This window comes from Azolla caroliniana, unplaced genomic scaffold (assembly GCF_043228905.1).
Source record: "Azolla caroliniana isolate FFs.n. ecotype wild unplaced genomic scaffold, voAzoCaro1.0.p SCAF_22, whole genome shotgun sequence".
NCBI lineage: Eukaryota > Viridiplantae > Streptophyta > Polypodiopsida > Salviniales > Salviniaceae > Azolla > Azolla caroliniana.
The window spans coordinates 964,069-1,036,157 of record NW_028230457.1 but is presented as its reverse complement, the minus strand read 5'-3'; the positions used below and the strand labels follow the sequence as shown (position 1 = coordinate 1,036,157).

General features: G+C 42.4%; 3 protein-coding genes across 3 annotated transcripts; all 3 read right to left on the bottom strand.

Annotated features, from left to right (window-relative positions):
• Window positions 1–12,244: 12,244 nt before the first annotated feature.
• FHL (far-red-elongated hypocotyl1-like protein) lies at window positions 12,245–15,819 on the bottom strand. The gene is made up of 3 exons (XM_087337223.1): window positions 14,682–15,819; window positions 13,793–14,018; window positions 12,245–12,725 (listed from the first exon to the last, which is right to left on the bottom strand). The coding sequence occupies exons 1-2, from the start codon at window positions 15,796–15,798 to the stop codon at window positions 13,945–13,947; spliced, it is 1,191 nt and encodes a 396-aa protein (XP_087193349.1). The 5' UTR covers window positions 15,799–15,819; the 3' UTR covers window positions 12,245–12,725; window positions 13,793–13,944.
• Window positions 15,820–29,199: 13,380 nt separating this feature from the next.
• LOC147849710 (11-beta-hydroxysteroid dehydrogenase-like) lies at window positions 29,200–32,402 on the bottom strand. The gene is made up of 6 exons (XM_087337122.1): window positions 32,128–32,402; window positions 31,576–31,768; window positions 31,331–31,416; window positions 30,321–30,452; window positions 29,969–30,136; window positions 29,200–29,730 (listed from the first exon to the last, which is right to left on the bottom strand). The coding sequence occupies exons 1-6, from the start codon at window positions 32,308–32,310 to the stop codon at window positions 29,410–29,412; spliced, it is 1,083 nt and encodes a 360-aa protein (XP_087193248.1). The 5' UTR covers window positions 32,311–32,402; the 3' UTR covers window positions 29,200–29,409.
• A 14,611-nt stretch (window positions 32,403–47,013) lies between these two features.
• LOC147849709 (uncharacterized) lies at window positions 47,014–48,708 on the bottom strand. Its single transcript, XM_087336933.1, has 3 exons — window positions 48,391–48,708; window positions 47,713–47,976; window positions 47,014–47,345 (listed from the first exon to the last, which is right to left on the bottom strand). The coding sequence occupies exons 1-3, from the start codon at window positions 48,670–48,672 to the stop codon at window positions 47,199–47,201; spliced, it is 693 nt and encodes a 230-aa protein (XP_087193059.1). The 5' UTR covers window positions 48,673–48,708; the 3' UTR covers window positions 47,014–47,198.
• Window positions 48,709–72,089: the final 23,381 nt, after the last annotated feature.

The window sequence follows — 72,089 nt, the reverse complement described above, 5'->3', positions numbered from 1 at the left end:
ATCAAACTCATCTAATATGCATGTGATGCATCAAGAGAAGAATATAGAAAGCATAGATGCCCGAGAATTGAAAGCGTGAACAAGATCAAAGAACATTGTTATCCGTGGGATTAAAGAGGAGAGTATGGAAACACCTGCTTCCCTTGGAAAGGCCATTGGTGAATTTTTTAGCCTGCATTATGGGATGTCGGATGTGAATGTATATGGGGCACACCGAGTTGGGAAACATGGTGTTACTCGCTTCAAAAAGGCCCATTGTATGCACAATGACGGATAATACAAAGCGGCGGATCATACTCGAAAATAGTTGGGTATACCTCAAAGGTACGCAATGCTTTGTGAGTGAAGATCGTACTATCTCACAACAAAATGCCCGTCGTAAAGCATATGAAGAAAGATTGAAAAATAAGGTTAAGGATGTGCTTAAAGATGGAAATGTAGGCAAATAGGGACATGTGACCTATGAGACTAAACCATGTCTTTTACGACTATGTTTTTGGAATTGCAATGGATACCCATGGAATGCGGGATTCGGCATAGAGGAGTTCATCGATGACTCGGATATCACACTTCTTGTTGAAACATGGGGGCATGATACTCAAAGGATTCAAGGTTTAGGAAACTATAATGTACACTCTTTGATATGGGAGAAAAATCCAAGACAAAGAAGAGGACAAGGAGGGGTGGCATGTTTGATTAAGAAGGAAATAGAGAAATATGTGTCAATCGTAAAAAATGATGAGCATAAATGCTACATATGGCTCAGAATAGAAACACCTAATGATTTGCTCACTTTTGTCGTTGGATGTTACATTCCTCATCAAGATTCTAACTTCTATGCTTGTTTGGATAAAGATCAACCTTTTGCAAATCTAGAAGATGATATTGCTTATTTCAAATCCAAAGGGGAAGTTATTGTCTTTGGTGACATGAATGCTCGTACAAGAAGTCTCCAACTTGATTCATAGGAATCTTTCATGCCACATATCTCAAGAATGCAAGAGGATATGCAAATGTATAGTCAATCTTCTAGCGATGAAAAAGATCTGGACCAATTTGGGAAACTACTCCTACAAATGTGCAATAGTACCAGATTGCTTATTGCAAATGGTGTTTCCTTATGGCCCAATACTAATGGCTTTACATGTAGAAAACACAATGGAAATAGTGTGATTGACTATGTGATACTTTTCGAAGGTATTTTGGATTGTATACATAAATTCTCACTAGGGAAATGGACACCGGAATCCAATCATACGAATTTATGTATTGATCTCAAATGTATGCATAGGTTTAATTGCGAGAAGTTCATTGAATATAGTAAACAAATGCACTTGAGCATGAATCTTAAGCGAGCGCCCATGTATTCCAAGATGGTTAAGGATATGTTACAAATAACAAAGACACAACATGGTGCCACACTAGAATGCAAATGGGAAGCTTTTAAGAATGTCATTCTCTCTTGTACAAACAAATGTTTTTCTACCAACCGCACATCATGGAAATGCACCAAGAAATGTAAGAAAAAATGTTTTGATAAAGAATGTCATGAAACTCGAAAGTGCCTTATGGTTTTGGATGTAGTTACGGATAAAGAAAATTACCAAAAGCATTTGCATGACTATAAAAGGCTTATTCAAAGAAAGAGACGAATATGGGAAGTTACTCAACAACTTCTCCAAACGCAACAGAAAGCACATGCATGTGCTAAATTTTGGGGAAATCTAAAGGGGAAACGTGTTGAGAGTTATGGTGACTTAACTCTTCATGACTTGTCTATGCATTGTAAGAATTTATATGAGTTATCTCTTGCCGGAAAGATGATGTGTTATGGTTCTCTTTCACATATGTCTTCCTTCTTTACAATTGAAGATATATGCATAGGACTTAAGAAATTGGCCTCTCGAAAGGCAAGCGATCTTCAATGTATAAAAGCTGAAATGCTCAAATGGACGGGAAAGGAAGCACATATATGGATATGCGATATGTTTAATGATGCATTGCAACATGGTATGCCATATGATTGGACTACAAATTGGATCAAACCTTTAAATAAAGGCGGAGATGTAAATAATGTAAACAACTATCAAACCATCATGGTTGGCTCATTAATGGCAAAACTATTTGGATGTATAATGGAATCAAAGATAAGTGTATGGGTAGAAAAAAATGGTAAGAGAGCTTATGGACAAGCTGGTTTTCGAAAACACCATAGCACCATTGATCATCTTGTCACTCTTCGAGTATTAATGGAGGAAAGTCGCCTTAGAGGTAAAGGTTTATATTGTTGCTTTGTAGACTTCAAGAAATCTTTTGATATGGTACCCTGTGAGCATCTTTGGAGGCGGATGGAAGAACTTGAGGTGCCAAGTGAATATATGCTTGCAATTTCCCAAATATATGAGAAGGTTATATGTTGTGTGTGTATGAGAGATAGACTTTCAGTTTTTTTCAGTAGCACTATTGGTGTTAAGCAAGGATGCCCACTCTCACCAACATTATTTGGTCTATGCATTGATGAATTAGAAGAAATGGTTACCAAGTTTGTAAAGGAAGAATGTGTTGAAGAAGTTGCCATTGGGAATGTTGTGATTATGCTTTTGTTATATGTGGATGATGTAGTGCTTTTTGTAAATACTTCAGGAGATGCACAAAAGCTTATGAAGGCATTGGAAAAAATTTGCATGCATACTAGATTAAGTGTCAATAGCTCTAAAACAAAGATTATGCTTGTGAAGAGTCAAAAAAGAGATATACCATACATTATGTACAACAATGAGCCACTTGAATGTGTAGAAAGCTTCAAATATCTTGGCCTTGAAGTTCCTTCAAATCATAAATGGAATGAATGTGCTACACGCCGCTTAGAGGCGGGTAAGCGAGCATATTATGCATTTGAGAACACATGCAATCTTGGAGATATTAAGTGTTGGGTCCTCAAGAAATATCTTTTTGACACTTTGGTGACCCCGGTTCTTCTCTATGGGGTGGAAGTATGGGGCGGTAGCATCCCTAAATCTACGTGGAAAGAGTTTGAAAATGTCCAAAAACATTTTCTTACAAAGTTTCTACAAGTTAAGAAACAAACGCCCTACACCCTCCTCCTCCTTGAGACGGGATCGCTTCCCATTGAGATCATGGCCATGGAAAGGGTTGTTGAATACATGCTTAAGGTTCAAAAAAGCCCCTCACATCGACTTCCTAGAATTGCATGGGAAGCAAGCAAAAAGATCCAAAAGACGCATAAAAGCAAAATTTTGTGTTCCGGTTGGATGCAAGATTTAGAAAAATGGTTTGGTAAATGGGATGCAAGACACTTGCTTCATGATGCATCACTAGATTCCTCTCTAAATGAGGCCTTTTTCCAACACCAATGTATCATGACATGGGACAAATGTGGTGGCTCACGCTTCACACATTATACTACAAATGTTGCACCTAACTACAAAACCATATTCTTCGTGGAACGGGGAAGCCATACACATCGATACATGTTAGAGCCCGTCCCGATATCTGCCATTCGAACCATTGCTTCCATGCGACTTAGCTCGCACGCATTGAGATGTGAGATGGGGCGTTGGGGCACAAGTGATGAGAATGGCCGACTATGTACACTTTGCCCTAAACACGTTCGAGAGTCTAAGTATCACACTTTGATACAATGCTCTTCCTTTGATCATATTCGACCATGCTTTCCACATCTCTTCGATCGAGCCCAATCCTTGCACGAATTTCTCTCACAACCACAATGTGCACTCTCGATTGCAACATTCATTGGTAAAGTTCTAGAACATCGAGAGTCGCTACTCACCTTCACGCGTATCACGTGAAATGTAATATTTTTGATCTCATAGGTCATATTTGACCTCCGAAGACGATAATATAATCTATCTATCTATCTGTGTGTCTTACGTACACATACACACAGTCATCTTCCACAGCACTAAATCTCTCTCGATTCTTTACATGGTATCAGAGCATGTGGTTATCTAATCAAACTCGCTCAACTATGTTGTGATCACAACACTGACGATCATTAGAACTAGTTCAAGCAACAAAGAAGAAATTGAAATCATGAACACTCATATGGGAAGCGCTCTTCCTACAGAGAAGCTAGATCGAACAAACTTCGCATCTTGGGAGTACAAGATGCATTAATACCTTGTTGGACAAGGCTACTGGAACTATATTGAAGGTGCCCACGAAAACGCAACCCAACCCAACACACGCCGACTACCCAACTTGGGAGCAGGCTACGAGTTGTGTATTGTACATTCAAGAGTCGAAAACGCCGAAAGAGGCGTGAGGCAATCTCAAGAAGATTTTTGCAGCCACCACGGTTGCAAACTCCAACTCTGACAGGAGCTAAATAGTAGTCAATAGAGGGACATGGCAATTGGCAAATCAAGGAGTTGTGCGATGCCCTCGGGTCGATTAATGTCGTCATCGACGATGACGAAATTGTGCAAATATGTCTCGGAGGCTTGGACCCTTGATTCAGCGCAATAAGGTTAGTCGTTCTCACGAGAGAGAATCCTCCCTCCTTCGATCTCCAATTGATACTGTTGGTCAAAGAAAATCATGTTCGACAAAGGAACAACTCACAAGATGGTTAGATGCTCTATTTGAACCTCAATGGAGGAAAAGGACAAGGTCGAGGAAATAGAGGCTGATTCGGACGAGGCCGACACAACCAAGAGCAACCCCATGAAAACAACTTTTACTACCGACAAGACATGTCAAACATGCGAGGCGGAGTGTCCGGAAGACGAGGGAGCCATCCTGCTAGACCAAGCAATCGTAACAGCCCAAACAAATGCGGGTACTGCGGAAAACTCGGCCATTACGAAGAGGAGTGCCCAGAAAAGAAGCGAGACTCAACTTCGACCAGTCGACAACTCATGAATTACTTATTTAATTCCAACTACAACGATCGTAGCGGAATGTTCATGATGAGGCACAAAGCGCACTCAATGGCGACACAAGGTGAAACAAGCACCATGCCCTCAGGTAACGTAGGGTTCATTGACTCGAGAGCATCCAACCATATGATATCTCATGAAGATTGGTTCCGAGAATTACGAAAACCTGAATGGCCCAGATATGTCAAAATAGGTGATGACACGATTCATTCAATACGGCATATCGGGAACGTCCCATTCGGAAACGACGGCAAACAAACCTACCTCAAAAACGTCTTGCATGTCCTAACCATCACGAAAAACCTTATCTCTGTCGGCCAGATTGTCAAACAAGGCATGCAAGTACGATTCAACATTGACGGATGCTTCATTGAAAAAGGCAATCGAGTCATAGCTCACGACCGTTAAGAAGGCTAAATGTTTATCCTCGAGTCGAGCGAGGTGAAGTATACTATGTTTGCTAATGGCATCAAAGTCGAAACTGACTTGAAACTGTGGCACAAGCGAATTGGCCACATCAACCTCCAGAAGCCCCAGAATATGCAATCAAAAGGAGTTGTAATCGGACTCCCGAACTTTACCAAGAAGGAGATTGCGGGTGTATGCGAGACGTGTCAATTCGGAAAATAACGCCGACATCTATTTCCAAAAGAGCAAAATGTGAGCAAAGGGATCCTGGATGTTGTACATTCAAATGTATGGGGTTTGGCACAAACAGCCACATTCGGAGGATGCCGATATTATGTCACGTTCATCGATGACTTCTCCAGGCACACCTGGATCTACCCGATGAAACACAAGAGCGAAGTGTTCGGCCACTTCCAAAGGTTCAAAAACGAAGTCGAAAAGGCTACATGATGGCACGTACGATGTCTTTGATCAAATGGAGGCAAAGACTACTCGGACGAATGTATGGCGTATCTCTGAAAGAAAGGAATTCGATGAGAATTCTCATGCCGGCACACACCTCAACAAAACGGCGTAGCCAAGCGGAAAAATAGGCACATAGTAGAGGTTTCACAAGCGATGATGAACGAGAAGAACCTGCCAAAATCATACTGGGCAAATGCAACTACCACAGCCGTGTACCTCATGAATAGGTGTACAACCTCAGGGGTACACGACGTAACCCCATATGAGATGTTTTTCGGAAAGAAGCCTAAGTTATCACATGTGCGTATTTTCAGCTCGATCGCCTATGTGCATATTCCCGACGAGACGCGACAAAAGCTCGACCCAAAGTCGGAGAAATGTATCCTCGTAGGATACTCACTGGAGCAAAAGGGGTACAAGTGCTATAACCCCTCAACTCAAAAAGCTCGAGTAAGTCGAGACGTCATTTTCGACGAGTCCGCATCCTGGTACGCACCAGAGACAACTTCGACTCTAATTCCGCTCGACCCGGAATCCACCGAAATAGAGATAGAAGACGAAGATCGTCTCACGCACATGTTCGAAGAAAGCTCGATTACGACAAGGTTTAGTGGGTCTCAAGAGCCTCCGAGCGATCAAAGCACATCTCGGCCAAGTCCGAAGTTGGACAAAGGGAAGGAGAAAATGCCAAAATATGAAGACTTGATGGATAATGACTCAACTCACAGTGAGTTTGAAGGCCTTGAAATCCAGACAAATGGAGCAAAGAAAGCCATTGCGGCTGCAAACGAAAAACTCTATCAGTCCACCCGTGGAAAGAACCCCATAAGTTGATACGGCTACGATGAGTACATGGCGTACCACTATGCCTTTATGATTAAGGTTGTAACTGTACGGGAGCCGGAAACCTTTTCTGAAGCCGCCAAGGACCCGCGATGGGTCGACGCGATGAATGAAGAAATGCAAACCTTATGCAAAAACGAGACCTGGGATCTCGTTCCTCGGTCTCCGCACAAGAAAGCGATTGGATGCAAATGGATTTACAAAGTGAAACACAATGCCGATGGCTCCCAAATCACTTCAAAGCACGACTCGTAGCGAAAGGATACGCCCAAACACATGGAGTCGACTACGAAGAGACCTTTGCCTCGGTGGCAAAGATGATAACGGTGCAGACCATGATCGCACTCACAGCAGAGAAAGGGTGGCATCTCCACCAGATGGACGTCAAGAACGCCTTTCTTCAAGGAGAATCCTCGTACATGGTACAACCACCTGGCTTTGAATCGCGTACTCATCCAAAAGTCGTGTGCCAACTCAAGAAGCTACTCTACGGTCTTAAGCAAGCACCGCGTGCTTGGCATTCGAAGATCACGCAGTATCTTCACCAAATCGGATTTTGAATGTCGAAATCAGACAACTCCCTGTACATCTGAAACAAGTCGAACAACTCGATTGTCATCATCCTATATGTGGATGATTTGGTAATCAGAGGACTAAATCTAGCCGAAGGCAATACGGTGAAATCACTCCTATTCGGCAGATTTGAAATGAAAGATATGCACGAGCTCCATTACTTCCTTGGCATCAAAGTAATTCGGACACCAGTCGGGATCCTAATCTCTCAACGGCACTACGTTCTCAACTTACTCTACAAGTTTGGAATGACTGAGTGCAAACCTATGTCTACTCCTCTTGACCGTAATCTCAAGCTCAATGTTGATTCCGGCACAGCCGAGTGCAAGCCAACTCAGTATCACCAACTGATCGGCAGCCTCATCTACCTAACCATCACACGACCTGACCTCAGCTATTCTGTCGGCCTACTTAGCCAATTCATGCAGAACCCACGAAATATCCATCGCGATTGCTCTAAGAGGATACTTCGGTATGTCAGTGGCACGATGGATTACGGCATTATGTACAAGTTGATATGCTTATTCGACTCGAAGGGTACACAAACGCGAACTGGGCCAGATATAAGGATGATAGACAATTGACATCCAGATTCGTCTTCTCCCTCGGCAGTAGAGCGATCTAATGGAGCAGCAAGATGCAACCGATAGTTGCACAGTTGAGCACGGAGGCTGAATACAGGGGTGCGGCAATTTGCATCCGACCTTGGTCTCACGATATCCACATTGCCGAGCTTGAGGGAGAGTACAACATGTGACACGGAAGCTACCAATAAGCAACCAACACGAAAGTAGCCGATCAGTTGATTGAAGCCGACCAAATGATTCGAAGTACGATGGTAGCAATTGAGCCGAACAAGGAGCATGAAGCCAAAAAGCCGAACAAGAGTTAGGATGAGTAGGATTACGAAAGCTGGAAACCAATTCATTCGAATCGAAGTACGCGGAAGACTAAACCAAAACAACTTTTCGACAGATGGAAGTTGTGTTCAAAGGGGTGTGTTGAGGGTCGAACTCAACTTCCCATAGAGATAGGTTTCACACTAGCTCATGGACACACCAAGCTAGTTTTGTAAATAGTTGAAAGGGCATTTGCCCTAGCCTAGTTGGTATTTAAACCAACCCTTTGTAACTTAGTTGTAGTTAGAAGTAATATACAGTTTCTTGTTTGATCTCTCTCTCTCTCTCTCTCTCTCTCTCTATGTCTGACGTACAAACACACAGTCATCTTCCAGTGCACTAAATCTCTCTCGATTCTTTACACTTGATAATTGTTCTTTGTTACTCTATTTAAGTTCCCTTGATAATTCTTTTTTGACTGAATATACCATCCATGGTATGCGCTCCATTAGCTCCTTGCCCTTTCCTTTGTCATTACCATGTTTACTCCATTATCTCATATGACTCTAATCTTTTTTACTAGTATCCTTCTCGTTAAGTCTTGAGTGATGGAGTCAAAGTATGAGGTGGCACTATCTCTAACCTTAATAAATGGAATGAGATTAAGATCTAAAATATATTTTTCGATGGACGATTCAGAGTTCAATCCACCACTTCCTACCAAGTATCATCTAGGAAACAAGTGTTTAAACCTATACAAATATTGGCACTACAAATAGTATATGTATGTTACAAAAGTCAACAATATGTCAAATCATATATAACCACATCTTGCTTGAAATGTTGGATGTGAGCTACAAAAGAATCACAAGAGAAAAAAAAATCCCATTTGCTCTAGTGGTTTGACATCAAAGAATGGTTCAAAAGAAGGGGTATAAAAGAGTTTTTTAATGCTTTGAAGTGATGTTATGCAATATGTTGTTACAATTGAAAGGTTACTAAAATTACTAAGAAAGAAGTGGAAAGATAATAAAAGGACAAAATTAGAATACTACATTACAAACATCACATCAGCCCTTAATGTTGAGTTTTGGCCAATTTTTATCTCAAAAGAAATTACAACAATAAATATTGGTTATATGGGAACTAAGGTTTGGATAGACAAGAACGAGGTGTTATCCTTGAATCTATGTAGTCATTCTACAATTGATGATAATAGCACCTTGATTGTCCCATTCGTAGGCCTCAAATGTGAGTGATCATTACCGAAAGGTTTCCATTAAACAATGTGAGAACCTGGGAAATTTTGGCAAACTTAAAGTTCCAAATGCAATATTCAAAAAGCCAATACTAAAAGCTTCTTTCCATAGAGGATTACCTATTCTATTTCCCAAAGCATTTATTCAAAAGCATTCTCCAAAAGGTGTGTGCCCAATAACATAATGCAATCAAATTACCAAACGAGAATACACACAGATTTTCATGAATGTTTTTTTTCCCAAAACCAAAAAATAAAGGGAACACAAACTCCCTTCACTTTTCTTCCTCACTCCAAACAATTCCCCAACACCCAAAAATTAACAACCCTTGTTTTGGCCTCTCCCTCCCATTTTATAGTAGAACAGGGGATACCAATGACAAAACCCTTAGGCAACCTCTCTTTTTTATGCATGTTTTACTACTTTGTTTCATGCCCAAGACTCAAACACTTTACCTTTTTCCCTCAAATCAATCTCAAATCAATGGACTTAACCATAATATGAACCATACGTGCATTCGCATTGAGAATGTTTCAATCATTCGAGTATGGTAAACACCCTCGAAGTATGGTAAATACCATACTTTTGTATTCATTCTTTATTATAAGGTTTTTTTAAGGTAAGCAAGTTAAGGTAAAAAGTGTAAAAAAAAACATAAGAATGTTTGATAACATACGCATTCTTTTGCATTCGTATGGAAAGGGTCACTTAAGCATTTGGACTACTGATCTTATTTCTCATTATTAGATATAGATTCCAAAAACCTTACACTATCCTTTTCCCCATCTTCTTACCCTTGGGAACCCCATGTCACGACACTGTTATTCCATTACTATGACTACCCTAAAAACAAGCCCCACTAGCCAACAAATTATTGGTTCATATGCAAGCATTTTCTTCCTGTGGTAGCAATAATCGTGCACCACCCTCCATGTTCACTCGCTACACCACACACCAATTGCTTTCTAGAAATGTGAATGAACTCTTCATCAATACAACCATGCATGATGTTTAGCTTTCCCCCCTCAACATTGAATGCCTCCAACAACCATGCTAGACATACCATTGTTGTTTGCCTAGTCCTTCATACCCTAACCCCTACCCTTAATCCTCAACCCCCCCATATTCTCAAAGTTATTGTTCGAGTCTACCTAATTATTTAAGGCAAACATAAATAATTATGGGCTAAAGAAAGGAAAGAGGGGTGCCAGACCACCAAACAACTCCATAACGATGATGTAAGTCAAAACTCGAATCTCCTTGATTCCCATACCATTGAGGTTTAATGTGAGTCGTACCTTGGGTTCCACGAGGATTCCACATGCTTACCTAACAAGAAGCATAGGCACATTGACATAGTCTCAATAGAAGTCAAGCCTCCCTTGATAAGAAGGTAGGTAATCTTCTTATATAAGAAAAACTTGTAGGCCTTGGTGTGTTTACACTTCACTACTTGATGTGAAGTGGTCAAGTGACAACACACTTAAACAGTTGTCAACTTATCTCACACTATAGATTTCTAATTCAATTCCTACCCCATTCCTTTTAAAATTAATTCGCATGTACGCTAGCATAAGATTAGGCAAAACTATGAAAAACCTATTTCATGATAAGTTATGGTTATGAATGTTACATAATTCCCCACTTTAAAATATTGCACTCTTTGAAGTGACTTTTTGAGGGGTGGGTGTTTTGATGCCTTGGTGTGTTTACACTTCACTGCTTTATGTGAACTAGTCAAGTTTAACACACTTAATAGTTATCTCACACTATAGATTTGTAATTCACTTCATACCCTCATTCCTTTTTAAATTAATTCGCATGTACTCTAGCATAAGATTAGGCAAAACTATGAAAACCCTATTTCATGATAAGTTATGGTTATGATTCATGAATATAACATATTGCACTCTTGTAGTGACTTTTTGAGGGGAGTGTGTTTTGATGTGCTTTGCCATTTTGAAGATTGAATCAATTAGGCAAATCAACCAGTACATTTCAGGACTATGAATGATCTACAAACTTGTGCAATTGATTTTGCGCTCACCCATAGAAGTCTTAAGAATTCAAAAATACAAATAGAAATCATCTTTAGCTAGGGTTAAATACATGAGGTCAGCAATGCTAGTTGGGGAGGGACGCTACCATGTTAGAAATTTTTATATGTTAAAAGAGTTCCCATAGGAAACTCCTATTGTGCAACAAGGGTGAAGTATTGAATAATCTAGGAACAAAGAATTGAAACCTCACATGGGCCTCATCTAATGGGTTATCATGGAAGTGACTACCCAACATCAAGTGCCAATTGACACATTTCCCCTCTTTGAAAGGACACTTTCAAACTGACTACCCAATATCTGCCCCGATCGGATTACTTACCTAGGAAGCCAGGCAGTAATCAATCAGCATAAATTGGCATTTCACACTCAGCATTAAGCATGGGCTTTTGGAAAGTACAATCGATATCAAAAGAGATTTTTTTGAAAGAAGAGATTTTTAGACATCCCCCAAAAATCCAAGGCATGAACAAGAGCTCAAGATCAAAAACATAACAAAAGCAAAGACAAACCAAAAAGCAAATTTTGGAATGACACTAGAATGTGAAAAAAGCCTATGTGATTTTTTGGGGGGCCAAAGTTGTGGGCATATAAGCCACATGTATGCAAACACCACAAATGAATCATAATTTTATTGGGTTTTGGGGGTGGGCTAAAAATGTAGGAACACTTCTATTTGAAGTAAGAGTATTATCATAAACCCCAATTGTCCTAACCCAACAAAGATAGGTGTTATGAGCAAGGGACAAGAGTTTCTCAAATGAGGTAGAGAGCAATGCAAGATCTTAAAAAGTATTCACATATTGCTTAGCCAAATTCAATTTCTAGTTGAACAATATGACTTCTTGCTTAGAAATATTAAAAGGAGAGTTTCATGATGAGGTGCAGAGCAAAATGAGATCTTATTAAGAGTATACACCAATAAGTCATTTTGCTTACCCAAATTTGTATTTCATGATCTCCAAGAGAAGGTGCCATACCTGGAGATGCAGATACCTTTTAAGATATAGCATTGAGAAACAAATATTTGGATACATAAGTTTTAACATATAAAACATATTCAAATGTACAAAACTCCACTCTACAACGATTTTGCTAATACCAATCACTTCCATCAGTTGTTTTGTTTTTCCTTTTGTGCCATCAAATGGTTCACACCTCACACAAAACTGAAGAATACAAGGAATACGATATTCAACAAGACCAACAACAGAATGGTAAGTGAAGCATGAAGCCTAACATCGTCTCTTTGCAAGCCGATATCAAAAAAGTTAAATCACAGCGATTTAACATCGTCTTTTTTTATGCCATTTTGAGGCACTTCATACTTTCTATACAAAATCTACAAATTTGAGAAGCCTGCAACAAAATCCAAACAAATCTAAAAGTTAACAATAGATCAAACTAAGACCCAAACAACAACAAAAGTAAGCATGATTTTTTACAATAGATGCTACAACCCAAAACAAAAAGAAGGAAGCAGAAAACTGAACTATGTAGGAGAGACTATATATCTACTGGTATTTAAAGATGTGGCATTATGATTTCCATGTCTCTAGATTAGATAATGACATGACAAAGCTATATATACATTTGACATAATGCCACATTCCATCAAGTGGTATATATTGATATCGAGTGGTATCTCGAAAGAGATGACCATTCATCCCATAGCCGAATGGATATGATGACAATCGATATGAAAATGACCATTACGATGAGTCATGACAAATATGATGATGAATAAGAAGAATAGAATGCTTTTGATGTCTCTTGTCACAAAATCATGATGATCTTTCTCTATTCTTTCTTCTTTTGTCTCTGCGCCTCATTTTTTTCCAATCTTTTGACAACACCTTAAATCTAGACTTTTATTCTGAATATTATATCATATACTAAGCATCGCAATTTAGGATTTCCAATTTATATATCTCATTAATTCCCAAGTGTCCCAACATCACCATGCCATCAAGCACGACATTGGTGTTTAATAAAAAAAAACATGCAACGGTATGATATCTCTTGAGTAGATGCAATCCATGGAACTATATGTTATGTGCAACATGCAACGGTCTAATATCTCTGAGTAGGTTCAATCCTTAGGACTAATAAGATTAAAATTGAGTTTATACTAAGAAGTCATAGTGAAAAAAGCAGTGACGAGTAAGCAGAGAAGAGTAATTCTCGCTCAGATTCTATGATATCATGATTCATATCGTATGGGTCTATAAATAGAATATATAGTTGGAAATTGTCATTGAACTGATAAAACTGACATAAAAAACATGTACAAATGGACCTTTTGAATAAATGCAGAAAGGCCAAATTTTGCCATCATTGAGCTGAAAAAAATGCATTGAGAGTAGATGCAATACAAACCACGTGCATATTTTTGAGCATTAAGATATATAGAATGTAGGACTGACCTGTGGCAAAGTTGCTCTCGAATGCTAGAAGTAGTTTCTTTTCTCGCAAATGTTAGATGCACACATGCATGCATGCATGTATGATGTACCGACTCTGTATTTTTCTGAAATGTACATGAGAAAAGAGGTGGTAACCATCTCACTTGTTTTCTTTACAGCATGAGTGACGAGAAGTATTCTTCGAAATCTTGATCAATGGTAGGGGCTCTTCGACCCGATCTAGCCTCTGCACCAGAAACATTACAGATGGAATTCAATTAGTATGGAGAGAAAATGCATTTTGCTTCATGGACCAAGACACATTTTGCTTCATGAAACAAGCAAGATGCATTTCACGATCAAAAAACATGTTTCAATGTCTACTTGCTGATTAAAAATACGTAATTTTTTAATCAGGAAGCGACATTAAAGATGGAATTCAATTAGTATGAAGAGAAACACATCCAGTTTAATGAAGAGAAAATGCATTTTGCTTCATGGACCAAGACACATTTTGCTTCATGAAACAAGCAAGATGCATTTCAAGATCAAAAAACATGTTTCAATGTCTACTTCCTGATTAAAAATATGTAATTTTTTAATCAGAAAGCGACATTAAAGATGGAATTCAATTAGTATGAAGAGAAACACATCCGGTTTAATGAAGAGAAAATGCATTTTGCTTCATGGAGCAAGGCACATTTTGCTTCATGAAACAAGCAAGATGCATTTCAAGATCAAAAAACATGTTTCAATGTCTACTTCCTGATTAAAAATATGTACTCTTTTTTTCTGGCGAAACGAGGCATAGATTCTGTGAAGGAGAAGAACCGCATGGTTTTTATAAAGAAGAACAAAAAACAAAACAAGTTTGCAATCCTGGAAGAGGAAATGAGGAATATAAACTAACCTTCTTCAAGGCTCTTCCGACCCGATGATAATACATATGATGGTGGTCGGGGCCGAGGCGGTGAAGAACCTTGAGAACTACAAGGGCTTTCTTGATGTGAAGAAGAAGAAGCTCCTCCTCCATCGCTCTGACCTAAATTTGCTTTCATGAGAGATTTCGCTTTTGTATACGTATTTTGCGTGCTTGTCGAAAAAGCTCTGCCAACCGAAGGGAATATACTGGAGAATCCGCGCCTCGAGCTTGTGTCTTCGGCAAAGGAGTTATTCGCGGGGAGTTCCCTCTCTCCACGAGCCGATGCGGATTCCATCTTATCGATCACATAAGACCATTTTGTATCTCTTTCCAGATGTCTTCCGCTGTCTACAACCATCTTAGGCAAGGCATAGGCTCCACTCGAACCGCAAGGCGAATCCTCTGCTTTAGGCTTCAATGGCGAAGACCGAGAGTTCAGAAACCCTAAATCTTTCGTGCACCCATGAATCCTTGTGTTCACTACGTATGGCTCGCCGACTACCTCATGTAGCATTGAAGAGTTCAAGTCATAACCACATGACTTGTGATTCATTTCACATGTCAAATCACTAACCTCGGCTTCGGAATCCATCCAGCTCTGTTTCCTCGATGCATCATGATCCGAGAACCAATTGTCGTTTCCTTTGAACTTCTTGTGCCCAGATGGGTCTCGGCAGCTGTAGTTTTCTTTGCTGATTCCATGGTAAGGTGGTCTCAGATGAGCCATCCCAAAAGTGGAATGCTCGGCTTCTCTCATGTTCATGCTCGAAGAATCCTCTGTTTCTCTCATGTCCAGGCTAGATCTCTCTGCTTCTCTTACAGTCAGGGTTGAATCAGTGCTTAGGCTATGGTTTCTTTTGAGGCCATATCCATGGTCATGCATAGTATCTTGCACTGTGGAAGAAGTGGTGGTCATGTGATCATCATCAGACGAAGATGAAGAAGAAGAAGATGGAGAGGAGGAGGAGGATGAAGATGGAGAAGGGCGGAAAATTGAACCTGGATCAGAGAGTATATATACCCTCTTGGGTAGAGCAGTATTTAGAAGCCTTCCATCAGGACGAAGCCTCTTCTTGGATGATGCAATCTCCATCTCCATCTCCATCTGCCTCAGGCTCGGGCCCTAAGCCCTGCTCTCTGACAGAGATCAAAACAAAAAAAAATCAGAGAAAAAGAATGTACAAAATTTTCTCACCAAAGGAAAACCCTAACCCCTTCCTGTATTGAGCGAGAGAGAGAGAGAGAGAGAGAGAGAGAGAGATCAGACTCAAATAGTAGGAAAAAGAAGGGAAAATTTCCCACAAAAGAAGAAAAACCAGAAATCCTTGCCCTAAATCCTGAAGGTCTGTGAAATCAAATAAAACCACCAAAAAAAAATAGGACAGGTTTCCTAGAAATTCATAAAAGAATAGACGAGGACAGAATAAGACAGTCAGATCGTCACGACGACAAGAATAAGCAAGTAATCTAAACAGAAACCCTAACCCTAACCCTAACAACTAAACAACATAAAGAAAAGGAGCAGAGATTTTCCAGAAAGGCAGAAACAGAAGCAAATCTTAATAGCAGAGATCCTAACCCTAACAAAAATAGGACAGACACAGACAGAGCAGAGAGGAAGAAAGAGAGGATTTTTTCAGAGCAGCAGAAGAAGAAAGAGGAAGAAAAAAACAGAAAACAAAAAAAAGAGGAGACATGGAGCAGGGGAACCCTAAAACGAATGGATGAGGAGACATGGAACCCTAAAACGAATGGATGAGGGGACATGGAACAGAACAGAAACAGAAACAGAACAGAACAGAGATGAGCAGAAACTTGAGAGATAGCAGGGTAAATCAGGCCGAGAATTACATGAATTGAGAAATTGAAAGAAAAAGGGGGAGACAGAGACAGAGACAGTGAAGACATACCTCTGTTTTCAGGATCAGAATCAGAACCAGGATCAGAAGAAGAAGAAGAAGACAGCAGAAGAAGATGGAGAAGAAGAAGAAGAAGAAGCCATGGATTGATGGATGGATGGATGGATAGAAGCTCTGCTAAATTTAGCAGCAGCTGCAGAACAGAGACAAAGCTAAAAAAGAAGCTTAATTTCTTTTCTTTTTTATTTCATTTTTTAATTTTTAATGAAATATATACATACATAAATCGATTCAATCAGAAATACATATATATCTGTATTTTTTTGCTTATTTATTTTGCTCCTAATTCAATTTTTTGTTTTGCGAAAATTTAATTAAATAGGAAATCAAATTGATTTGTTGTGATAAAAAAATATCAGACCCGACAAAAAATCGATGGAATTAAATGCAAAAAAATAAAACATAAAAATTGTTAGATTATTCCAATTAAAAAAGTAGACATTAACAATTAAACAGTTAATTTAATTAGAATTAACCATTACAAATTAGAGGTTAACAAGTAATCATTAGGAATTAATCATCGACAATTAAAGATGAAAATCCAAAACTTTAGCAATTATTAGGAATTAAATTTCAAAACTTATCAACTATTAGGAATTATGAGTAGAAGTCAAACATCAAATTTCAGAGAACTAACAATTAGACATTAGTAATAAATTATCAGAAATTGAAGATTAAAATCCGGAATTTAGAAATTAGAAATAAGGAATTAAAATTAAAATTAAATACAATGAAGAACAGAAATACATATATATTTTTTGTATATCCATATTAAAAAGAGTTTTTATGGAAAAACTAAATTGATTAGAATACATACTTTTTGCTAAATAATGCGAAGTAGTGTTTTTGTTTTTCGAAATCAATTTTGCTTGTAAGTTTTTTTTTTCTTACCAAATCAATTTAAAAATAAAAAAGCAAAACAAATTTATTTATTTATGCAAGCAATTAAAACGGATAACTAATCATATTGAACCATAATAAAATGTGTTTTTACAAAAAAAATTAAAACACAAAAACATTATCACCCCTAGTTGTTTTTTTTTTCACGTGGGCTTGAATTTATTTCTATTTTTAATATCTATTTTTTGCAAAAATATTAGCACTTTTTTGGGAGTCCCAAAAAAAATCAGTCACGTGACATACTCCCACCAACCTCCTTCTCCTGGGGCGTGGGGCCTGTTGCCACGTGGACAAGGTCACGTGACCCCACCACCACCCTAAAACCCTTCCTAGAAACATTACCCCCATACCAACCAACTGGACCTCCAGAGGAGTGGTCCAGACTCCAGAACTTGTCTGATCCATACAGTTCGCGCCTTGCAGGGCTCTTGTCCGATCCACAGTTCGCTTAGTACATCGCATCTTTGTCTCAACTTCGTCAACCCAGACCAAACACCCCATGGATTGATTACACGCACCGTGCTCGCCCTGCCCTGCCTTGCCCTGCCTTTGTTGTTGCTTCGCTTAAGAGCCTCTTTCTCGTAAGAAGGCCCAAGAATCGATGTCTCGTTTGTTCCCCCCTCGTGTAGCAATGGGCCCGGTTTGGGCTCGAACCGAACCAAACCATTAAGTCATGGTTTAAAGGTTTATAAGTTCCAGAATAATTAAATGGTTTGGTTTTAAATATTAATAAACGGTTCGGTTTTAGTTTGGTTTGGTTCTGAAACTGGGGTTTATTGGTTTATAGGTTTAAGTGGTTTGGTTTGGTTTTAAATATTAATAAACGGTTCAGTTTTAGTTTGGTTTGGTTCTGAAACTGGGGTTTATTGGTTTATAGGTTTAAGTGGTTCGTTTTGGTTTGGTTTGGTTTTAAATATTAATAAACGGTTCGGTTTTAGTTTGGTTTGGTTCTGAAACTAGGGTTTATTGGTTTATAGGTTTAAGTGGTTCGGTTTATAGGTTTATAGGTTCGAGCTAACTTTTTTTATCCTTAAATGCTAATGTAATTTAATGGTTAAATTAATAGTTTTTATTGATTTAATTAACTTAACTTAAATGTTTATTTAATCAAATGGTTTAATTCGTGCTTATTTATTTAATTAATAAATTTAACATAAATGCTTATTTAATTTAGTGTATTTCTATTTATTTAGTTTTTTAATTAGTTTGGCTTAAATGTGGTTAGGTTTAAACTTTGTACTAAATGGCTCGGTTTGGTTTCCACTTTTCCCTAAACGGTTTTGGTTACAATAGTTTGGTTTACTTTTTCTTAAATGGTTTGGTTTAATGTCTTGAAAGTTCATAAACGGTTTGGTTTGGTTTTTGTTTTATATAAATGGTTTGGTTTCAAGGCAAAAAAACCGAACCGGGCCCATTGCTACCCTCGTGGTCCCTGTTGCCCCCCCCCCCCCCCCCACCCCATAGGCACACCACCTTGTTTCTCTGGGCCGACTTGAAGTATTATCCCTATCCATAACACACTCGGCTTGTCCATCAAATTGGCCACTTGATCAAAAGATCTGGAGAGAAAATGACGCAACTAAAAGCAGGGCCGGTGAAAAAGTAGAAAAAAGGTGAAGTTGTTATCCAAAAAGCACCCCCCCCCCTTCCCTCTCTCTTTCTCTCCCCCAACCCTTCTCATTCATCTCTCTATAACTACGACTCGGGCTTGAGATTTTGGATACCACCCCTCACATGGTCAAAGATATAGAGGCACATCGCAAAGGTGCAATTCAAGAGAGGAGATTCTAATTGCCAAGTGCATTGAGCATATCCTATATATTCCTTTGCCAAATTGCCCACTTGTCTGAAAAGGATAAGAAAGAGTGGGAGCAATAAAGGTGAGAGAGTGAGAGGTGAAAACATGGAGTGGAAGTAAGATGAGAGACTAGAGTAAAGAAACGACCTCATTTTTCCTTTTTCTCTCTTGACACGTGGTTATTGTCACCTTGATACATAGATGCAAATGTTAATTGCTTGATCTTTATTCTCATTAATGAATTGTTAACTAATCTACGCATGATGTAAAGTGAATAAAATCCAAGTTTTCAAACTTCATAATAAATTTTTCAAGATTTACTTTGTCAATGCTGTAAGGTTTAAGTGAGGATACCATGTGGGACATAGGCACGTGTTCCCAATTCCTATGAAGAAGACACTTGTAAAGATGACATTCAAATTTGTCCCTAACATGTACACTTCACCTAATTCCTTAAGATATGTATTGTTCAAGCTTAATTTTGGTGGGTTGATCCTCTCGAAATTTAATCATTCTTTATATGGGAAGAACAAGACGGTGGTAAAAAATGTCAAGGCATCACCATCTTCTTTTCTTCATCTTCTCGAGTCATCTTATCTTATGATTGTTATGTTTGGTATTGTCTCCTATACTGACATTCTATGAATACTTATTTGATAGATGCCTTCTTTGAATTTATTTCATTTTCCAATTTCACGTCATCAACAAGCATTTAATTATCCTTATGTTTACAATCCACTATTCACTTCACCCACATTGTAGCCAAACCCAAATCATTTTTGCTCGTGATGTGTACATCTTTGTTCATTCACTACGTAACGTGAAACCCACATATACACAAGCATACATAACACACACATATATACACATGCATACATATAGGATTATTTATTTTAGTAAAAATGATGCCATTTGATGATTCTCTAACAACAATTCTGACACTTCTCTCTCTTGCAACAAAACTTATGAGGGTGTTCAGGTCAATAAACAATGAGTGTAGAAAGGAGATGAAATTTTTATGAACTTTACCAATCGATGAGCTTTGTAGTGCATTAATAAATCACAAATTAATATACTTTGATTTTTAGTGTGAATATTAACACCAACTCCAACATCACTATCACCAACAATATTGGTTCCAATGGTATGTACCTCAAAAGATCCTACAACTTCTACCCATTGTGGATTGGTTCGAGCAATTAGTGTTGCCTACTCAAGGGTTCTTCCCACTATAGATAATATTACCTACAATGATCACATGAATCTCACACATTTCCAAAATCCTCGAGTCTTGATCTGTAGATAACGGCATTAGGCAAACAATACATATAGGGCTAATATATTATAGATGTTTTGGCCCAAAATGCCCTTAAATCATTGCTAATATATTATAGATGTTTTTGTCATGAGTTCAAATATCATAAGTTCATAGATATTATAAATCATAAATTCATATATACATAGTAGAGTTCAACCTTAAGAATTGGCAACGATTTGGTTCGGTTTATGTGTGCCAACCGAAGCTTAACCACAAAACCACAAATTTCGAATTTCGAAACTTAAACTTAACCGAAGCAAACCACAAAACCATTTAAACCAAAATTGTTACAAAAAATTCAAGCTTAAACCAAACTTTAGAGACTTTCAAACCTTTAAACCTTTAAACCATTCAACTGTTAAAACCACAGTTTCGTTGTTTGGTTTTGGTTTTTGTTGAGAATCAAACTCAACTTCCCGTGTGTACACACTCTAGGATACTCAAGTGTGTGAATGCCCCCCACCTCCTTGTATAGTAACTAGTGTGTCATAGAAGTTAATGTTCTATGACACATATTCTTTAAATAGTTAAGACATGACCTCTTTCCCAAGAGGTGATTCTAGTGAGAGAACTTAGAGAGAAGGTGACTACATAAGCTCCTTCTCCTTCTCCTTGTAACTGTTGGTTACTTCTTTCGCATTTTACAAACATCCGAAGCTCATAATACAATTTTTTGTTTTTCTGTAACTCTCGAGTTCTCTCTCTCTCCACACATACACACACAATTCTTCCGCTGCACAGAATCATCACTGATTCTTTACATGGTATCAGAGCTCTTCGTAGCTTGATCCAAGCTCATCGCCTTTACGTGTGTTGTGCCCAAGTCCGCGTTTGGAAAGAACCGACCGATCGCAATAACAACAATTTGTGCAGTTCCCATCAAAGAGAAGAAGAAGAAGCTCGACATGAACACTTAGATGGGAAGCGCTCTTCCTACTGAGAAGCTCAACAGAAACAACTTTGCATCTTGGGAGTACAAGATGCCCCAATACCTTGTCGGCCAAGGCTATTGGAGTTATGTCGAAGGACCAAACAAGAATAAACCCAACCTAACACATGCCGACTACCCAGCTTGGGAGCAAGCGGTGAGTCGTGTGTTGTACTGCCTTGTATCATGCATCCATGATCACATGCTCGACTACATCCAAGAGACTAAAACGCCGAAGGAAGCATGGGGGAATCTCAAGAAGATTTTCGCGGCCAACACGACCGCAAGAAAGCTTGAACTGGACATGTCAATCAACAGCTACACTCAAGAAGATTTTCGCGGCCAACACGACCGCAAGAAAGCTTGAACTGGACATGTCAATCAACAGCTACACCCTAAAAATCATGGAGTTGTGCGATGCCCTCGGGTTGAACAATGTTAGCATTGATGACGATGAAATGGTGCAGATTTGCCTCGGAGGCTTAGCACCTCGGCTCAGAGCCATTCGATCGATAGTCCTCGTGAGGGAGAATCCTCCCTCCTTCGATCTCCAGTTGATGTTGTTGGTTGAGGAGAATCATGTTCGAACAAGAAGCAATGCGCAAGAAGGACACATTCTCTATTCGAACTTTGATGGAGGAAGAGGACAAGATCTTGGTGGAAGAGGTTGATTCGGCCAAGAATGACACAACCAAGAACCACCAGAGAACATAACTTCTACTACCGACGAGACGTTTCAAATGCGCGAGGCGGAGCGTCCAGAAGAAGGGGGAGCAATCATGCCGGACCCAACCGACAAAACAATTCCGCCCAATGCGGATATTGTGGTAAATTCGGCCACGCTAACGCAGAGTGTCAAAAGAAGAAGAGTGAGTCAACCTCCACAACCTGAAAATTCATAAAATATGCCTCCAATGCCGACTACGACAATTGTGGCGAGATGTTTGTGATGAGGCACAGAGTGAACTCGATGACAGCTTCCAACCCGATCAACACCTCAAAACCAAAAGATGTATGGTTTGTCGACTCGGGTGCATCCAACCACATGACATCCCATGGGGATTGGTTCAAAGAGCTACGAAGGCCCGAATTTCCCGGCTATGTGGAAACTGGGGATAACACAATTCACCCCATTCAGCATGTTAGCAATGTCCCATTTGGAGCAGAAGGCACCCAAACCTACATCAAGAACGTTCTACGTGGTCCTACAATAACAAAGAACCCGGTCTCAGTTGGCCAAATAGTCGAACAAGGCATGCAATTCCGCTTCAATGATGGAGGATGCTCCATCAAAAAAGAAGGATGACTCATCATTCGCGGTCGGAGAGAAAGCCGAATGTTCATCCTCGATTCTCACGAGATGAAATCGGCAATGTATGCCAAGGGCCAAAAACCCGACACTGACTTAGAGTTGTGGCACAAACGAATTGGCCACATTAACCTCTAAAAGCTCAAAGGAATGCAATCGAAAGGAGTCATCATTGGACTTCCTACTTTTACTGAAAAGGAGAGTACCGGTGTATGTAAAGCCTACCAGTTCAGCAAACAACATTGACAACTATTACCGAAAGAGAGGAATGTGAGCAAAGGAATCGTGGATGTAGTACATTCAGATGTATGGGGACCACCCAAACGGAAACATTTGGTGGGTGCCCACTACCGATACTACATGACCTTCATCGACGACTTCTCCAGGAACACATGGATCTACCCCATGCGGTAGAAGAGCGAAGTATTTAGACACTTCCAAAAGTTCAAAAACGAAGTCGAAAAGGCAACCGGCTGGCATGTTTGATGCCTTCGATCGGACGATGGCAAAGAGTACTTCATTGACGCCTTCACAACATACCTTCGACAAGAAGGAATTCGGTGGGAGTTCACCTGCCAACACACATCTCAGCAAAACGGAGTAGCCGCACGCAAGAACCGGCACATACTCGAGGTGGCAAGGGCAATGATGAACGAGAAACATATGTCAAAATCATATTGGGCTAAAGCAGTGAATATGGTCGCCTATCTAATGAATCATTGCTCAACATTTGGAGTGCACTATCTCACCCCACACGAGAAATTCTACGGTAAGAAGCCGAACCTATCCCACGTCAGGATATTCAGCTCGATTGCATGTGTAAATATTCCCGACGAGAAACGACAAAAGATAGATCCCAAGTCAGAGAAATGCATCCTCGTGGGGTACGTGCTCGAACAAAAAGGGTATAAGTGCTTCGACCCCTCTACCAAAAAGGCAGGAGTAACTAGGGATGTCGTATTCGACGAATCGACATCCCGGTACACGGTCGACTCAACTCCATTCCACACAGTCGAAACCGAGTTCGACATAGATACAGAGGAGGAGGATCGACCAAGGCTCACGTCAGAGGAAAGTCCAATCTCAACCGGATTGAGTGGACCACAAGAGCCTCCAAGTGACCAAAGCACGTGGCGGCCAAGTCCGAAGACGGATATAAAATGAAAGCCCAAAATGCCTGAGTACGAAGACTCAAATAGAAACGAATCGGACCACTCACCCGATAGTGAGCATGATGGACTAGATGTGCCCATCATGAGGACACTAGGAGAACCTCGTCGCTCCACCTGAGAGAAGAACGTCATCAGTCAATTTGGCTACAACGACTACATGGCATATCATTATGCATTCATGATGAAGGTGGCAACAGTCCGAGAACCGGAAACCTTTTCCGAAGCCGCGAAGGACCCTAGATGGGTCGAAGCGTTGAATGAGGAGATGCAAGCACTCTCCAAGAACGAGACATGGGATCTCATCCCTTCTTCACACCACCAAAAGGCAATCGGATGCCGATGGATCTTCAAAGTGAAACACAACACCGATGGCACTGTCAATCGATACAAGGCCTGGCTTGTGGCGAAGGGCTACGGACATACGCACGGTATCGATTATGAAGAGACCTTTGCCCTAGTGGCAAAGATGACTATAATTTGAACCGTGATCATGCTTGCAGTAGCAAAAGGGTGGCACCTCACCAAATGGACGTGAAGAACTCCTTCCTTTAAGGGGAGCTAGAAGAAGAGGTGTACATGATACAACCGCCCGGATTCGGGTCAACTATGCATCCGACTGTTGTATGTCGACTCAAAAAACCTCTCTACGGCCTCAAGCAGGCACCTAGAGCCTAGCACTCGAAGATAACCCAGTGTCTAAGTTCGACAACTCTCTGTTCATCCAGAGCAACTCCATAAGACAGGTATTTATCATCATTTATGTGGATGACTTGGTCATTGGAGGAGAGCATCCAACAGATATTGAGCACATCAAGAGGCTGCTCTCCAGCCGATTCGAAATAAAAGACATGAAGAAGCTTCATTACTTTCTAGGAATAAAAGTAATTCGGACTCCTAACGGCATCATGCTTTCTCAAAGGCACTATATCCTCAATCTTCTTTACAAGTTTGGGATGACACGTCGTAAGCCTATCACCACCCCTCTCGATCGAAATCTAAAGCTAGATGTTGACTCAGGGACAAGAGAGTGTGAGCCGATGCTCTATCCTTAGCTAGTCGAAAGCCTCATCTACCTCACAATTACCCGACCCGACTTGAGTTACCTAGTCGGCCTCCTTAGCCAATTTATGCAAACTCCGCAAGACATCCATCTCGACTGTGCTAAGCGAGTGCTAAGGTATGTGAGTGGAACCATGGAGTTTGACATCTTTTACAAATCGGCCACATCGATACGACTCGAAGGGTACACAGATTCCGATTGGGACGGCGATAAAGCCGACAAACGATCAACCTCAGGGTTCGTGTTCTCCCTCGACAGCGGAGCCGTCTCCTGGAGCAGTAAAAAGTAGCCGACAGTCGCACTATTGAGCACCGAAGCCGAATACAAGGGCGCGGTCGTCGCCGCATGTGAAGGTGTTTGGCTCAAGCGACAATTGAAGGATCTGATTCTCCTGTATTGCGACAACGTGAGCATCATCCACTTGGCCCCTAACCCAGTCTTCCATGCTCAGACTAAGCACATTGAGGTGCACTACCATTTCACCTGAGAACTTGTCATGGTCGGAGATGTTGACCTGCAACACATCAAAGTGAATCAGTCATTCGATGCCAAAGCCGGGGTCGACTCAAAGCCAATCCGAAGATCAATCCGAACCAACCATTTGATGACCGGAAGTTGTGTTTGAAAGGGTGTGTTGAGAATCAAACTCAACTTCCCGTGTGTGGGAACACACTCTAGGATACTATGTGAACACCCCACCTCCTTGTATAGTGACTAGTGTGTCATAGAAGTTAATGTTCTATGACACATATTCTTTAATTAGTTAAGACACGACCTCGGTTGTTAAGAAACAAGCTCAACAAAAGCTTGTGATGCTTATTGGTAACTCAAATATTCTATAGTAGCTATTAGGAAATTAGCTATTATTAGACATATAGGTAAAACGGCTATTTAGTTGTTCACAACTATTTAGGTGAATATGTAAGTCACTTATATACTAGTAGAAGAGTGTAGAGTAAAGTGATAAAGAAAGAAAACAGAGAGGGGTTTCTCTACGTAATAAAACAGAATGTTTTGGGCTGCTATTGGGGTGAGCCTCTTTCCTCCCTTTCTTTCCTTTGTTGAACCCTAAACCATCCTGCACATCACGTCTCCGTTGTGCACTAAGAAGAGCCTTAGCCCCTTCGTAACAGAGGTGATACTAGTGAGAGAACTTAGAGAGAAGGTGGCTACATAAGCTCCTTCTCCTTCTCCTTGTAACTGTCGGTCATTCTTATTTTTCTCGTAATACAGTTTTCTATTTTTCTGTAACTCTTGAGTTCCCTCTCCCCACACATACACACACAGTTCTTCCACTGCACAGAATCATCACCAATTCTTTACAGTTTTCAAGTTAGGTAAAAATTCAAATTTTCACATTTTAATTTTAAAAATTTAGAAATTTTCAATATTTCAAATTTTAATTTTTTAAACCATTAAACTGATAAAGGCTCAAATTGAACTAAACCGAACAAATAAACCCCCAAACCAAACTGAACCGTTTAAACCGTTAAGTTGTTAAGCCGCGGTTCCGAACCGTTGCCGGTTGCTATTCAACCTTACATTTGTAGTCACTTTTCTACCAACCAATACCAAATAATTGTTTGTTAGGATGACCCTCCTTGTAAGCTAAATAGTTGTAATGAACTTCAATGCAACAATATAATATATATGCTAAAAGGAAATAACATCTATTTATAAATCATAAGTTCATATATGGTAGAGTTCAACCTTACCATCGTAGTCACTTTTCTACCAACCGATACCAAATAATTGTTTGTTAGGATGACCCTCCTTGTAAGCTTGATAGTTCTATTGTGTCCAAGCCTAACCTCACATGGTACATGAGCAAGAAGGTAGTCCAATCATTGAGGAAGATTGACCAAAATTTACTCAAGGTAGCTAATGTAGAATCTTGAGGAAGATTGGGAGTTCAATAGAGATATAAGCAAATAACACAATGCTTATGAGAAGACAATCCACAACAAGGACCTCTTTGGAGATGAATTGGAGTGACATAAGAAATATTTAGCAAGATGAGCATCACTATTCTTTTTCAATGACGCTCTCAATCATTAACAATCTAAGAACTTAGTTAATATACTTGAACAAGTAAAGTAAAGATAAAAATATGTTAAGAAACACCAACACTTCTATTAACTAAATAATCATGGGAATATATGTTATTAGTTCAAGACTTGAGGTAAAGCTCTTAGCACTCATCAATCAGGGGAAGACAATCAGGTTAGAATCTGAAAATATATTTCTATTAACTAATACTTAATATTTTACTCTCTAGATTAAGATATTCTCGCAATAGTAGCAATAAACGATAAAGAAAATGATTAAGAAAGAAATGGTTTTAAGTACCAATGACCCCTAAGGGAAGGACTAGAGATGCATCAATGGTTTTAAGCACCCACTCAATCCTAATGTAAGGACTAGAACATCCCATACCACCGAATATGGTCAAAGTATAATATCTTGAAGTAAGAAGAAGCACCACTCACCTCTAAGGTAAGGACTAGAACGTCCCATACCACACATATAGTCTTTACATCATCTAAGAAACATAATGAAGGGGATAGTTGGTGCTTACACTCAACTCCCTCCACATTCTCCCACATCACATTAGTCATTGTGGTTGTTCCAAGTCCTAAGACGACTGCCTTCCCACTTATCCTACCCTTAAAACTAAATTTGGTCCTTACGGTTGTTCGTGTAACAAAGTGCTAGTTTCTTTAGTTAAAATAAAATGTTGGACGGTGGTCAATACAATTTGGAAGGCTTCAAAAAGTACAATAAAATAGAAGACTTCCTTATCTCCACATTACAAACAAAAGCAATCATGTGCAAAAGTGGCATCCATGATAATGCCCACTCATGATCATTTGGAAGCTAATTCTTTTACTCGAAGGTAGCTACATCTCATGTTCAACCATTGTATGTATTGTAAGACACTGTAAATTAAGATAATTGGATATATAACGTGAAAACAAAATCTGTCAAACCTAGAAATAAGAAAAGGCCAAAATCCACTCAATAGTTTTGCCAATTTTTTAGGATTCCATAGATGGATTTCGTGAACTTCATAAAACTACTATTAGCACACCTTATCAACCAATTGAAATCAATTTTACCAATTACCAACTATCGAGATGTCAGAAAAGGAAACTAAAGAAAAAAATTCACCAATCTATAATGAACAAAAACAATTGTTGTTTCCTATTGAATAGCCTCCCTCAAATATGTGGTAAGATTTGACTAAGCACATGGTTGGATTCAAATAAGAAAAGCATAGATTTAAGTAGAGCCAAGGAGTTCTCAAAATTATGTAATGAAAATCCATAATTTTGAGCCTTACATTGGAAATACTAGTAAACAAACATGGCTTTTTCATAATCTATCATAATCTACTAGGCTAGTTAAAAAGGTTGGTTAATCGATTAATATAAATTGGACTCTTAAAAAAACAAAATTGAACCAAAAACTATAGAGTACATTTATCAAAACATGCCCCACCAAACACATGCAATTTCAATGGTTTCACAAATAAAATGGAAGTACCAAAGGCATGCAATTTCAATTATTTCACAAATAAAATGGAAGTACAATGGGAAATCCCACATAATACTCGAGATTGTCAATTAGAAAAAGAACAAACCATCGCAAAAACAACCATACTAACACATTGACAAAGTGATATGCAATCAAGAACAAACGCATGCCTCTTTCCGATCAATTGCTAAAATCAAATGGTTATACATAGCCCACCATACTAACAAATTGACAATGCATTATGGAATAAAGAAGAGTATTATCTTCCAAAACCCCATTGCCAAAAGCAAGTTCCAAAGAACTTGCCCATATATTGGTGTTAACTAAAAATATTCAATTTCGACACTTTCACAAGGCCTAAATGCGATATACAATCAAGAACAAACACATGAATCTTCCAACAAGTTATGATAAAATCATATAGCTCAAATGGCTCGAATTATAGTCTTACCATAATATAACAAATTGACAAAAATCATATGGCTCAAATTATAGTCTTACCATACTAACAATTTGACAAAGGAGTATGGAATCAAGAAGAGTATTATGTTACAAAAACTATATAAAACCATTGACAGAACCATGTTTGAAAGAAACACATGGCTTACAAACACTACATATATTGGTATTACCTAAAAATATTAAATTTCAACACTTCCGAGGCAAAATACCTAGCTTTTTGTCTTCTAATACAAAACTTAATAAACATATTTGAAAGAGTCTCTGTTGAAACTACTTAAGGAGATTTTATGCATATCAATTGATTCAATTCTTCTTAGGCTTTGTTGGCTTTTGCTCGTTTATGTCTATGCTTTTCATGGATGTTGCGAATGTTGGAGGGATACAGAAGAGTCTTCATGCCTGGAATTTCCATGAGAACCTTGCTTAAAGGAGCATGATCTTTTCGGCCCGGGACTGGGGTAAGGTAAATCAAATTTAACAAGAAATCCACCACCTCAGGCGTGAATACTCTATATAGAAGGAACACTGTGCTCCAATAAGGTACCCTTACGTATCGATGACCCCTGATCGCACCCTTCACAATGTCTTTGGCACACTCTTCGGAGTAACAAACAGGCGCAAGACCAAATTGCATCTATGAAAATAAAATTAGATTATTAATTCTAGGCCCTAATTTATGCTACTATATTTAACTAAATAGGAACATCATTCCACTACAATGTATGGAAATAAACCTAGGAGCATATTCACATTATGATAAAAATATGCAAGACTTTAAAACTTAATTTAATGGTATTTTCATAAAGAATGATGTATATGGATAAGAAATGTCAACATTGAAAATGGTTGGGTGTATAAAAGAAAGGACTTACATCTCTTTGGTCTTCTTGCCATTCCGTTTCACCTTTGTCGGACACATACTTTCCCATCAACATTTCACTTTCAATGAAAGCAGGTGTTACAATGGTGATACCACCGATGCTTGATCCAAGCTCAATTCGCAATGTGTCAAAGAAATTGAATATCCCTGCTTTGGCTGCCTGTGTCATCATGTCAAAAGATGCAATGTGAAGAGGGTTCTTATGCCATTATTACGGATATATTTTACTAATGGAAGGAAATGACAAATGTCATACTACACAATCTAAGATATGAACAAATCTTCCATTTTAAGGTATATGTAACACAATCAAGAGTTGAAAAGTCTTATCTAGAAAGAATTACATTGTAAATGCTCATTCTGGGTTGAGGAAACCACGAAGCCATGGATGCCATCACAATAATCCTTCCTTTTGTTCGCTTGAGGTGTGGTAATGCATACATGGTAGGATATACATAGCCCCAAAAGTTCGTACCCTATTAATGGAGTACAAATTAAGTAAAGAGGTACAAAAAGTAGATTTTGAAATGCCACATTAACAATTTCAACATCAAAATGATTTTGGAACCATAATGCATACATCCACTTAATTGAAAGAACCAAAAGGACAAGTAAACAAAGTGTTCATGACCGAACTTGCCCCTTAATTCATCAACAAGCATTATTATATCGATGAATTCAGAGAATCCAAATGATTTAAAAAACGAACTAAATAAACAAATTTTTGTACATACTAGCTAATCAAAGGAGGAAAAATAGTGAATAGGCAAATCTCCATTGTACTTATTAGCTTTCCTAACACTACCTTTGCAAGATCAATGCTCAATCTACTTAAAAGCTAAACTCATATGAATGAAAACGCCACCTAAATACCTTAAGTGTGTTCAATCCATACTTATAAGTTATCATTGATGTGTATTGTTGAATGTAAATGCATTCATGAACGTACATGAATATACGTCATTTACTAAAATAAAACAAAAACTAATTGGGTTCATGAGAGTAACCTCTAACATTTGTAAGAATCCAATGAGCTTGAAATGAATGTTTATGAATATAAACTACATATGGAAAAATCCTAGTGGTACCAAATTTATAAAAACATACAAATCCACATACTTCCACTACTAAATAATAAAAATTAATCCATGCATGCATGAGCAATAGAAGATATCTTTCAAACCCAAGGAAGTTTGACTTCAAACTGCATAATGCCAACAGTAAAAGAATAAACAAACATTATGCATGGATGAACAATATAACATTGTTAAATTTAAAGGGCATGAATAGTTCAATTCTAAGAATAACAATTAAATTCTACTAACCCAGATTTGAATAGTTCAATTCTACTTACCCAGATTTGCACCATTCCGGTAGTATCCATGGCATCCTCAAACAAAAAGTTTTGCATCACCCCAACATTGTTGACTAAATGATCCACTAGAGGAATCATAACTAAAGTTAGTGCATAGTTTAACAAGATCACTCATTATCTACCTAAAGATCTCAATTACCAATAGCTAGATATGTTCATTAACTCTCCTATATTCATTAACTCCCAATTGATTCAATGATCAATATGTAAATTTTATTACATACATCTCCCATATTGGTTGACAGTATCTTCTACAAACCGCCTACAATCTTCTTCTTTGCTTGCATCAGCTCGTATCGCCCGAACATCCATAGCACCAAGTTTTATGCAATTGTCGGCAACAAACCTTAACTTATCCTCTCGACGTGCAATTAACACAAGAATAGCGCCTTTCTTTGCATATTGATATGCCGTTTGCTATGAAAAACCACAACACCAACAACAAATACAATCTAGTAAATAATATATGTGGACTCGACCCGATTTGATTGATTATGTAAGGATAAAATTAGGAAGATTAAGGAAGGGATTTTCGTAATTTAAATCATCACAATAAATATGTTTCTGTCATATCTTAATCATAATAAAATATAGATAGTGAAACATATTAAATCTTGAGATAACTTTAGCACATATTTAGAGCTAATACTCAAAGCAAAGCATACATGCATGTATGTGTGCAATGTACATTCATGCATGCATGTACACACATAGGTATGCTTCTATGTACATACATATATATATGTGTAATTAATACATATTTTGATATCACATACCTCTCCAATGCCCGATGATGCACCAGTGATGAGGACGATTTTTCCACGCATATTCTCTTCAAAGACAGCATGGAACATCCGCAAGAAGATGCTACGAAGTGTGAGTGCGGGCCATAAGACCAACAACATACACAATCCCACTACAGGAACCACAAGATTGAGGAAGGCTTGAAACAAATCCATGGGATTTTGAGGAATTACTAGAGTATTCCACTTGGTAGAAGATTCCTCTTCTTCTTGTTCTTCTCAGCACCTGATTATACAATTAACGTTCCACAAAGAGTAGAATTATACAATTAACATTCCACAAAGGTTTCTACTCTGCAACATGTGTATTTAGTAATTCAAGATTTATAACCGGATTGATTATGAGTTGATTGAATGGAATTAATTGTGATTAGATTAGGTTATAGCTTGGATGGAGGCTCTTGATCTATCGAAGATCTAAATATTATTGAGCGCTTAATTGATTGGGTAGATGTTGATGATGACCAAATGTCAAAATAGTACTAAACATAGACTAAAAAGGAAAGTTAACTCAATGTAAAGTTTGCATGGCCATCCATCTCACACGTGCCCACTAAAAGTGTTAACAATCTTCAACTTTTCAAATTTTGAAAAAGGATTTGATTTGTCCATAAAGGTTTTTTAGGCATTGTTCATTACACTTGCAAAGACACCTTTAATTTGTTTGATCATGAATTGTCATTTCATGTCACCTTCTTTCCTTGGTGCATGATGATTTTGTAAATGTCTTCTATAGCAATGACTTGAAGATTGACTAGATGCAAAGGAATGTGAGCTAGTACATGTCACCAAGGGTTACAACTTACACACGAGGAGGCCACTTGTCCAATGAAATTGAGAATTTGCTTGCACAAGAACAACCTCACCCCTCGTGTTATTCATCAACAATATACTTGCATCACAACAATAACTAGAACACATAGGAAGCATATCAACACGTTAACATGAGATTGAAATTTCTATGATGTAATTAATAGTTGCAAAGTATAATGTTTAGTACATGTTGCGGAAGGTTACAAATGAGGTGATCACTTGTTCAACCAAAGTGAAACAACCTCACGGATGGTTACAAATGAGGTGGCCATTTATTCAACCAAAGTGAAACAATCTCACCCATGATCTTTTGTTGACCATGTACATATGCATCATAGTAGTAACTAGAACACAAAGGAGGGATATCAACACGTCAACATGAGATTGAAGTTTCTATGATGTATTTAATAATTGCAAAATATAATAGTGGCAAATACATTGACATGCAAATAATATCTTGTGTTCTTGTTGAAAAATAACTGGTTTTGTCAGGCAACTGTTTGATGTTATGTGGATAACAATTGCCCCACCTTTTTTGATCTAAAACGACGGTAGCCAATTATATATGAAAACGACATGTAAATAGTAGAGTATCCAAAGATACTTAGAGTGTACATAGCCTAATTTGTATATGTGATTCACCTAACTAATGGGAAGCAAATTTTTCTTGGGAAAAAAATAAATCTTGTGTTCATGTTGATGCAATCATGTAACATTGTCTAGATATCCACAAGTTGTTGTTTGACTAACTAGAAAAGTGTACACTTATGTCACTTCAACATCTAGAACAATGTTACTTGGTGAAATAGTTGTCTTGGTGGCCACTGGGAATAGGGCATCATGATGACTTCACAACTAATGACCATGAAGGATTTGAGATGAGGATTAGGTGTCATCTAATTCATGTTTGAAATTTTAATATAGCACAAAGAACAACTATACAATTATGTACCGCTTTCATTGACATTGATTTTGTAGACCTACTTGTTCATTCACTAGTTTGAATCGCAAAGTTCATGCATAGATATGACAAGTGAAATTAAGACAAAGAAACAAAGTTTTCCAACCTTGAACTCAAATGATTGAAGTTGGGTCATAATGAAAACAAACCAAGGTTTCCATCATTCATTTTCCTTACTCTTTCACTTTCATTCATTCTATTATCCAGACTCATTCCTAAGTATTTGGATGAAACCTTCATCAACATGGAAGAATATTAATTTGGAATTAAGAATATTTTGATGGGTATACATCTAGATAATTAAGGTAAATTCTCTTCATTGGTACAAGTTGTGTGTTCACTCATTACCAAAAGCACCCAATGATATGCATATGCTAGGCACATATGACATGGTGAAAACCATCTCTAGAGAAAGAGGGATAGAAAGTTATATTATGTATTTGAGGCCCAAATCTACCTCTTCTTAATAGCTTGCAAAATCTTTTGGCTCTAAGTATGCAAAGTTCTCATTTTACTTCGATACTTAGTAATTTAGAGAAAACTTTGCTTCCATACCTAGAAGGTGAGAGAAAACTTTGCTTCAATACCTAGCTTTGTGTTGCCCTATTGGTTTGATAGTATAGTATGGGCACATAACATGTACCTCGGTCTCTATACGAACCCATCTTGCAAGTTCATGAAAATATCTTTCTATTAGACTACTTATGGTAGAAGAGGCTTGACATCTTTTGGGTATAAAGCTGCCATAGGTTTTGCTTCAATACATTTTTACAAGTTATAAGTGTGGTGATACCATTATTCCTTCACTTAGAAAAGAGTTCATTTTTAAGAGGTAGGTGTGTCCCTGGGCCAACATTGCCACAATACACTTGAAAAGTTCTTTGAGAACATCCTCGATGAACTCATCCTTCTCGTTTGTATATACAAATTGACCACTAGGTTCTATTGACACCAACAACGTTGCATCTTTCAATCTGACACCTCTAGAAGCCTCTACACAAGGGGAAGGGCATAACAAAGCATCATATTCAATATCAAGGTGACCACTAGGTTCTACCGACACCAACATCGTTGCGCCTTTCAATTCGACACCTCCAAAAGCCTTGTAACACAAGGGGATGGGCATAACAAAGCTTCGTATTCAACACCAATCCAAACAATGGCACACGTCTAAACTCATCCAATCGCTCATGTCCAAGGACCCTTGCCGGTTTGGCATTCCCCAATGCGGACAATGGCATGCGTCTAAACTCGACCAAGTGCTCGTGCCCAAGGACCCAGGACCCATGTCAGTTTGGCATTCCCCGATGCGGACAATGGCATGCATCTAAACCCGTCCAATTGCTCGCACCCACGAAACCGTGTCAGTCTAACCCGTCCAATTGCTCGCGCCCAAGGAACCATGTCGGTATGGCATTTCCCAATGCAGACAATGGCACATGTCTAAACTCGTCCAATTGCTCTTTTTTCCCCTTGGGCACTGGCATCGATCCGTTACACCAAGACTTCGCCTAGCTACTTCTTCCCCACAACTTGTATGAAAGCAAACCACGGGACCTTGCGAGTCATTGGCATCGGTAACATGTGGTTCCGAAAAACTCTTCAAAAACATGGTGATGGGACAATGAAGCAAATGTCTCTTTCTTTCTTTCTTTGAGGGACCTACACATAACCTCCACAAATGCCTCCAAATTCCTCTTCCTCTCATCACATTGAGACCATGTCCACATTATCCACTTTCACTACAATGGTTTCTACCATTGACATGACTGAAGAACTTAACTGCCTTCTACATATCATGCTGCATTTTGCCCCCAATGCTTCTTTTTAATGTATGTCTGCTACCATTACCATGTCCAAAATGTGTAAAAACAGCTAATCCTGAATGAAACATGTCGGAAAAGGCCGGCTTTTCCTAAATGTTTCATCAGTGATGATGATAGTGATAGTGATGGTGATGGGTGTTGTTGATGTTGATGATGGTTATGGTGATTTAATGCTTTTGGACATATATTGAAAGAATGATGAGATTAGGGTTTTAGAGGCACAAATATAAAGATTATGATCTTGAGCAGAAAGATGGGGCATTAGGGTCTTTGGCCACCATAACGGAGATTAGGGTTTGAAGTCACAAACATGTAGGATTAGGTTTTTCAGGTCACAAAGATGAAAATTAGGTTTTGACGTCACAGGGATGAAGAGGGTTAAGGTTTTGGACACAGAAGATGAATATTAGGGTTTGGGCTTTAAGATGAAGATTAGGGTTTTAGGCAACAAAAGATGAAAGAGGATTTTAAAGATGAAGAAGACTTTAGGAATCAATGGAAACAGAGGATTTGAAAGTAGTGGAAACTATAGATTGAAGAAGAAGAAGAAGAATCAATGGAAAGCAGAGGATTAGAAAGAAGGAGGAACTATAGATGGAAGAAGAAAGTGTGGATTGAGTAAGAAGAAGAATCAATGGAAACAGAGGATTAGAAGAAAGAAATAGAATGGAAGACAAAAGGAAGCAAACAAAACTAATAGAAAAGAAACAGAGTATTTTTTAAAAGCATAAAAACAGAGTATTTTGAAAACCAAACAAAACACATATGTAAAATAAGGAAGGACATAGAAACTAGAAACAAAAAGTATTTTCTTTCTACTTTGCTTCATGTGTTCATGTGTTCATGTGTGAGGCATTTGGGCCGGATGGTTTAGGGTTTAGGGTTTAGCTTACCTACATGTGAAAAATGAATTAGGGACAAGGAACCTCTTCCTTGGGTATATACCACAGAGAACTTTCCTAACCTTCCGAGACACTTTATATACTCCTAAGATGATGAATTTTTATTTTTGTCTTCCTTACATATAGGTTGGGTTAAGAGTAAAGTCGTTTGAATTTGGCATCTAGCAACAACTTTGTAGCCTAGAATACCATTGTCTTGGAGAATGTTTTAATCCATATAGTGGCTTGTGTAGCTTGGATACATAGTTAGGATACATGTCATCTTCCAACCATTTTGGGTTGTTCCATGTATATATTCTCTTCTAAATATCCATGAAAAAAAGGTTGTTTCCAAATTGAGGTATGTAGATATTGCAAGAAATAGACGAAGAGACATGATCCTCAACCTAGGTGAGAAAGCTTCATGTTAGTCGATGTCGGGAATTTGTGAAAGTCCTCGATCCGCCAATTCAAGCTTTGAATCTAATTGGAGTTTGCTGAGCATCACACTTCTTGGTAAATAGCCATTTGCAACTGACAATGTTGGTGTTAGGCAATTAAAGGACAAGAGTCCACATCTTACTTTTTGTAAGAACTACCTCTATCTCCATAACATCTATCCAAGATTATTTTTCTATGCTCCAAAGTGCTTGCTTAAGATCGTTGATCAATACAATATCCCCTCCTTCATCTTCCATGTATAATGCAAATGTCCATATGCACTATCCAACTTCATCAATGAAGTGTTTTGAGAGGTCTTCTTTGATGTTGTCGATGATGGTGTAAAGGGCTTGATTTCAACTTTCTTATGGTGTTTGATTGTGCAAGCCTCTTCCTTTTCGCATATTCCAAGTTCATCCAGACAAGGATCCTCAAATTTGGAAATGCCTTCGACTTGATTGTAGCTCTAGGTAAGGGGTCTCCATGATGAATTTATTGTATGCCTTGGTTTTGTTGTTGGTGTCCATGCCCACCACACTTTTTCATGGTCATGTTTTTTGTAGAGTTTGATAGTGCTAAGTTTTCTTGATTTTCCTGATGGATTTTGTTGTGTGTCTTGATGGTGGATTCAAGATTGTTATGAGTTTCTCTACACAATTACTCTTTCTCCTCGAGGTCTTGTTGTGTTCCTTTTGAGTTGACTTCTTTAACCATGCTTATGTCAGTATGTGGTTGTTTTAAAGTTTTCCTTTGTGGTCTGTCTGTTTCTAATATTACATATTTCTTTTTCCATTGTGGTCATCATTGGCTAAAATATGTTAGATGAGGTGCCCTTTGAGGATGAGATTTGTGATCTTCCAAACTACCATAAAGGACAAACTCTTCACCAAATTTAACAGGGGGAGTAAATACAATTTTATCTGATTGGGGGAGGTAAATCATGTATGCTTTTACTTCATAGGGGTCTCCATACCCGATAAACCTCCCTTTGATGCAATGATTCTCTAGCTTCAACCAAATTTTTGAGTGCATATAGGTATATGCTACTACTCCAAAGACTTTGAGATGTGACACATCAACAGATTGATCATGCTATAATGTGAATGGTATAACTCCTTCTAGAACATGATGATGGGTCCTCTTTTGTAGATAACATGTTGTTTCTAGTGCATCTTCCCAAAATTGGAGGTGCATTTTGCTTCTTGTTAGCATGCTTCAAGTTGCATTGAGGACTCCTTTCAACAACCCCATTTTGTTGAGGGGTGTATGTTATTGATTTTTTTATGAAGGATTCCATGTCGTTGGCAAAACGTTTCCCACTCTTCTCAAGTAAACTCCCCTCCATTATCACTACATATGACTTTGATTATATGATTTGTATAGTTTTTACAAGGCTTTTAAATGCCCTAAATGATTGTCCCTTATGCTTCAAGAAATTGACTATTGTGAATCTTGTGGTGTTATCTATAAATTTAATGAAGTATTTTGCACCGGTCATGGATGGAATAGAAAGTGGACTACATAGATTAGAATGCACTAGTTGTAGTGGCTTAGTAGTAATTGTGTAACTTGGGTAGGCTAAATGTGAAGTCAGTTTTTGTTCGAAAGAAAAAACTATTGCAAATATGTTGGATGCTTAAATGTCTAAGAATAAAGTGTGATATGAAAGGATCAAGTATTAAAGGAGGACGGAACTTGAAGGGATATAAAGTTCGAGGCATTTTTCAAAAGTAGAAAAAAGCAAGGTGTGGATATGAAGATTTAGGTAGAGAAAAAAGTTCATAACTTCTTCATCAGATAGTATCCAAATTTGTCATATAAGATATTTTTGGAAAGCTCTCGTTGTCAGATTTTTTATGAAAACAATTTTCCATAAAGACACCCATTAAAGGTTTCAAAACTTACAATTGGCAAGCCTCTTTCATATTTTAGTTTTTGACATTTTTGTAGTGCTCAAAATATGTATTTGACCAAGCCCACAATGCCAAAGGTATGTGGGGAAAACATTATGTCGATAATGGGTATGATATATCTCAATTGATAACACTTCTATCTGCTGTTACAAGATATAGGTGACCTTGCTTGGAATACACTATTGCTTTAGTCTTGTCTTTATAGAGATGTATCATAGCCCTGTTCTCATTGAATTCAATAGTCAACCCATTGTTAGTAGCTTGTCCAATTGACAACAAGTTCTTTGGCACTTGTAGGTGCATGATATACATCTATAATTTTTATGTGACAATTGTTTGCCATTATCAAACAAATGTTACCTTTCCCACAACTAGTTTTCGTCCATTATCTCCAAATACAACCCTCATTGGGCTTGAAAATTCTTGATACTCCTTCAACCAATCCTTTCGATATATAAGATGGTGTGTAACACCTATATCAAGAAACCAAGTATCATGATGTCATGTCTTTCCGCCATTGGTATCGACATGAAATGCTTAGATGTATACTTCTTCATTTTGATATTCTTTATTATCTGAGGAATATTCACATTTATCCTTATTAACTTCTTGGATTTCCACATTGTGTGCTTGTGGTCGGCGTACTTTATTTAGATAAACTTGCTTGAATTGACACACTTTGTCTATGTCCATCCCTTTTACAATACCCCATGTGACCTTGAAGCTTCCACTTTTTTGTGTGTCATGTGTATAACTTCTTTGCCCATCATTCTTGTTACTTGATTTTTTCGACTCATGAGCATTGCCTTTCCAATATTTATATAATTTTTGGTTTGCTAGTTGATATTGTTGATATATGTTGATTGAAGTAGCCATGGCTATTGGCTTATTTGCCACTTTCTTTTGTCGTCGAATGTCCTCATATGAAGGATTTTTGTAACTCTGAAAGTGATTTATGCATGCTAGTGAATGTCCCCCATGATTTAGGAAGCTTGTTTAGTATCAAGCCTATCTTTATATCTTCTCAAATGAGATTGACATCGGTGATAGCATCATCCATGACTTCCTCCCAAGTAGTTAGGAAGGTATGCACATCTTCGTCTCTTCCTACAATAAAGACATATTAAATAATGCACCTAATGTATGTAACTTAGTCGTACCATGTTGTGGCTAGTATAACTTCTTGAGATTTGCCCACATAGCAAATGTCGTAGTGAGTATTCGATAATATCTACTCGTCTACAAGTAGTAAGGTTTCCAAGTGTACTAATGAGGTTTGTGATTGTTGAGTGATATGTTAGCACATGGTTGTGCTCCTAGTCTTTGCCTAAGTTTGCAAGACCACACATATAAATGTACATTCTATGTGTGTGACAATATGTTGCGTGTGCGCACCTCTATGGGTAATGTGAGTAATTCTCATACAATTGAGTTTGTTGGTTTGTGTGTGCCCCTATGTGTAATACATATTTTTGTACTCATGTAATGCATATACCTGCCACAACTTTCAAAATGTATATATGTTAAATGTTTATGTACAAGTGCATGTGCAAAACAGGATTCTGTGTATACTTCTTAATAAATGTGTGTGGTTGTGCACTCTTATGTGTACGTTTATGTGTTTGTATTTGGGTGAGTATGTGCGTTGGGAATGTGTCAATATGTACAAAGGTGAAAGGCAGAAAGAATAAGTTATGTGATCCCTAGGATTGGCATCGAGTTCATGGTCAAGTAGAGGACCCATGATGAGAATGTTTGGCATAGTTTTCCTTTATTCATCGAATCACTTTGTTTATTTCTTAAATGAGAACTAGACACACTTTCACCAAAAATTAGCATGGAAATTTGAGTAATGGTGTCATGATGTTGGTAGAGCATAGGAGGATTTTACGTTTGATATATATTAAAAGTTAAATTAGAAGGGTGTGATAAGAAAGTGACTTATGCGTTTTGGAACTAAAAATAATGGGAAGGTTTAGCTCAATTGGTAAGAGCTTGTATTATGAGAGGGAGGTTAGAGGTTTGAGCCTTACTTGGACCATTGAATGAATGGAATGGTGACATTATAATTAGCTTCATTTAGCTTTTTGCTAGAATTAGGCACTTGTCAAGTGCCATAGAAAAAGTAGAGCATGCAAGTGGATAAAAAGTGAAGATTTTATACTCGTGATCTTATCCTCTCCATTTACTTCTATTTTCGCATTCTTTTTTTTTTCTCTTGTTCATTCCATGTAACGGAGTTGAGAATCTTCTTGTTGTACATACACACCCTCATAAACTTACATAAGTTTACAAAATTTTGGCTAACTTACCCCCCTCCCTCTGTTGTCGATCCCAAGAGTTGTCTCATACTAGCCATCACTGCAGGGCATTGTTTTAGCTGTAGGTACTTACACTAAGTAGTCAGTCCGAAAGGCGATGTAACTAGTCTCAATTTCTTGAACTTGATCGGAGGGGGATTCCCCGATCTCTGTTTAAGCCTCCTTGTACAGTCTCTTTGTAATAATCCTACCTAACTAATGGGAAAGTAGCTTCATTTTGGGAAAAAAGAAGAAGAAGAAGTTTACAAAATTTCAATGTAATATATATTTCTATTATTTTGTGCAAATCCTTGTTTGAGTATCTAGTAAAAGGCTTCACCACGAGGATGGTCACAAAATTCCGAGCTCGTGAAACAAAGTTACATGAATTTTAGTGCGAAATTGGCGTATAGAAAATCATTGAGCCATCTCATCGGAAGACTTGTCACGTCCATATGAAAGCTCCATCACGAGGATCGCGGCAGGTTTTTTGGATTTTAATTCTGACCTCCACGCATGAAGTAGCCAACTTCTCATTCGTTGGACAATGCTTGAGGATACGCCAAAAGTTATTAAAAATGATTAAAACTTACGTAAATTTCTTTAACTACCTTTCATGCCCCTTGTGAAGGTCAAAAATATAAATATTTTAAAACTTCGATGTTTTTTTAATTACCTTTCATGGCATCTTCACGAGGCTACCAAAAACTATTGAGGGGCATGAATGGTAATAAAGGAAAAAGGGGAGCCTTCGACTCTGGTCAAAGGCCCCCCTTCGACCAAGCGTTCAAATTCCCACTAGTCCCTTCTCTTTCAGTATTGTTGCTATCAGCTGTCACGTTGCTTCTGCCATGCTTGCATTGTCGTTGTCATTTGTCATGTTATTAAAATTACAAAAAAAATAAAAATAAAAATAAAAAAATAAAAAATAAAAATAAATAAAAGGATAAAAAAATAATTAGTAAATTTAAGTAAAAAAATTAAAAAAAGAAGAAGATATAGAATAATAATATTTTGATAGTAGTAATTTTAACTTTAATTAAGTAAATAGATAAATGATTTTAGCAATTATAAAAAAACAACAAAAAAGAGAGTCTATTTGAATATTTAAGTAAGTAAGTACATAAGTATACAAGTAAATATAATAATAATAATAATAATAACAATCGTGATAATAATATAATAAATAAATAATATTCATAACAATAAGTAGGGATTGGCAACGACTCGGCTCAAGCCTAAACCGTTTGGCTTAACCGGCTTAAAGCGGCTTAGTAGCCTGGCTCGGCTCGGTTTAGGCTTGAGCCTGCCTTAACGGTTTGAGCTCGGCTCGGCTCAGCTCGAGCCTCACCAAACCAGCTCAAGCCGTCTAAGCTATCTAAGTGATTTAATTAGTAATTACTATAGTTTATTACTAAAGTCTAAGTTCTAACTTCTAACTAATCACGAGTCTAAGTTCTAACTCAAGTCTAAGTTTTAACTTGTAACTAGTCACGAGTCACGATTCTATTGTCTACACATAGACTCCAGAGTGATGACTTAGGTAATAGGACTCTCGACACAGACATACGACTTAGGTAATAGGACTCTCGACACAGACATACGACTTAGGTAATAGGACTCTCGACACAGACATACGACTTAGGTAATAGGACTCTCGACACAAACAGTGACCAGTCCATCGACACAGACAATGCATTTCTCATTTTATGTTTTCTTGTTGTTTTTCTCTTAGCCTTGTAACTATTTTACATTTGGAGCATATTGGAGGGGGATTGTTCAATGATAAATTGTAACGGAATTGTGTTATGAAGTTCAATGATAAATTGTAATAGAATTGTGTTATGAAGTTCAATATTCAATGTAAGAGTATTGTTGTTTTCTCCCAAACCGGTTTAGGGATCGGTTTGGTTTGGTTTGGTTCAGGTTTGAAAACCCCTAAACGGTTTAGGCTTAGCCGGTTTGGCTTGGATAAGGCCAAACCGGGTAAGCCTAAACTGAACCGTTGCCGATCCCTAACAATAAGTTTATGATATTATTATTATTATTCATTATTAGATACCTACCTCTCTTGTCAACAAACAACCATCCATATGCATACACTAAAACACGACATGCATAGAAATGTGTGCGCAAACATACATATTCACTAACTTGAAACTTATACAATCTCACAAATAAAATGTTAAGGAAGAAAATTTCATCTTCTTACTGGGAAGACAATGTGAACATCGATATTTAACATTCTCTAACACTCAACTTAATGGACTTGAGTGTTGCAACCCATCCTCTCTAGTTTAAGTCCCCAATGGTCCTGCTCTAATTCACACACACACACACACACACACATACCTTTGCGACAATTGGTAGTAAAGAAATAAGTATATCCCATAGTTCTAACTGGCACCAAATGTTATAAAAAAGAAATGAGTGGTGGATGATCAATGATTCTCTTGGAGGGTGGGCATGGGCTCATGTAGATCCTTTCCTATTCCTCACGCGTCACATGGTATTTAGATCGTTGTGATGTGGGAAATCGGAGGATAGAAAGGTAGTGGAAAAGTTAGAGAGGATGGGACTATATATAAGTGTAAAAAACAAATATGAAAATAATAATGCTGCATATCCCAAAGTAGTTAGGGATGTTTTGTGGTTTAAGTCCTAGTAAAAGTAAAGGGGATATTATTAGTGGAGTTGGAGTTGAAAAAAGGGGAGAGGTGCTTCGAAACTTGTCTTTACATTTTCCCCACTTCCCTATTAAAAGGGAAAGAGAGGCCAAGAGGGGGTTCCTTATTATTAGGGCTTGGTGGTTGATCTTCTTCTTCTATTCTACATTATTATTATTATTAGGGTGGTGGTTGTTATTATTATTATTGTTAATCTTCTTCTCCTCATTACTATTCTATTAAGGGATTGTTAGGGATTATGAGGGTTTTGGGGAGGAGAGGTTGAGACATATGGTTTCTTTCTTACTTTGGTGGAAGAGTGTTAGAGGTAATGGAAGTAGATATGCAGGGAGGACGAGACTGAAAACGAGAGGTGGAAAGCTACATTGACAAGATGCAAGTGACTATTGATTTAGGTATGCTCTTTAATGTTTAATTTGATTTGGCTCAATCAATATATGTGCTAAATATGTGTGTGCGTGTGTACATGATTTATTGCTCATGTGTGTGTATTTAAGTTCTATTGTGTAACTCTGTATATAAAGTGTGTAGATTTATATGGAAAAGAATGAGTATGAGTGAATGAGCGTATGTATACATTTAAAGTATTTTTATAAAAGTTTTTATGTTTGTATTTGTATATGTATATGCGTTTAAGTATGAATATGTGTATGTATATGTGTATTCATAAATGTTTTCATTAGTCCGTGCATTTATTTGTTTGAGAAAATATGAGTATATGTTTGTTCATGCGCATGTGCATGTGTATATGAAATTGTAGTTTGCTAGGAAAGACGGGGTATTTAGGGAATGTGAAGGTTCCTTAACCTTTTTTGCATTTAGGTAGTGGGAGGGGTAATAGAGAAGAAGATTATGAAGGAAAAGCTAAGGTATGTGTGTGACATGGATGATGCCACATGGTTGTAGAACAGGCGTTGTGTGTCGGTTGCTAGTATTAACCTACAATTGTTGCATCCCCTTGGGGAGTAGCCAACAACTCTTTCTCCCTTCAAGAGCATGATGCTCTTGGATGACTATATATACATCCAATGCATCACCAAGAGCATTAGAGTTCAAGAACTATTAGATTTTTATGAGGATAATCAACATAGTCACGACTCACTACTATAAAACAAGGGCACAATGTTGTGGAAACATGATGATTTATGTCAAAATAATAAACACAATGTTTTTTGTGTCTCGTTAAAAATTGCATTTGGGAGATGTCGCATTTTTGTGATTTAGTGTGACAATAAAATGGGATGCTAAACATCAAATTTGACTATCATCAATAATGTTAAATATCACCCTACAATGGCAAGAAAATAATAATTATATAAAGAAAGGGGGAATCCTTAAACACTCTCTTGACCTCTTTTGCCTCTGTCTCTATCTTTCTTTCTCTCTCTCTCTCTAGAGAAAGAAAGGGGGAGACTAAATCATAGATGGAATGAATGTGATACATGCATAGTTCGAGCCATACTTCCCATTCGTGTCATACTCATACGTGAATATTCGTATCATACTCATACATGAAATGGCTTGAAGTATGATTGATATCCATTCGTTTATATTTATATTTATATTTATGTTTATATCTATTATTTCTTGTGTCAATTATTTGCTCTATTTTTTCTGTTTACCTAATCTTGCCTGCTCTGGTTTTCCATTCACTGTGTTCTTCAAACCCTCGTATCCACGCCATGGCTCCTCATTTGGAGCACATTGAAAGGCAACCACAACCATCCATCCATCTCTCTCTCTCTCTCTCTCTCTCTCTCTCTCTCTCTCTCTCTCTCTCTCTCTCTCCCCCCCCCCTCAAATCAGAAGGGGGTAGAGGAACAAGGGGGCTTAGAAGGAACCATGGTTGTTGCTCCACCACCACCATCATCTTCATGGTTGTCGTCGTTCTTAGACTTGTGACACACGTATATCACAAAAAAAACCCCAAAAGGGAAAAAAAGGGAAACGAATATCACGTATCATATGTGAACGTATGCAAATGTTTGCATATGTATACTAAGTTGGACATACGCGAATATCACGAATTATGGCGACATGTCGCTTAGAGGCGGGAAAGAGAGCATATTGTGCATTTGAGAACACATGTAATTATGGAGAAATTAAGTGTTGAGTCCTTACGAAATACTTTTTCGACACTTTAGTGACACCGATACTTCTCTATGGTGTGGAACTATGGGGTGGTAGCATCCTTAAATCTACTTGGAAAGAGTTTGAAAATGTCCAAAATCATTTCCTTACAAAGTTTCTCCAAGTAAAGAAACAAACACATACACCCTCCTCTGAGGAGCACAACCAAAATCATTTTGTCAATGGGAAGTGATCCGATCTCAAGAAACAAACGCCATATGCCAAGTCAAGAAATAAAACCTCTTTCACGTAGATGCACAACAATAATAATTTCTCTCCCATAGGAATACATTATTTTGAAAATTAAACTTACAAAGTGATCTATAAACATTTTTATCTCACCTCTTCCTATGCATGAATCATGGTCCATATGTAGACGAACAATTGAGGCCTCCAATTTTATGCTAAAAAGTAACACAATTACAAAATGCGATGACCTATATGGAAGAATAGAAGTTAACAAGATTATAAATTATTAGGTAGATTTTCTTTGGTGTGGGGATTTAACATCTAAATATATACTACTTAACAAAAACTGCCTAGGTTGCCTTTACCCAAAGACGGTAACATTTTAGGACCTTCTCTAGATTTCGCAATCCTCCTATTAGTAGTAAAGACAATGGGAGGCATCCACAATGTTGTTTACCATATCATACCATATACCAATGAGGCATCAATGTATCGATTTTCAAGCCTACCTAGAGAATCATGCAAACTATTACACTCACTCACGAAGAATACTAGGGCATCAACAATGGGAGGCATCAACAATGTTGTTTACCATATCATACCATATACTAATGAGCCACCAATGTATCAAGCCTACCTAGAGAATCATGCAAAAAATTACACTCACTCACAAAGAATACTAGGGTGACCATATAGTGTTTTTATGCAACAAGATGGAAACCAAATGGTAATGTCAATTTGTAAGGTCACATAAATTTACAGAAGTATAGCATCCACTTGATTTAAAGGGATGTGGTGATGCATTATTGATACTTAGTGTACACTATTAATTTATGATGTGATTCAGAAGTTTAATTGGGTACAATATTAATTGATACTTAGTGTACAATATTAGTTTACCCCTTAGTAATTGCTTGACCGATCATTCTGAATTATGATGTGGTAAAGCCCGAGCAACAACACAATAAATGCTCGATCCACCCTTGCACAAATGCTTATCCTATAGTCAGGGCCACCTCCACAAATCCATCCATCTAGAGACTTCGTCGCCTATTCATGATTGTGTTAATGATTTCAATTCTACGACCATGTTAGTATGTCATATCAATAATCCAATCGAATAAATAAAGATGTACTATGGAAAACATCCTAGGCCAAGTTCTTTTAAAATTTCCGAGAAAGAAGCTTATAAGAGTGTACAAATTGTTCCTCAACTAATAATTATCTAAGGCATTCCAAACACAATAAGGTTGGGCTCGTGATCTAGTTTAATGGGCCAGAAGGAAGTTGTGGTGGTAATAAGCTAGTGGGTACCTACCATGCCACATTACAAATATGCTTTCAATCATATGGTCCATGATCCTTGTTGAGAATATATTGTTTAGATATGAACCAATCCAAAACATATGCTAATTACCTCGGCGATTTTATCACCTCGGCTGTTGAAAATGTGGAAGACCCGAGTGTACAACATATTACTAAAGCCAGGAGCTGGTTTTAGCGTGAAATCGGGTACACGGCCATCCTCATTCAATTCTCTATGGTCCTTAATGCCACTTACGCCCACGGGGGCTACAAATATGTGTAACTTTAGCCTCCATTGAAGAGAATCGGCCGCCCGAATAGTCATTAGTAGAGACTCGCCTCGGAATACATTGCATCGAGAACGAAAGCTAAACAACTGGAATTCGATTTTATTTAATCAGTACAAGAAGGTTTATCCTTTAGATTAATGACTAGAATCAACACATAAACCTTCAGATTAATGACCAGAATCAACACATAAACCTTCAGATTAATGACCAGAATCAACACATACACCAAGTTCACATTAATGACCAGAATCAACACATAAACCTTCAGATTAATGACTAGAATCAACACATAAACCTTCACATTAATAACCAGAATCAATACATAAACCTTCAGAATAATGACCAGAATCAATACATAAACCTTCACATTAATGACCAGAAGAATCATACATATATACATATATAGTGAAGGAAATTTGGTCAATCGCAGAGGAATTGGGGGGTATTTTCTCGGTAAATCGCGATGATATACATACATACATACATACATACATACATACCTCTGGGTGGATGTGCACAAGATCGAATCCAGCAACCTCATCTCGGAAGACAAGATCCGGGATACCGAAACCCCAGCAGGATTGATCATAATCCAGGGTAAAGAGAATCCCATCGGATTCTTCGTTAGATTCGGAAGTAGCACTGATAAGGTGAGAATTCGGGATCAAACACGAGCATTGCGAGAACCACAGAGCCAAATGGGAGGGATTTGGAACACAATAGCGAGGATCTATGATAGCTGTATGAGGATCAATGGTGGTGGTGGTGGTGGTGGTGGCCATGATACTCTCTTAATCTACTAAATCTTATCCAAATTGAAGGGTGTAAATTTGTTCCCACTTGCCCTTCAATAATGTATCTCTTGGGCGGGCAGGCGGTCGGGCAGGTTGACTTGTGATCGCGTGAAGAGAACCATAGCTAGCATTGAGTACTTCATTTGGCCCATTCCCACACCATCCACTTATGGTGCATCACACACGCGACTAAGTCTTGGTGGACACCAAAGGGGATGTATGTGTATGTGCCGGAATATTCTCGAATATATGTGTTTATGTGCGTGCAAGTGTTTTATGTGTGTTTATGCGCGTGCGTGTGTTTTATGTATATGCTTTGATGTTTACATGCGTAGGTAGCCCTTGGATTGTGTGAGGGGTATTCAGAGAAATATTCACTGTTTATATTAAATCATGGGTAGGTTCTTTCAGTATTGCAAGTGTGAAAGAGAAAGTGTAAAAGCGGGGGCACAGTTAACTGATGATGTGGTAGGGTAATGTGGTTTGGTGACGTAAGTCGATGTCACCTGAAAATGCCAGCGACAGATTACCATGATGGGTAGTGATGGGCGTGACAACACCAATTATTGTAGCGGCGACGAGCAATGTCAGTAGTAGACACAAAGGTTGTGGTTGCAGTGTCTTCTATAGCACTTGCGGGCTCCAGAAAGCTCCTTAATACATGTTGAAAGCTTGAGACTTGAGCTTTCCTCGAGGCTTGATGCCTTTACACACGGTGTCAAGGAGATTTCCTCGACACTAGGGCGTTTCCGTTGAATCAAGGAAAGCCCTTTGCATGTGCCATCGAAGAACTTTTCCTTGAATACCACGTGGCAATTAAGGAAAATTCCTCGACACTTGAGGAATTTAATTTTCTTGAGATTACAAATTTGTCCTTTTTTCCATTAAACACCATATGGCGGATGAGATGCCGGCTTCAATTGGTGTGGCAGCTTTGACTCCTATCGTTCGTAAAGTCAATGATTGCTTGTAACTTTTTACCTAGTGCTCAAAATCACTTTCACACATACCCACGAAATGCGTGGCATCCTTATATATTTTGGGCCACCAATATTTCTACTTTAGCTTCTCAAAAGTTGCCAATTGAAAACGTAAGTGTTTGCGGAAGCGTAAAACAGAGAACAACACAGAGAGAGAGAGAGAGAGAGAGAGAGAGAGAGAGAGAGAGAGAGTAGAACACGATTTCAAAATTATATCAGGACTCTATATACACACTGTGCTAAGTAGCACTATTTATACAAGTCCTCTTGGGAATGACAGAAGTACCATGTACTTCAATGCTCACACGAGCATCTAACACTTACTACGAGACTATAGCTACCTAGTAGTCTATCCTATACTAGGCTTCCGATTGGACTTCCGGTTACGGATTGCACCCGGCCTCCACTGCTTGCCGGTTCGGTTGCTCACCGTCATACCGATCCGTTTCGCCCGATCCGTCTCGCTTACCGGCTCCGGCTTATTCAGCCGATCCGGCTCCGGTTTAGCTTGCCGCTCAACACTCCCCCTCAAGCTCAACCTGAGGTGGGGTCGTAGTGTCGACCTCTGTGGCAGTTGGTTCTTCCAACCGACTTCTCTTGGCGTCACTCCGCCTTGCTCGCGCTCCTCGTCCGGTCCGGTCCCGTTTGCCGCGACCCCTTTGGTTCTGCGCGCCTCGACCCTCTCGGTCGGCATGTCTGCTCAATAGGCCCATCTCAGCACTCACGTTGCTGTGACTCCGGCGCTTGCCGATCCGTCGGTTCTCCCACGATGGCATCGACTTCCGCTGTGTCCGTGTCCCCTTGGCCTTCAGTCGATCCGACTCATCCGGATCCATCTGTTGATCCGAGTCAGCTATCTCCGACTCGTTCCAGCTCTTGTCCGAATCGGTACACTCCAATTCGACTTCCGGCTTCAGGCCTCTCACCACATCGGACCACTTCCGAGTCTTGGCCTTCTCCATGCTTCCCTCGGCTTCTTCAGCCGGTGAACCGAAATCGAATTCTTCATTCGACTCTGTATCATGGTCAGTACCGTCGTGATGACCTCCGCACAACATGCACTTCTCTTCCTGAGTGCACAACTCTTCTTCACAGCCGCTTGCTCCGACCTGTTTGGATGTGTCGACTTCCTTCGTCGACTCGGCTTCCTTCATCTTCTTGTCTCCTCTTCTTCCGGCTTTCCTCTTACTGACGGGTTCAACAGTTTTTTGGCCTTTGCCCGTTTCGATAGAGACTTTGCCCTTGCTTCTCCCCCTCAAGTGCGGCACGTCGAGATGCTGAATACCAAGCATGTCGGTAAAGTGCTGCAACTTGTCTGATCTAAGCGGCTTGGTGAAGATGTCGGCAACTTGCCGATCCGTATGAACATACCGTAGGTCAACTTCACCGCTCAGGACCCACTCACGCACGAAGTGGTAGTGCACCTCGATGTGCTTTGTGCGAGCATGGAACACAAGGTTCTTGGCGAGCTGCAGGCTGCTCATGTTATCGCAGTAAATCGGGATCGGGGTCGGTACCTCGATCCGCAAGTCTCGCAGCACTCGCCGAAGCCAGATGGCTTCACAAGTGGCAACGGTAGCGGCCCGGTACTCAGCCTCAGTGCTTGACAAAGCCACTGTGGGCTGCTTCTTGCTGCTCCACGCAACGACCGCGCTACCTATGGAGAACATGTATCCGGAAGTGGAGTGGCGATCAGACGCATCGCCGGCCCAGTCAGCATCTGTGTAACCGACAAGCTCTTCGGGTATACCTCGCCGGTATAGCAGTCCCCAGTCCTTAGTGCCGCTAACATACCGTAATATTCGTTGCGCGCACTGAAGGTGCTCCACGGTCGGCTTCTGCATGAACTGACTTACCATCCCGACCGGATAGCTGATGTCGGGTCGGGTGATGGTTAAGTAGACCAGGCTTCCGACAACCTGTCGGAACCGTTTCTCATTGCAGGCCGGTCCGGAGTTGGGACAGAGCTTCTGGTTCCGGTCCAGGGGTGTGGAGACAGGTCGGCAATCCGTCATGCCGAACTTATACAACATATTCAACACGTAATGTCGTTGTGAGAGCAATATGCCGTCGGGGGTCCGGATCACTTCGATCCCAAGAAAATAATGAAGGTCCCCCAGGTCCTTCATTTCGAATGCGTCCGACAACTGGGACTTGACGCGGTTGATTTCGGGAAGACCCGGTCCGGTGATGACTAAATCATCCACATATAAGAGTATACATACCGGACCATCAGAGCCTTGCCGGATGAACAACGAAGAGTCCGACTTAGAGATAGCAAACCCCAGCTTACGCAACCGGTGCGTGATCTTCGCGTTCCAAGCTCGGGGGGCTTGCTTCAAGCCGTAAAGCGACTTCTTCAGTCGGCATACCGCCGACTTGTTCATCTCCGATTGAAATCCGGGGGGCTGAGTCATAAAGACTTCTTCTTCAAGCTCTCCTTGAAGGAAGGCGTTCTTCACATCCATCTGGTGAAGATGCCACCCCCTTGTCGCAACAACCGCCAGTACCACACGAACCGTCGTCATCTTCGCCACAGGAGCGAAGGTCTCGTCGTAGTCGATTCCGTGGGTCTGCGCGTATCCCTTCGCCACTAACTGGGCTTTGTACCGGTTAACAGAACCGTCGATGTTGTACTTGACCTTGTACACCCACTTGCATCCGATCGGTTTACAGTGACGGGGAGGATCAACTAGGTCCCAAGTTTCGTTGGCATCGAGTGCCCGCATTTCTTCGTCCATAGTGGCACGCCAATTTGCGTCCTTTGCCGCTTCTGCGTAGCTCTCCGGCTCACGCACTTCTGTCACCTTAGTCATGTACGCATAATGATGCGCCATGTATTCATTGTACCCGTACCGCATGACGGGATCCTTCTGACGGGTTGATCTGCGCAACGCACCGTCACCTGATTTGAGGCCCTTCTTGGCTAGTTCGGTCTTCGTTGCCGAAGATCTGCCTTTCTCCTTTCCGGAGTCGGATACGCACCGATCCGACTCATCGTTGCCGGTTTCCTCTTCCCTTTCTCTTTGTGCGTGAGCACGGTAGAGTCTCCACCACTTGCCGTCTCTTCATCCGACTGGTCCAACCGACTCAGTCGCTCGTTCGGTCCAGTCAACCGTAACGAGTCCGGACTCTCATCTTGAGTCCCGGCTTCATCATCCTCTGCCAGGGCTGATTCAGGCTCACTGGCCTGATCTTCCGACATTGGGTCGGGATCGGAAATCAGAGTCGGTACGGAGTACCAGGATGCCGATTCATCGAACTCGACATCCCGGCTAACTCGGACTTCCTTCATCCGGGGGTTATAGCACTTATACCCCTTTTGCTCTTGAGCATAGCCGACTAGGATGCATTTTTCTGATTTTGCATCCACCTTTCTCCGCTTCTGATCCGGCACATGCACATATGCTATGCTGCCGAATATCCGAAGGTGTCTTAAGTTCGGCTTGCGCCCGAAATACAGCTCATGAGCTGACACCTTGTCACCAATGTGGTTTTGTATGTAGACGGCCGTCCGGACTGCCTCCGTCCAGTAGAACCGGGGCATGCTCTTCTCCTCCAGCATTGCCCTTGCCGCTTCGACGAGTGTCCGGTTCTTCCTTTCGGCCACACCGTTTTGCTCCGGTGTGTATCTGCAGCTGAACTCTCGCCGAATTCCCTTTTGCTGCAGATAACTAGTGAATTGGCCGGAAAAATATTCCTTTCTGCCATCCGACCGAAGGCACTTGATCTTCCTCTCCGATTCCCGTTCCACCATCTTCTGGAGGCTCCGGAAACAGTCGAAGACTTCGCTCTTCCGCTCAATGAGGTAGATCCAAGTATGTCGAGTATAGTCGTCGATGAAGGAGATGAAGTATCGGCTCCCGCCAAGGTTTACACTTTGTGCCGGTCCCCACACATCTGAATGGATGAGATCGAGCTTGTTACGGCTCCGGTTCCGTTCGGTGGGGAATGGAAGCCGGTGTTGCTTCCCAAGTTGGCAGGCTTCACAAATTTCGGCTCTCCGGCCGCTGAACTTCGGCAAACCGAAAACGACTTGTTTTGTTTGCAGGTCTTGAAGCCTCCGGTAGTTGACGTGGCCTATCCGCTTGTGCCACAGGTCGATGTCCGACTCGACCTTCTGTTGTTTCGCGAACAGAGCGGTGCCAAAGTCATTGGTGTTGAGGATAAACATCCTCCCGTCTCTGTGCCCTTGCGCAATGACTTCGCCCTCATCCTCAATGAAGCACCTGAGGTGCGTAAACCGCACCTGCATCCCCTGGTCGACAATCTGACCGACGGACACCAGGTTCTTCGTGATTGTCGGAACGTGTAATACGTTCATCAGCTTCCCTTTCTGTCCGACGTGGCTTAGAGGGACTTCTCCGACGTGCACGATTGGGTGAGGAGTGTCGTCTCCGGTTTCGACTACTCCTGGTTGATCCGGTTTCTCCAGAAAGGAGAACCACTCTTTGTGGCTCGTCATGTGGTTCGACGCGCCGGAATCAACATACCACACTTCCTCCGTTTTGGAAGTGGTCTTCTTCATTGAGTTTGCCTCTTGATTCATCACCAAGGCTGGCCCCTTACCGGCCTTTCCGGTTCCGGATCCTCCTGATCCGTTTGCGTAGTGTGAGTTTTGCCGACCACCCTTACCGGTCTTGCCGGATCCGGATTTGTCCGAATTGGCACGCTTTCTCCAACACTCGCTTTCCCTGTGGCCTTTTTTGCCACAGTACCAACATTCCGTAGCAGATTTGTCTTGCCGGCCTTCGGCACCGCCTTGACTCCCCCTGCTTGTGGAAGTCCCGGAACTGCTGTCGGCACGCTCATAGTGCCTCCGTTCCTGCTCTTGCCGGCCGCCTCCATTGCGTGCCGACCCGCCTCTTCCACCATGCCCACGGAGCCTATCCATTCCCGTGTACAACATTTGGCTGTCCGGGGATGCACTGGTAGATGCACCGACGTGGTTCTCCTCTACAAGGAGCATCGACTGTAAGTCGAAGAATGAGGGGGTATTCTCCCTTGTACACACCGCAGTCCGGAACGCTCCGAACTTGGACGCCAGGCCTCCGAGACATACCTACACCATCTCGTCTTCCTCTACGGTAACATTGATAGAGGCGAGCGAGTCGCAGATCTCCTTTATCCGGCCCGTGTAGTCTGCCACGGACATGTTCTTCTGTCGAACATTGCTCAACTCCTGTCTGAGTTGCAGCTTCCGGGCAGTGGTGCTTGCGGCGAAAACCTTTTTCAGGTTCCCCCAAGCATCCTTCGGTGTATTGGCGTCACGGATGTGGCTGAGCAGCTGATCGCCGACACTAGACGCGAAGCAGTACATCACCCTGCTTGCCGCCTGTTCCCATACCAAGAAGTCCTTGTGTGCCGAGTCGGGCGCCGCATCATTCGCTCCTTCGACATAACTCCAGTACCCATGTCCAAACAAGTACTGGTGCATCTTGTAAGACCAGGATGCGTAGTTGCTCCTGTTGAGCTTCTCCACCGGGAGCGACGTAGCCATGCCTCTATCCATGTCTTCTACTGTGTCTGTTTTCGACCTGTTAGGGTTTTCTTCTCAAGAGTAAATGTCTGCAGCAGAGGTTCTCAACCCTCGCGCTATGATACCATGAAAACGTAAGTGTTTGCGGAAGCGTAAAACAGAGAACAACACAGAGAGAGAGAGAGAGAGAGACAGAGAGAGAGCAGAACACGATTTCAAAATTATATCAGGACTCTATATACACACTGTGCTAAGTAGCACTATTTATACAAGTCCTCTTGGGACTGACAGAAGTACCATGTACTTCAATGCTCACACGAGCATCTAACACTTACTACGAGACTATAGCTACCTAGTAGTCTATCCTATACTAGGCTTCCGATTGGACTTCTGGTTACGGATTGCACCCGACCTCCACTGCTTGCTAGTTCGGTTGCTCACCGTCATACCGATCCGTTTCGCCCGATCTGTCTCGCTTACCGGCTCCGGCTTATTCAGCCGATCCGGCTCCGGTTGAGCTTTCCGCTCAACACCAATGTACCCTTGTGGCCTACCCAAGGACTCTCATTGAAATTAGACAACATTGTCATTTGTACTTTCTTCTTGCAAACCATGGCGTTGGACGCTTCCCGTTACCTAACTTCTTTGTGCTCCTACAATTCCGTTATGCCATCAGGAGGCTTTGTTTTGAAAGTAAGTCTTTGTTTTGGGTCTACTCCAACACAATCCCATGCTTTGCTTGATTCAGGTGCCTCAACTTGTTTTATCGATATCTCGTTTATCCGAGCACATAATATCCCCATCTTCCAAACATCACAACCTATACCAATTGAAGCCATTGATGGATGAATTCTCTCCTCAAGGGCACTTACAAAAGCCACTATCCCATTGGTACTACATGTTGGGCCTCACTGGGAGGTACTAACTTTCTACCTCATTGCAACCCCCAACATCTGATTGTTTTAGGGTTATTTTAGTTGGAGACACAATTCGATGGTGGATTGGTGTAGCCACTCAATCACTTTTTCACAAACACAGGGTGGGTCAAGACCTTCCGCAATATTGCTTTTGTGGGGGTCGCTTTCAACTTGTTTGCTCCTTCTCTCGATTTCCTAGTCCCCAACGTTGCTTGTGTGGGGGCTCGCTTTCAACTTGTTTGCTCCTTCTCCTAGTTTCCTAAGGACCAGTTCCAACTCGGTCACCCACTCTATTGATTCCGGCTTGGTTGCTACACTACTCATTTTGTCGCGGGCCGTTTCTGATCCTATCAACGATTTGCCTGTGACATATTTAATGACTTTTCGAATGTATTTGAAAACTGGAATATAGATCAGTTGCTAGCACATCGCCCCTATGATTGCCCAATCGAACTACAAGATGGGGCGTATCCACCATTCGGTCCTATCTATGGGCTTTCCGAACTAGAACATGAGGATCTCCGGACATATTTGGATGAAAACCTCCAAATCACCAATCAGGGCCCCAATCTTATCTATCAAAAAGGACTACTCATAAAACTATGTGTGGATTACTGGGGTCTCAACAAAGTTAGGATGCGTAATCATTACCCTTACCCTTAATTCCAATGCTCCTCGATCGACTCTGAACTGGGCGTATCTTCTTCAAAATTGAACTTTGGGGAGCCTACAATCTGGTGCACATCAAGCTTGCAGATGAGTGGAAAACGGCCTTCAAGACACACTATGAACATTTCGAGTACAAGGTGATGCCATTCGATCTCACCAACGCCCCAACAGTCTTCAAACACATGATGAACAATATATTTCTTGAGTATCTCAATCACTTCATTGTAATCTATCTTGAGAACATCCTAGTTTTTCTTCCAACATAGAGGAGCACACACAACACGTCAAGTTGGTTCTAACCAAAATTCGGGAACATGGGCTTTACGCCAAAAGTGAGAAGTGTGAATTCGATCGAACCTCTGTGGAATTCTTGGGCTATGTGATCTCACTGTCCATGATGACAATGGATGCGCAAAAGGTAGTGACAATCCACGATTGACCTATCTTGACTCGGTTGAAAGAGGTGCAATCATTTCTTGGTTTCGCAAATTTCCACAGATGATTTATCCAAGGGTTCTCCTCCCTAATGAAACCTCTAATCATGCTTATTAGAAAAGATACTCCATTTCTCTGGAACGTTGCAACACAAAAATCTTTTGATGCACTCAAGGAAACTTTTCTCTCGGACCAACACTTTTCTCTCGGCCCTAGTGTTGGTTCACCCCAACCCAACAAGACCCTTCCAGGTTGAAACCAACATCTCTGACTTTGCCATTGGAGTTTTCATGTCCCAACCAGATGATGATGGCACACTACATCTAGCAGCCTTCTACTCCAGGAAGTTTACAACCCCGGAAATCAATTATCCGGTCTACTCAAGGAGCTTGCAGCTATCATCTCTGCCTTCAATGAATGACGAGTTTGACTGGGGCGCAACACCGTATCTAGGTGCTGACCAATCACAAGAATCTAATCTACTTCACCACCAGCCGCACGTTTAATCGGAGATAGGTTTGATGGTCATCTTTTCTCACCGATTATGACTTCGAGATCTTGTTTGGACATGACATTCAACATGGGAAGGTTGATGCCCTCTCTTGACGACCGGATTTCGGACTATGCCCAAGGGAGGACACATATTCTAAGCAATCATATTGTTTGTTGACGCCCGGTCAACTCCAGATGTTCGCCAAGTCTTGCCTGTTGCATGATGTTTCTTTGCTCAACGAGATCACCAAGTCAACTATGTCAACCATATTCTCTAACAGAATCATGGTGCACATGAACGACCCATCCAAGGGAATGGAATGCTCAAATCTCAACTAATTTACAACTTAGGATGACCCACTATTCTACCGAAATCATCTCGTTTATGTTTTAGAAGGATCATGCCGCACCCGGGTACTACAAACTTGTCATGATAACCCTCTTGCCAGCCACTTTGGGGTCGCAAAAACACTGGAGTTGCTATCCGGGGGTTTTGGTGGCCCCAACCTTGGAATTTCGTCAAACAAATTATCAAGACATGTGATGTCTGTCCTCGCTCCAAAGCGGCTCACCATCAGCCATATGGCCTTCTCAAACCATTCCCAATTCCTAGTTGGCCCTAGGCCTCCATTTCCATGGACTTTATAACCAACCTACCTCATGTCGGTGAACATGACATGGTGCTAGTGATTGTCGATCAGTTTTCGAAGATGGCTCACTTTGTCCCATGTTACAAAACCATTTCAGGGGAGGAGATGGTGGAACTCTTTCTTAAAAATGTGTCATTTGACTACACAACTTAACTGTGACCAGGGCAAGTCGACTCTAGGATGAAAGTCTAAAGTAGTAGTCGAAAAATAGTAGTCGTAAGTATAGTCGACTGAACTAGGGGCCAAAAGAACATGTAGTCGAAAGAAAAGGATAGGCGTGAAGTCGTAAGTCGAACGACTAAAAAATATAACAATCGAAAATATAATAGTCATAAAATGCCAAGTAAAAAACTAAGTAGTTATAATGGTTGTTTTATGATTCTTACCAAAAAGCAGTTTTATAGCTTCTTCGAGAGAACTTCCTGTATCACCTATAAAAAAGGGGTACAGGGCATTGTAAATGCGATCAATGTTTAAGAGTATCAATTTAATATAATTTAGTTTAGAGTAATCTATACTTCATTGTTATTATGTTGTTTTGAGAGTCGATAATATTGAGTAGTACAACCACAGAGAGGGAGTGTCTCTATATTTGATCATAGGGTTGAGAGTGATTAAGTGTCACAATTACATCTATGTGTGTATGATTAAGGTAAGTGAGTGATCTTGAAGTGAGAATTATAGGAGAATGAGAATTAATCAGGAGTGAATATCAGTAAGTAAGCAATTATAGTTGACTGAATCCATATCTCCAACCACAATTTCATTAGTAGGACTTAAAGAGTAAGTTGTCCGATGTTGACCAAGAAGATGAGTTTCATGAGCTTCTTGGTAGGCTTCATAGAATAGGCTCATAAGAGAGTGAGAATTAAGCGGGAGTGAATATCAGTAAGTAAGTAAGCAATTATAGTTGACCGGATCCATATCTCCAACCACAATTCCCTTGGACCCTTTGTGTTTGTCGACCAAGAAGATGGGTTTCATGGGTTTCTTGATAGGCCACATGTAATAGTCTCCTAAGTTCCCATTGCGTGATTTGCCAATGAAATAGTCTGACAAATTTGTTAGTGAGTTGTTTAAATGATTCAAACTCGCCTTGGTTGTGCTGTGAGTACCAATTGGCTGATTGTCCTTCTAACGACAATCCAAATTCCGCAATTTTCGATCCATCTGCGTTGGTTGGTGATAATCTCTATGAGACATGGTTGGCTTGCCATGTCATAAGGAAGGCATGCACATGGGCTACACATGCACTTCTGCATCTGCTTTATCATTGTATTTGGGATAGGGATACAACATTATATCCTCCTCTGAAACTTTTGTCGAATCGATTAGTTGTAGGTGCTGGTCGGGCGTCTCTTCGTCCAAGCTATTGTTGGTTGTAGTCTCCAAATTTGGGATTGACCATAGTTCCTCTTTAGCCTCCTGTTGAATACGTTCGAAAAACTCTGAATTAGTCAAATTCTCCTCTTGCCCATGTCGGGCTTCTGATCGTGTGTGTGATCGTCTGCTTCCAGCAGATTGTCCTTTACTATGTCGACTAGACGACATCCATTCTCCTTTGTCCCCTGTCTCTGACAAATTTAACTGGGCATGCCAAATTTTGTGTTGCCACCTTCTTGGTCGACAAACACAAAGGTTCGTACGACTTACTCTCTAAGTCGTCCTACCAAGGGAATTGTGGTTGGAGATATAGATTCGGTTGACCACAATTGCTTACTTACTGATAGTCACTCCCGATTAATTCTCACTCTCTTATATTTCTCACTTCAAGATCACTCACTTACCTTAATCACACACATAGATGTAAGTGTGACACTTAATCACTCTCAACCCTATGATCGACTGTATATAGAGACACACCCTCTCTCTGGTCGTACGACTCAATATGATCGACTCTCAGAACAACATAATGACAATGAAGCACAAAGTACTCTAAACTAAAATTATATAATAAATTGATACACTTACAGATTGATCCCTTTTACAATGCCCTGTATGCCTTTTTTATAGGTGGTACAAGAAGTTCTCTCCAAGAAGCTACAAAACTGCCTTTCGGCAAGAATCATAAAACAACCGTTATAACTACTTAATTTTTTATTTGGCATTTTACAACTATTACATTTCTTAGTCGTTTGACTTACGACTTCACGTATTCTTTCAACCCCTAGGTCGGTCGACTATACTTGCGACTACTACTACTTTACGACTACTACTTTAGACTTTCATTCTAGGGTTGAGCCGCCCTGGTAACACTTACCCGAAGACATCACCTCTGACCGACGTTATCCATTCGTCTCTCACTTCTAGCAACGACTTCTACAAACATTCGGGACTTCTGTGAACTTGTCATCATCATGCCATCCTCAAATTGAGGGACAAATCGAAAGACTCAACCAAATCCTCGAACAATACCTCTAGTGTATCACAAGCTACCAACAAGAGGATTGGGTTGACTTCCTTGCAATGGAAGAATTTTCCTACAATAATAGTATCCATGCTTCAACTAGGTTTCCCCATTCTTTGCAAACTATGGGTTCCGCCCTCTTTTCAACATTTCTATTCCTACGATCTCCGTCAATCCATTGTGGTGAAGAAATCCGGCTATAGGCGGAATCGAAGAGAAAGCGCATAAACCGGCCCTTACACGGATGAACGCGTGACTTGTTATTTGTACACGAACCGGTGGATGTAAATACTTGTTATTTGTACACGAACCGGTTGACTTCCTTGCAATGGAAGAATTTTCCTACAATAATAGTATCCATGCTTCAACTAGGTTTACCCATTCTTTGCAAACTATGGGTTCCGCCCTCTTTTCAACATTTCTATTCCTACGATCTCCGTCAATCCATTGTCGTGAAGAAAACCGGCCATAGGCGGAATCGGAGAGAAAGTGCGTAAACCAGCCCTTACACGGATGGACGCGTGACTTGTTATTTGTACACGAACCGGTGGATGTACAAACTAAGCCGCACACATTTATTAGGGGGGGGGATTGAGCGTATCCCAGTCAGAGGGACAGGGAATAAAGGGAAGAGGACAAGGGAAAACGGGTATCGCGCGTTGGAAAAGAAAGAGGGGTTGCTGCAGAACGGAAGGCGGAGCTCTCTCTCTCTTGGACTCGAATCGTCGCTCTCTGCGGGTGTCGGGAGGTCGCTGCCTCTGCTTCGTGGACAGCTCGTGTGCTTCCAGCAGAGTCGCTCCCTTTCCCCTTTTGTTTCTTTGAGTCGTGTGACTGTCGTCGGTGTGCGTGAGTAGGGTCCCTGTGTCGGGTCCTTCGCCGCTTTGTCGGTTGTAACTGTCGGAGTTTGTAATCCCTTGTCATTATAATTAAGTGTTACGTTCTATATCTCTCTTTCTCGCTTCTACGTGTCCGTGAATCTCTCTCTCTCTCTCTCTCTCACTCCTCGGTCCAAGACCCCCGTGGTCCCGCCCCTTTCTACACGTACGCGCATAACAACACGACATAATCGGTGAACCCGACGTGAAAGGGCGGCAAAGGAGTCGAAAGATGAGGGGATCAGAGCTAGCAGAGGAAATGGCAGTGGTCGTCGACTGGCTGGTGAGCGCTCGTGAGGGAACGGGTACCCTCGACAGAGCCATTGAATCGATCATCGGCTCTATAGGCCGTTTCGGAGGGAAAGACACCACAAGTTATTTGGAGGCTTACCAGGCCGAAATGATCATGAGGGATATCTTGGTGGACAAGCGGCTGTCCGGATTCCCTCGGGTGGTGACGCCGGGCATCCATGTGGAGGTGCTCGAGGTGCTAGCCGGATGCCAGACTTGGGAGGAGTTCGAGCTGCAGCTCCTCGAGAAGTACGGGTTTGACGACTCGCTCCGGCTGTCGAGGCGGAACTTCATGGCGTGGGTGGAAAGCCCCGGAAAAGGGAGGAACACGTCGGTGCTCCTCCAGGAGTTTGAAAAACGGTTCGCGCGGATGTCGACGCTGGACCGGACGGTGCTCGAAACAAGTCGAGTACTGCTGTTTGTCAAGTCGGTGGATGCGCTCGACTGGGAAAAGGTGGGGCCCCTATTGGAAACGGACGAAGGGCTCACGACGGACTGGGCTGTGGTAAAACGGGTCTGCAGCCGTTTCGACAAACGGCTCGATTGGAGCGACGGAAGCACGTCGGGGTCGGGGCCGGTCCCGGGGAGGAGGCTCGAGGAGCCGGTTTCGGTGCCGACTGGGAGGAAGGAAGAGACCCGAATCTGGCCGGAGTCGGGGTCGGCATCGAACGACGTGGTCAGAGGCCCATCCGGAGGAGCGGCTCTGGAGGAGCTAACACAGATGGTGCGCGACCTGCAGATCGCACAGGCCCGAAGAGACAGCGGTGAACAACCTCGCGACCAGAGGCCGCCGGCTAGGCAGCGGTGCATGTGGTGTGACGCGGGGAGGAGGCTCGAGGAGCCGGTTTCGGTGCCGACTGGGAGGAAGGAAGAGACCCGAATCTGGCCGGAGTCGGGGTCGGCATCGAACGACGTGGTCAGAGGCCCATCCGGAGGAGCGGCTCTGGAGGAGCTAACACAGATGGTGCGCGACCTGCAGATCGCACAGGCCCGAAGAGACAGCGGTGAACAACCTCGCGACCAGAGGCCGCCGGCTAGGCAGCGGTGCATGTGGTGTGACGCGGGGAGGAGGCTCGAGGAGCCGGTTTCGGTGCCGACTGGGAGGAAGGAAGAGACCCGAATCTGGCCGGAGTCGGGGTCGGCATCGAATGACGTGGTCAGAGGCCCATCCGGAGGAGCGGCTCTGGAGGAGCTAACACAGATGGTGCGCGACCTGCAGATCGCACAGACCCGAAGAGACAGCGGTGAACAACCTCGCGACCGGAGGCCGCCGGCTAGGCAGCGGTGCATGTGGAGTGACGCGATCGGTCTGTTATTCTCTTAGCCGGACAAGGCCTAACACAAGGTGTCACGGAGACACTTCACCAAAGGGTGATTACGGCATAGGATTAAGATTCAACGATTACACCGACTTACGTAGGTTACACGATTAGATTGCTTTGGTTAATTACACGCGTAAGATATAACAGTAATTACAGAACGGAAATCAAGACAGAAATACAAACATCATAAGCTCTATTAATTATCCGCTGTCATTACAATGGGGTCCGGGCCTTTAAATAGGTTTCCGGCCCGTATTACAAAACGGTGTCTCTCGCACCTATTCGGGATCCGTCCGGATCTGGAACGGCATACCGTTTCCAGTCCGTCCGTCCACACTATGCTCATTTACAACCATCTAATTAATTCCGTATTTTGGACTCCTTGCCGGCCGGTAACACATGGCACGCCCGTGGGACAGTACCTTGTACGTCGAACCCTTCTCGGCCCCTTCATTGTTCACCCAAATTGTCCAAAATACTTGGTTCAAGAATTTCCGCTTGTTCTTTCGGTTGTGGTTGTTGCGGCTGTGCTTGCTGCTGCTGCTGTGATTGCGGTTGTGACTGAGGTTGCTCCGGCTGCTCTGCTTGCTGCTGCTGCTCCATTTGTTGCGCTGACTCCGGCTGCTCCGTTTGTCTCTCTGGCTCCGGCATCTCCGTTTGACTGCTTCCGGTCCGGTCTCCTTCCAGTAACGGTTCCTCATCACTGAGGTTGACCGTAACTGGTTCTCGTTCTTTCTCTCCCCGGATCCGGGACCTCTCGTAGCTTTCAAACTGGATCTGCGCCTCCAGCCTGTCGTCGTCAAGCTGAGCTACAAGTTGCCGGACTTGCTCTAATTGGTCTTCTGCCAAGGCTTGAAAGTCTTCGGCCAGCTCATCTCTTATGCCGGTGAAGTCTTCGGAAGTCAGCATATAGCAATCATCTCCCTCCTTCCGCCAGTTCTCTACGTCAGCCCGGAGCAATTGGAGTTCCGCCGCGTTCGTGGCCCACTTGGTTCACCATTTGACGGAACTGTTGTCAATCAAGCTCTTGGTCTGGTTCAACCAGGCCCGCATTATATCTTGGATGCGACTTGCTCCCATCTGTGCTCTGCTTTCCACCACTTGTCGCTCCTCCTTCAACTGCTTGATGAGGTTTGCCGTATCCTCCGCCTGCTCCCTGTAGCGCGTCAGCTGCCCTTGATATGTCGTTTGCAGCCTCTGCAGTACCTCCGCCGCTCTTTCTTTCTCCGCCTGCTGTTGTCTGAGGAGCTCTGTCCGAACCTTCTCCGCCTCTTCCAACCGTTTTCTGTTTTCCGCTTGTTCCTTGGCGAATGCGGTTGCGGTCCGATCAACTGCTTGCCGGAGCTCATCCATCCGTTCTTTGTGCTCCGTTTGCAACCGTTTATACTCCCGGTGCAAGTTCTCAAATTCCTCTGTTTTGAGTTTGAGCTTGCCGTTGATCTGGCGATGGTTCCGGTCTTCCCGGTCCTTTACCTGCCGGAGTTCCTCTTTCAGGCGCTCTACTTCTGTTTCGGCGTTCCTCCGGAGTCTCTCCTTCTCTTGCAGCATTTTCTCCTTCTCCTCCTTGAGCCGGTCGTACGCTTGATGGCCTTTCCGTAAGCCCTCCTCGGCCCGGCGTAGATTCTCAGCAGTCTTTTTGAGTTCTGCCTCCGCTGCCGTCTTCAGTTCTCTTTCGCGGCTCCTCAGCGCTTCTTGGGCAGCAAGCTCATCCTTTAAATCCGCAAGCTCTTGTGCCGCATTTTTCTCCGGAACGGTTTCCGTTGCCGGGGTCTGATTGCTATGTACAGGTTGATCTGACACTTTATTCTGTACACTGCCCGGAGTCACCGGTGCTTGGACTTGTGTTTCCCTTGTAACCCTGTCCAAGTCTTGTTCAAGGCTCCGGATTCTGGACCGGGCCGTCTCTAGATCTACGGTTGTGACGAGCAACCGTTCCTGGTGCGCTCTCTCTTCCGCCTCTATATACTCGACCACTCCGGCGATTTGCTCGCCTACCCACCGTAGCCACATGCTACTGGTGCCCTGTTGCTGTACTGGTCGGGTCGGCTCATTCACTGTGGAATTGTCTGGCCTGATTGCCTGCATATGCCGTTCTGGTTCTACTCCTTGGCCGCCGTGTGCTCTGGCTGGGCTCGCCGGCTGTTGAGTTCCGGTTGTCGCCGTCTCCGGAGCCGTTGGACTGACTTCTTCTATAGAAGTCGACAAGACCGGTTCCCTGCGCACCGGTTCCGGTTCTTCCCTTGTGGCTTGCTCAGGTTGAGTTGGGGGCGTTTCTGCCTCTCGCGGGTACGACCGCTCCCCTCCTGTCTCGGCGGTCCTACTTCTTGACCGTCGTTGGAGGTGCTCTTCTGGCTCCTCCGTTTCATCTTCCTGTGTCACGGCATACTTCTGTGCCGTCAGGGGTTCCGGTTCCTTCTGTCCCGGTCTCCGTAAGGTTATCTTGACGGGTCGGACCGGTGACACCTCCTCCGGTTCTGGGACCCGTTTCTTCCCTTTCGTCGCCTTCGACGCCAGCAGCTGCTGTCGTTTGGACGCCGGCTTCGAGGTGCTTCCTTCCGATACTCTTGGCCGCTTCTTTGGCTGGACGGTCTCGACCGGCGGCACGAGCAATGTGATCCATTGAGCTACGGCGTGCCACAGCTTCCGGCCCTCCTTGCCGTCCTTCCCTCGTACCATGTCGATTGCCATGCACAACCCGTCTGCAATCAGCACCGGCCAGTCCACCTTGACCCCTTCATAGGTGGCTATGATCATCCCTGCCCGATTTTTTGGCATGACAGGGGGTCGGGGGTACACGTGACCGTACTCGTGGAGCACTCGAGCTATCTCCCTGAATAGCGGATCTTCGCCGCCCTGCGTCCGATAGCCTTTGCCGGCAACAGAGTACTCACCGAAATATCGGGTGAGTTGCTCCGAGGTTGGGTTATCGATCTGAAAGATTCCTCCCTCCGGAAGGCCTGTTAGCGCGCGGATCGCTTCCTCGGTGATGACCTCTGTGGCGAGCTCCTTGATGACCCGGTCTGCTTCTCTGTGCGGCGGTGCCTCCATGATGGCCAAGAACCCCTCCAGTCCGTTTTGCCTGAACCATTTCCTGGCCGCTTCCGACAGCGTTTGTGGTTCCATGTCTGCTTCAAGGTCGAGGGAAGATGGCGAAGTAGAGTGGTGATGAGAGTGAGAGCGAGAGAGAGAGCGTTCTGAGCGCGGGGTTTCTCTGCGTGCAGGTTCGCGTTTGCTCAGCTTCCACTGTCTTGGTGCTTCTGTGCTTCTTGGCTCGCGAAATGAAAAGGTCTCCATGCGTTCTGCTTCTTCTTTGTGCGTTTTGGCGCCTTTTTCGAGCATGCACACGTCGTGTACTAATTTAGTATTAAGTAGCGTGGCGTCTCTTAAATGCCCACTACGTACCTTTTCGCGCCTCGCTTTCACACCCGTTCATACCTCAGTGGATCTGATGCTGATATAATTGAGGGTCCAGCCCTCGCATGTCTTCGTATGACCAGGCGAATACGTCGCGAAACTCCGTGAGAAGTTTGATCATCGCCGCTTTATCTTCCGGCTTCATTTCTTTGGCGATGTGTACCGGCTTTGATTCGTCCTTGCTTCCTAGGTTCACTTCGTCGAGCTGGGATGCTTTTACCCGTTGGGAAACGGCCATTTCCCGTTCCAACGCTTCCTGTGCTTGCCGTAATTCCCGAATCGCATCTTTGTCTGGTTCGGCTTCAATGTCGTCCCGCTGCGGCAAGTATGCGGCTACGGCTTCAGCTACGTCAATCTCGAAGAGTGGTACGATCTTCGGATGTTCCTCCAAGTACTGGGCTTCTTCGTCGTCTGCCAACCCTTCAAGCATGTTCACGCATTCCGCATACAGCGGTGTGCATTCCTTACCGTTGCTCGTCCGTGGTTGTGTCGGTACCCGGACCTTGGCTTTTCCGCGCCGGAAGGTAATCATATTTTTTCGCCAATTTTGCTTGATGTGTGCTGTTTTCAACCATGGTCTGCCCAGCAGCAGTGGATACGCGCCTTGCGCCTGTAGCTGCAGCACTACAGCCGAGATGTGAAATGTGTGGCCTCCTATGGTGACTTCCAATTTCCGTATTAAGCCCGTCGGCCGTACAGAGCTCGTATCCGCCATCCGTAGCCAAAACGGGCATGGCTCCCATTCATGTATACCCAAGGCATCACACGTACGGAGGCTTATTACGTTCACCCCGGAACCTCCATCGATTACTGTGCCGGGAAGTTCGTGCCCTTTGACAATAGCTGTAATCACCGGACTGCTAGTGTCCACTACCGTCGGTCCCTCTTCCGGGTTCGAGAAGAGGACTGGTGCTGGTGGGGCTATGCCGTCTGTCATGCCCGTTTTGAGCCCTTCCGTAAATCGCGGCACGAGCTGCAAGAGTCTTCCTAACGGCAACGTGATCTGACATTCTTGCAGTGCTTGCCATGTCTCGTTTTCTGGGTGGCTACCGCCGGCACTCCCTATGGTATTTGCCTTTTGCCGTTCCGCGTCCGCGACGTTCTTTTCATTGGCTTCCTTCACCCATTCCGTCGCCTGCCTTCGTATGGCCTCTTGTGTTTCCCACTCTTTGGCCATGCCTTTCGACCGTGTGGTTACTTGCTGTACATCCGTCACTTCCGGAACCACCATATTAACTGCTGGTCGTTTCTCGTAGCTCTTTACCGGGCACTGGTTACTGTAGTGGCCTTCCTGCCTGCAGTAGTAGCAGTACTCTTTACGGGTATTGCTGGATTCAGCATTGCTGGTAGCCGGAGTTGGTCCCGTAGCGAGTGGTGCGTTCTGTGCCGGTTGGCTCCTTGGGATTCCATGTTCCGGGTCCCTAGGGTGACCACCTTTCTTGAAATTCCGTTTCTTATTATTCTTATGTTTATTTCGGTAGTCCGGTCGTGGTGGATCGTAAAATCGGCCGTAGTCCTCCTGGTGCCTTCGGTAACCAGGGGAATTGTCTCTGTCGTATTGCTCGTGTCGCCTGTTGGGCTCCCGATAACGGTCCGATCGCTCATACCGGTCGTAGTTATCACGCCGATTCCCGTACCGGCCATCATTCTCTTGCCTGTCTCCGTACCGGACATCCTGTGCCGGTGGGTACCGGTTCCCTCTTTGCCAACGATCGTCATCTTCGTCTCGGCTGCTTCTTGGCTCGATCCGTCGGACGGGTGGTGCTTGTCGATTTAACAGGTTGTACTCGCACCGGTCCGTTGTATGACTCTTGGATTGACAAATCACACACTGAGTGCGCATGGTGCACTCTACTGCCGAGTGTCCGGCATTCAAGCAGATTGTGCATTGAATTGCCTGCCGGAACCGGAGATCTTCCTCGGTGGGTAACGCCCGTTGCAGTGTTCCCAGCGTAAGCCATGAGCTTGTCTTTTCCATTTCTCTGACCCGATCAATGACCTGATCGATGGTGCATCCTCGAAAGTCGATCACCGTACACACCGTGCGTAACGGTTCCCGGAGTGCGTTTAAAAATATCGTCCGTAATTCCTCCTCCGGGGGTGCACGGGCAAGCTGGCTATGCATTCGTTGGAAACGGATGACGAATTGGGGAATGCTTTCCCCTGCCTCCTGCCGGATCGTATAAAACAGCCCCACCATTGTCGTCTGGTCGACCTCCTTGTGGAAAAAATGCAAGAATTTTGCTTTTAATTCTGCAAATGTTGTGATGGTCGCCGGGTCCTGCGACCGCCGCCATCGTGTCGCTGGTCCCTCCAACGTGACTCCGAATTCCGCTATCTTCGAGCGCTCTTCTTCCTCCGGTGTCATTCGCTGGGACGTGTGATTTGCTTCCCATGTCTGCTCGAAGTCATCCACATGCGCTTCCGCATCCGGATCATCGCGGTACTTTGAGTATTGGAACGGCATGTCGTCGTCCAGTATTAAGCAGAGGTTTAGTGGCGTTTGTTGATATCTTTCCGGTTCTTTCTCCGGTTTCACTTCCGGTTCTTTTGCCGGTCCTTTGTCCGGCTCTTCTTCCGGTACCTTTGCCGGCTCTTTCGTTGGTGTTGGTGGCTTTGCTTCTTCCACTTCCGGTGTTGGTGGGTTGACGGCTTCCGTTTGCGGTTCCGGATAGCCCTGGTTGCGCGGTTCCGGTTCTGGAGTCGGCACGGTATCCGACCCGTCGTCTTCCGGGCCGCCGGGGGTATCGTTGCTGCTCCGGTAGTTCGTGTGCACGCTGTATCCCCCTTCGGAATCCGATTCGTAGGCTGAAAATGCTTCTGCCTCGTTTTCTCCGCTTGCCAGCGCCTCCAGGAGTCGTTCGGTTTCCCGGAGACTACTTAGACTGCTTCCGTCGTCCTGGTTGCGAGTTTGCCGTAACCGGAGAGATTCCTCCGCGACTCTCCGGATCTCGTTGGAGAACGAACGATCCGAGCGAATTTCCTGCGCTGCTTGCTGGAAAGTCTCACGCCGTCTTTGCCGTTCGGCGATGCGTCGAGCTCGGTCTGTAACCAAGTCGTGCGTTGGTCTAGTCATCCATTACCGTCGTTCGCTGCGAGAAAGCAGGAATCGTGGTCGCCAAAACTGTGTTATTCTCTTAGCCGGACAAGGCCTAACACAAGGTGTCACGGAGACACTTCACCAAAGGGTGATTACGGCATAGGATTAAGATTCAACGATTACACCGACTTACGTAGGTTACACGATTAGATTGCTTTGGTTAATTACACGCGTAAGATATAACAGTAATTACAGAACGGAAATCAAGACAGAAATACAAACATCATAAGCTCTATTAATTATCCGCTGTCATTACAATGGGGTCCGGGCCTTTAAATAGGTTTCCGGCCCGTATTACAAAACGGTGTCTCTCGCACCTATTCGGGATCCGTCCGGATCTGGAACGGCATACCGTTTCCAGTCCGTCCGTCCACACTATGCTCATTTACAACCATCTAATTAATTCCGTATTTTGGACTCCTTGCCGGCCGGTAACACGGTCACATTCGGAAGGATTGCGCGGATTTCGCCGACGCGCTCAGGACCAACGTGGTGTACCTCTGGAACGGGCGGGTGCACACGAGCGAGACCCGGAGAGCCCTGGAACTGAATACGGGGCGCGGCGGAATGAAGAGGTTGATGGAAGAGGCCGCGGCACGGCACGTCGAAGCCGTTAACTACTCAGTGTCGGCGGGAATTCGGGTCGGGGGTGATGAGACCCGGAAGGCGAAGGACTCGGGATTCTGGCCGCTAGTGCTAGAAGGCCTCTCCGGAGTTCGGCTGAGGAAGGAAAAGGCGGACCGCACGGAACAACGGGTCCAGGAGGTCACCGGTTGGGACGATCCAGTTGAAGAGAAAACGAGCTTCGTAGAAGCCGCTTGCCAGAACTACGAGGTTCTGGTGGAGGACAAACGGGCAGGAAAGGCCGGAGGGGTTGGCCCCCCGAGGTATGAGACCCGGTTCGGACCGAAACCGATCGGTGCCGGCAATCCAGGCGTGCCGGATGGGAAGAAGCAGGCGGGGTTTCGGTTGAGCACCGAAATCGAGAGAGCAACGGACCTACGGAAGGTCCTTGAAGAGCGAATCCTCGACAGTAAAGTGGAGCTGTCGTTGCGGGAGGTGTTGGGAATCGCCAAGAGGGAGTTCCACGACTCTATCATAGACTTGGTGAAGCGGAAGAGGCTCTCGACGGAGCCGGAACCGGAGAAGCCGGTGGAAATGCGGACCACGCACCTGGAAGACGGAGCCCTGGAAGATGAGCTGGCGGGAAGCCACTACACGAAGCCGCATTGGGCCAAGGCGACTATGGAAACCCCTGTACGGATCGGCAATGTTCTGGAACTGGTGGTGGCGTTGGTAGACCATGGATTCGAAATCAACCTGATGTCCATGGATTTCTACAAGAAGGGTAAATGGCCGATCAAAACCAAGCATGGCTGGAAGATACGGGTAGCGACGCGCGCCACGGAAGAACTACATGGGGCCTGTCCGAACGTACGGGTGAAAATCGGCGATGTCGAGATCGACCAACACTTCTTCGTGCAGGAGACGTCCTCGCATCCGGTTATACTGGGAGAGCCATATATCACGGCGGCACGGATGGAGACCAAGGTGCTGGACAATGGTTCAGCCTATGCAAGAGTCAAGAGCCAGGACGGGCATCACTCGGTCCAGTTCCTAACGGTGCGACCAAACCACGAGCGTAACCGCGAGGCCCTCGGCAGCGAAACCCGAGGGGATTTTTAGAGAGGGCTATCAAGGCGTGGGGCCGCGATAGTCCGGACACCCGGGAAGAACCCCACAAATGTATAGTACGGAAGAAGACCTGTACCATAGGTAGGAAATTTTGGTTCTCCGACAGCGGAGGTTGTACCATAACCAGCGTCAGCGGCAGGGAGAGGAAGCGAGCGGAGGAGCAGCTCAGGGGATGCGGAGTCCTCTTCCCCGACGAGGGCATCAGCGGCGCCGTGGAGGCGGTCTCTTTTGACGACACCTTAGGCGAACTACGAAAGGTGATCGGTGAAGACCTTAGGGAAGACTGGACCGTTCTGGTGGGGTCAATGGGAATGTACGAAGTCATCGCAGACTTCGGGGAAAGGATCGGGTCGGATCGGATGACCCGCGTGGATACGAAATACAAGACTGTGGACTGGAAGGTGAGGCCAGTCGCGGCACCCTTGTTGGAGGGCAGCGAGGAGCGGAGGAAAGGGGTCGCGTCGGACCCAAGTTTACGAAATCCGGCTGGCATAGGGCACCGGTTCACCGACATAACGCTACGGGAGCTCAAGGTCGGTGGGGGCGGCTTCCTACTACTAGCGGAGGAGGACCAGTTTCGAAGAATGCTCGGGAGGCACGAGAAGGCTTTCCCATTCTCACCGGAGGAGATCGGGTGTGTAGACTCAACAGTTGTCGAACCGATGGTGATCTTCACGGT

Excerpts from the sequence above, each read along its gene's own strand:
- FHL (XM_087337223.1), bottom strand. The coding sequence starts at position 15,798 with ATGGAGATGGAGATGGAGATTGCATCATCCAAGAAGAGGCTTCGTCCT. Across the intron at positions 14,019-14,681 it reads TCGGAAGAGCCTTGAAGAAG|AGGCTAGATCGGGTCGAAGA; the intron begins GTTAGTTTATAT and ends TTTCTGGTGCAG.
- LOC147849710 (XM_087337122.1), bottom strand. The coding sequence starts at position 32,310 with ATGGATTTGTTTCAAGCCTTCCTCAATCTTGTGGTTCCTGTAGTGGGA. Across the intron at positions 31,769-32,127 it reads CATCATCGGGCATTGGAGAG|CAAACGGCATATCAATATGC; the intron begins GTATGTGATATC and ends GGTTTTTCATAG. Across the intron at positions 31,417-31,575 it reads TGTCAACCAATATGGGAGAT|TGGATCATTTAGTCAACAAT; the intron begins GTATGTAATAAA and ends TGATTCCTCTAG.
- LOC147849709 (XM_087336933.1), bottom strand. The coding sequence starts at position 48,672 with ATGGCCACCACCACCACCACCACCACCATTGATCCTCATACAGCTATC. Across the intron at positions 47,977-48,390 it reads TTGTGCACATCCACCCAGAG|TTGTTTAGCTTTCGTTCTCG; the intron begins GTATGTATGTAT and ends ATCGAATTCCAG. Across the intron at positions 47,346-47,712 it reads GAGGTGATAAAATCGCCGAG|GCGACGAAGTCTCTAGATGG; the intron begins GTAATTAGCATA and ends AATCATGAATAG.